The sequence below is a fragment of the Platichthys flesus genome, chromosome 20 (assembly GCF_949316205.1).
Source record: "Platichthys flesus chromosome 20, fPlaFle2.1, whole genome shotgun sequence".
In the NCBI taxonomy this organism is placed as follows: Eukaryota; Metazoa; Chordata; class Actinopteri; order Pleuronectiformes; family Pleuronectidae; genus Platichthys; species Platichthys flesus.
Genome location: NC_084964.1, coordinates 13,574,740 through 13,646,828, shown reverse-complemented (window position 1 = coordinate 13,646,828; position 72,089 = coordinate 13,574,740). Strand labels below are relative to the sequence as shown.

General features: G+C 41.7%; 1 protein-coding gene and 1 long non-coding RNA gene across 3 annotated transcripts; one reads left to right on the top strand and one right to left on the bottom strand.

Annotated features, from left to right (window-relative positions):
* The first annotated feature begins 4,679 nt into the window (after positions 1 to 4,679).
* On the top strand, positions 4,680 to 6,937 carry LOC133975755 (uncharacterized). Its single transcript, XR_009924787.1, has 3 exons — positions 4,680 to 4,722; positions 4,872 to 5,081; positions 6,478 to 6,937. It is a non-coding gene; the product is annotated as an uncharacterized LOC133975755 (long non-coding RNA).
* A 9,639-nt stretch (positions 6,938 to 16,576) lies between these two features.
* Positions 16,577 to 44,980, bottom strand: pax2b (paired box 2b). 2 transcript variants are annotated; one of them, XM_062414349.1, is made up of 10 exons: positions 44,932 to 44,980; positions 43,154 to 43,319; positions 42,475 to 42,672; positions 39,225 to 39,304; positions 38,688 to 38,807; positions 30,495 to 30,670; positions 27,413 to 27,527; positions 20,031 to 20,132; positions 17,841 to 17,927; positions 16,577 to 16,946 (listed from the first exon to the last, which is right to left on the bottom strand). In XM_062414349.1, exons 1-10 carry the CDS (start codon positions 44,972 to 44,974, stop codon positions 16,870 to 16,872), a joined length of 1,164 nt encoding a protein of 387 aa, XP_062270333.1. In that variant the 5' UTR covers positions 44,975 to 44,980; the 3' UTR covers positions 16,577 to 16,869. The 2 variants fall into 2 exon arrangements, with proteins under 2 accessions (XP_062270333.1, XP_062270332.1); XM_062414348.1 differs by having other exon boundaries at positions 16,577 to 16,927.
* Positions 44,981 to 72,089: the final 27,109 nt, after the last annotated feature.

Below are 72,089 nucleotides of genomic sequence, written 5' to 3'. Positions count from 1 at the left end.
AGAATGCAAGTTGATGCTGTATATAAATAGAAAAGATTGTTTATAGAAAAGAAAGTCTATTGATCGTGAGTACATATATTATGCTTATAATTTAAGGAATCATTCTTAAGACACCATATTAAACAATAATTGTTATGCTTTTTGTGTTCAGAAAAAGCTGGTCAATGTATTTACATTCTGTTCTCACCTCCCCAAAAAGGTTTTCATAGTTCCTGGCAGAATCCTACACTAACAGAGTCCAAATGTATTTCCACCACACAGCATGTAAGATCAGTATACCTGTATGAAGTACATGCATCTATATTACTGTACATAAAACAGTTTATATTTACCCACACTTGTATGTAGTTATTCATATAAGATTCTAACCAGTTGCCATGTTTTAAGAACCAGGGATGTATTTCCCCATGATCTCTGTGTGAAAGTCTAGCACAATGTGTTACAATTAACAAGGGGCCAGTGACAATCACACCTACTTCACCTCAAGTGTGTGAATATGAATTTGGGGGATATAGAATATGGTCATCTGACTCCTGTTATGATGCACAGTATTGATATGTATCCACCTGTTTGGTTTCAGGATGTTTTTACTCAGAAGTTATTAACAAGGCAAAAGTTTATGACAATGTTGAGGAGGAAGATAAAAAAAAAGTCATCAATTTCAAATAAAGAAAGAATGATTGATTGAATTAATTAAACTTTAGATATAAAGTATAAACACCAGATAGTTCAGATAAGAGAAGATATTTACTCCAGAACTAAAATTTAAGGAAAGTCATATGTTAAGTCTTTCATTTTCAACTAGTTTAAACTTCAAATTGTTATTCTGTCATGATAATCTTTTCATTTCTCCTCAAATCAAGAGTAAGCCGTCACACACAAGGGTGGGGAATTCATCTTTAAGCTGTCACTTCAAAAATTTAACACTCAAACTTGTGGTGTATAAACAATGTTTATTTCCTGAGGAGCTCCCTGCAAAAAAAAAGAAAGTGCTGGAGGAGCTTCACAGCATCGCCACTATAAATAATTATCTGCTATATATTTCATCACTCCCACTCCTTTCCTGTCTCGATCAATCCTGAGCCGAGGAGCTCCGCATGCTGCTGTAAAATGACTGGAAGCTGATGGATACAGTCCCCGGCAGAGCACGTGACTTGTCTCCATCGGCGCCTATGGCACCGCATTTAATCTAAATGAAGTCCTTGACAACGGAAGGAGCTCTGCACTTAGAATGTATAAAAATATGAGTTTCTTTCTTGTGTATCTGTTAGTGTTTTATTTTGAGCATCCGGATAATAAGAAAACTAAATATGAGTTAATATTTTTCGATTTAAAGAGCAACAACACTAAGTCTCAGACTGATGGTGACACGCTTTAAAGTTGTTAAAGTTGTACGAGCGGTGGCTGTGAGGGTGCAGGTGGGATCTGGCCAATCCCGTGCCAGCTCTTCTCCACTCAGCTCCTTTCTCCAGGGCAAAGCTCTGGCCTGCTGAGAGCACACATGAGCGGTCTGTGTGAAGGCCGAGATTCCCGGCAGCCCTCACCCCCCCGCCGATACTTCATCCGTCTTGCAGTGTGTTGGCACTGTGAAGGGTAAACTGGGCTGATCCGTGGGACAGGCGGGGAGGGCACAGGAGAGCAGTCTTCCCGCCGGAGCCCCCAGACCAGCACGCTCAGATTAGAGGAAATTTGTTCCACAATATTGTGGCCTCCTGCTTTCCAAGCCTGGGCCCGCACAGAAGGCAGAGGCAGAGATTTGGGCGCCGGCCAAGCCTTTTAGTCGGGCTCCTTGTTCGCACCACATGTGCCGAGCTCGACTCCCCACTGATCCGTCGAGCTTTATAGCCTCCCCGCCTGATGGAACAAATGCTACATCGCAGAAAATAAACTTATCTCATTTGGATGACAACACATTCCCCCAGGTCATAATGTTGCACCATTTTGAAAAGGCAGACAGGGTCAATTGTACATTTCCAGCTCAACCAGGGAGTCTTTAGCTGTGAAAACGCCTGTCTCTCCACATGCCTGACAGTGAATTTGGAACACTTTGCCTTATTGACTCCCTTTGTGTTTCATCTAAACTATTCCCCTAGCATGGTGCTAAACATATGCATTTTTTGTATACACAGAATTCATGTGAGCTCACTATTCTTTTTTGTGTTACTTTCTTTGTAAAATCTATGTTTCAATCCATTATATCGGCCCGTGTTTTCTTTTCTTTTTCTTTTTAAGAGGATGCGTGACATGATTGATGACCTTAGTAGATTATCCCCAATACAAAAGCCATCATTGAACAGCAGGGCTGCCATTGTGTGTGGGATGTCTCCCATTGATTTAAGTAGTATATTTTCATGATCTATAAAGAGACCAGCTGGAGAGAAAATTGTTTGCTCTCAAACATTTAGTGTCTATAAGCCATCACACTTGTGATTAGAAAATGATTATCCCTCTTTGAACCCCTTTGTTGTTTTTTTCTGGGACAACAGTTACATTCTTTACAAAAGCAAATTGGCTGTAATGAACCGAATTACGCTAAAATGTCAGTTAACCTATATTACTAATGGAAAAGAAACAGGATTTTTCACTTAAACAGGTATTTGTTTTGATCTAGATGGCTGTAAAGTACAAATATGTGGAGGCTGGAGTTGCTGTGTTATGACCCATGAGTGGCTGAGGTAAAAATTCCCTTGGACTAATAGAAAATCATCCCTTTGGATGAAATAGTCTAAATGTAAGTGCTTCCAGTCTCATGCTTCAAGTCAGCATTGATTTTTTTTTTTTCTGTTCTGTTTGTTGAATCCTGATCCAACCCCTCCACTAAATTTCTTGTAAATCAGTTCAGGTGTTTTTGAGTAATCCTGCTAACAGACAGACTAACGGCAATGAAGCCGTAACCACCGCAATATCTGTGTGGCTGTGCCAGGAGAAGTAAGTGAGAAACTCTGTGCTATTTTGGGTGAACTAATCCTTTCAATGATGGTCCATGGTGCCTCCATCTGTTGAATCTACAGTGAAAAGAGAACATTGTTGAACCAACTTAAAAAACTTAATTTATTAGAGATACACAAATTAATTAAGTGTGTTCAAGCTGAAGTTATATATTTGACGACTGCTAACTCTACTTGATACATTGTTGGTAAACATTTTGCCTTCTTCATTGTCAGTAGTATCTTTAATCTCCCTAAGAGCCGGTCAACCCCACAGAAGAGCAGCTGTTTGTCAACCCTGTTATCAGCGTCCTTTCTTCTGGTCACTTCCTGTCCTCCCACTCGTTACAGAACAACTCTCCAATAGACTTCTTTTGTCCACTGAGGACCTATTAACCACAGATTTGTTTCCATCTATCTGACAAGCCAATGGAGGAGTGTACTCGCCACACAAAAGGGCCACAAAAAGCCGTGGAGCTAAATATGTGAGTCAAAAAATAGAAGGAAAACCATTATATACAAATTAATTCTCTCCCGAGCAGTTGCTGCCCTGTCATTTGGATAAGAATTGGAACGTCTTAATTGCTTTATTGCCTGGCCACGTCCTTCCCAGCGATCAGGTTGCCTCCATTTATTCAAGTGCCACGAGATGAGGAGCGGGTGGCCTCTCCCCGGCCCTGGAGCACATTAGATGGTGGAGAGTGAGGATACACCCTCCAAATTGGAAAACACTGGGCCACAGATTAACAGAAATGAACGCCATTAGCCTGGCGATGAGGAAATCATTTCCCCCCCTCAGGTGTTTTGGAAGGCACTGTCACAATGTGGCTGAGGTGGTTTGTTTTTTTTAAACTCACCCTTGTGAATATTAATGAGCCGAGGGATTTGAGACAATGTTTAGTATCAATTAACACTTTTAATAAAAATCCAAACATAATCCTGATTGAAGAAAAATATTCATTACAGGGGCCAGTGACATCAACGGATAGTAGGCCATCTTCATCCTGGAGAGAGGAAAAAATGATCAGCATTTTTTTTTCTCCTATGGAATCGTCTACAGAGTCTGGTGCAGAATGACGTCATTGGTAATTTTGGCTTTGTTTCTGTTTAGTTAGGAGTACATGTTCTATTGTGCTAACATTAGCTAATCAGAATAGCATTCACTGTAAACCTGAATGGTAGTTAGCTTAGCTTGCTTGTGGAATACATTCTTTAAAGCATAGTTACACCTGACAATAGTTGACACAAGACGCTAAATAACTGGTGTGTTGAAGTTAATAAGTGTGGCGTGACAAGGGGGAGGGGGAGGGAATGGCTTCCTTGCAAAGTATGAAAGATACTGAGTTGAGCGATTGACAGCCTTCATGTCAGTCAACAAATATGACCAAAAAAGCTTTAATGCCATTTGAAAGAATTTAGAACTCATTCTACTTCATGTTTCGTTGCAGCGGTTTGATGTGTCGATGTTTTGTGATACTAACAAAGCAGACATCTGCAGACGTGAGACTGTTCACTGATCTTGATCAGTGAAGGCTGTTCTCACACTTCACCATCACTTTAGATGGAAGTGAGTGACAGGTGCATACATAAAAAAGCCTCATTGCAATAAGAGCTTCAATAATACTCTTAGATGTGACAAGTATGAATAGCTTATGTTTAGCATTTCATTTTTGTCTTTGTGTAAATGCAGTATAAGATTTCAGAAAAGTTGACGGCTTTTTTTGTGAGCAACTGTCTTCGTGTTTCTTTTCAGCCTGTTCGAGTCCACTGAAACTCTTCCTCCACTTCCACTCAGGTTAATCAGGAGTAATTTAAACTCCAAAATTCCTGACAGTACATTTTCTGATGGTATTGCCTGTATGTTCTGCATGGCTGTTTGGATCAAAGACTGGTTATCTCTTCTATTGAGCTGTTCTAACCTCTGTCCACTCTCATTACACACAGGCACCGCTGAATTTCCTAAGCAATCAGGTCCAGCGTATTCGGGCAGGTATAGACCACGACACCTTAACAAGTTAAAATGCAAAGCCAAGTAGAACATTAAATCAGAGTGAATGAGACAGCCGATACCCAGAGTCATCAAGTTCCTAGAAGAGAGACGAGACACCCAGTGACATGTCTGTACATACAGCAGGAAAACAGATGCCGTGTAAGGTATTCAATTATTTTAACAGCTACTGTCAGGGTTATAAGGGTTTTGCAATCATAGATCACTTCTCTGTCTTTGTCTTAATTTCTTATTTTTAAAACGCTTGAAATCAAATAAGTGACACTCTACATAAACATTAATATATACATTCATTCAAAAATACACACTACCGGTCATCCACTTAAAAATATCCTCTGCTTTAGTTATCCTGACTTATTTTGATGTTGGATTCAGAAGGTACGGGCCTACAACAAATTCACAGGAATTGATACGTGCATGTATTACACAAAATCCTGCAACAGCTGGTGCTTGTGTGCATTGCGTGTAATTTGTGCGCATTTGTCTGTATATATTGCTATAATGCCGAAGAGCAGAACAGCTAGCTGGGGGGGGGGGGGGGGGGGGTTGTAGAAAAACTATGCTTGCGTTATTATAGTAACATAGATTTGTTAATAGGAAATCTGATTTTCATGATAGATAAATCCACAAAACCATAACCACAAAATTCTAATATAAATAACATATGTAACGTGTAACTTTAATGGATCATTTTTGAAAAGTCACAACAAATGTTTCAAAAAAAGCCCCAAGTCTCTAGTGGATGCAGTAAATATGACATAATTTTCTATCGAGACGGCAGATCAACACATTTTTTGCTCTAGATTATTGCACATTTCCCTTTATCCTTATCATAACTGTCAGTAACTATTATCAGTGCTACTCAAATAGTTTGCACCTGGACAGGCTGTCTATTCAGTGTACAATCTGCAATGAATAGGTTTTTTTTTTTACAAGATAGAGATATTCCTCTAATTTTTCTCGGTTTTGTAATTGAATTTGTTGTTAAAAATCACATTATTTCTCAGTTTACACCAACAGTAAATGCAAATAAAATAGGCAAACCCGGTTTTGAAGAGACTCTGAGAGTTTTAATGTCTCATGCTGATGCACAAGCTTTCTCAGTGGCTTTTCAACCCCGAGAAATGTCTTTAAGTCCTGACGGCAACGCTGAATACTTGTAATTAGTTGACATGAACTCTTGTTGTACCCACCGCTCTGATTAAAGAATCCGCCAGCATCGTGAATCTGGGTTATGCGTGGTATTCTGGGTAAACTGGGGGGCTCTTTGGTGGGGAGAGGTTGGGAGGTGAGGGCAGATCTGAGGGTTTCGACGCTGAGACGCACCAGCTGTGTTTATAGATTCCCACTGCACCTGCTGGGGTTACGGAGCAAGTGCACTGAGGGATTAAGCACTGGGGCACTGGGAGAAGTAGAACAAGGAACAACAGATTCATGTTAAGGAAGCATGTCAACACCTCCCTGGTGTCTGTGCTTAAAGCTATTCATTGTTGGTTGCTATGTAGGTTTCTAACTAATCTCTGCTCCTTTTTTTTTCCTTAGCTGCTAATCAAATATGCTCAGCTGAAGAGGAAATGTGCCAAACTGTGCACAGAGGAATTTGTGCAGACACAAGAGGACAGAGAACATTAAGATGGAGATGAGGAAGATAAAAGCCGTTGGACATTTAAATTTAGCGTCCGAGGACATTTACTGTTTTGCTGGAGTGTGCTAGTTCTTGATTACAATGTTGACATTTTACTCGGAATTAACCTGATTAAAATTGAGCGTAAAAGCCCACAGCTCAGCATTTCTCATGATCACAGGAGATGGATTAAGAAAGAAGGCTTTCAAATTGAATATACCTCTCCCTGCTCAGCCTGCTAATTGTACCATTTACCACTGCTTGAGTCACTGACCGACGCTATTTAGTCAAACTAATGATGATGCACAGTCCACGCCATCCCACGATAATTAAAAAAAGTGCTGTCTCTTTTTCTGTATTAGCTATTGTATTTTTCAAATAAACGGATGCATGCAATAACAAAAAACTTTAAGCTTCAGTTACTTTATATCTTTATATCGCACCCTTCAATGTTAGCAAGTACATGCATTTTTTTAAAGATCTATTCTCTGTCTTGTGTTATTGATTACGCAAAGTATAATAATTGGTTTATAATTTAGCTCAGACCTATGACACGTATTGTGGTTACTATTCTGTGTTTATGTTTCTTGTTTGCTTTTAATTCTTGTATAAGATGTTCTTAAACTAAAGCTGGTTAACCAAATACTGAACATCACCAGAAACGGAATCAAAACTCTTGAAATGCTTAAAATGACCTTGAGTTTTCCTGACATGTGACTTCTCTTCTGTGGAGCAAACAAAGTGTATAGCGTCATAGAGCCAAAAATACAATTTGGCATTAATCAACAAAAGAGAGCATTAAATTCACATCCTGTCGACAGTAATCTTTTCCTATCGTTACTTCAATCTTTCACAAATTTGCCTCACGCGACAAACTAAACCAAACTGTGACAATTGAGTTGATAGAGCATTTAAATTGTTTTCATAATGGTCATATATTTAGTTTTGGTTTGGTTTTATTCTATTAAAGAGCAACCTACTCCTTTTTCATATTTATGCCTAACCTGTTATGTCACACACTTACAAGGACTTATATATAAGACTGAATTATTTACATCCATGTCCCAGCAAGAATATTGTTACCATACTGTTTATTCTTGCAGGTTTATTTACACTTTAAGAACAAATTCAGAATTCATCCATCTTTGGAGAAGAGAAAAAATGGTTTTGCTGTGATGCTCTCCCTCCTCTGGCCTGACTGACTCTGATGTCACCGGTGTCTCTAAAATAAAATGCCCATGTGTCCCCGTAAACACACAGCATTTGTTCTGAGGCAGAGAGGCACTACAGAGAGGGGAGCGTGGCTCCTCCCCGGCAGCACTGAGCCTGACCGAGCCAGGGAATAAGTAAATGAATAAATAGGCTGATGTTGAATTTTCCCCCCACTTGCCTCCACTGACACAAATAGGATCTACAGTAATTTATAATGCTGTTAGAGAGGCGGCTCTCTCTCTAACCGAGGTGTCTGTCACCTCCCGAGCAGGAAGCCTCTCAGTACCGGAGTGGAGGACCTGCAGCACCCTGACATCCTGCTTTGCTATTCCACACACACGCGGCCCAAAGGCTAAGTGACATCAAGCCTCATTATTGTCATCACATGCCACATTTGTAACTGGTTAGCGAGCAAATTGTGATAAAATAGGCTGATGCCCCCTCTGAGTATCTCTGGCTGCACTAGCTGGACTTTCCATAATGTGGTGAACCACATATGTGTGAGCAAAAACCAGAGGATCTTTTGTGGCACAATACAGATTCTCTTACATGTTGTACTCTTGTTATGTAACAGAATGGTTATTCGTGCTGATATCTCTCTGGATTTTTTACTTTAACTGTTGGACCTGTACTGCTGGGATTCTATTTATATTACACAAGAGGCTGAGACTACATCCACACTATTTTTTTGTTATCTAAAACCTTCTCGGTTTAAACAAGCTTTTTGACTCTTTCGGTTTTAATCCCCGTCCATACTAACACATTCACACTGTTTATGCATGTGCTGGTGTAAACTGGAAGCATTTGGTTGTTAGTTGTGGAACTGTTGCTTATTGCTTGCGTACCACCTCATCTCCTATATGCATGTGAGCAGTTATATCATTGGGTGGGGGTCTTGTGATAGGAGCCTGAAAAATCAGTGAAGGCTATGACGTGACTGAAAAGACCCAATCAGTAAGTGGTTGTTAAAGTGTTTGCATCGTTTCTGCCTGTCCAGCGTTTCCAAACTTCTCTGTTGTTACTCTAAAACTCCGGAGTAGTGTGTATGCCAGTGTGCACGTATCCGTAGCGGAGGTGATGCATTGTCAAACAAAGGTGTAGCAGTGCATATCCAGCCCTGAGCAGTCTGTGATGTAAGCCCTGCACTTCAATTCATATGAGCATTGTCTCTAAATGCTCTGTGTTGTTTCCGGTGATCTGCTGCACATATAGTTTCTCAGCGGTACAAGTCTCTCTCTTCTTTCTTTTTTTTTTTTTTGTGTGTTTTTAAATCCATGAGCAGACATAATGAGGAGGAAAATCTCTGGCTTCATCAAGCTCAAATTGGCAAAATGAAAATCTGTCTTAAACAAAGGGAGAGACCCCCATGGCGTCTGGGTCTACAGTTTCTGTCACATATATTCCTTGGAGGTTTCATGTGACAAAACACAGAAAGTTGCTTTGTCCCTCCTCTTGTCACGTTACACCCCTTACCCATAGGTTTTTTTTCTCCTTCCTGTTGTCTGGCTGTCTGCGCTGTCAGCCCATAGCCTGGCACCTGCTCTCATGTTCCTAATTAGTCTCATTTAATTAATTATATACTGCAGCTCTCCTTCTTCTTCTTCTTCTTCTTATTTCTGCTTTCCTCTGGATTCTAGTGCCTTTGTTTCAAACTTGCAGAGAAGAGAAGAAGCTCTCAGTTGATCGCGGGTCCTCACTTAAGGGTTGTGACTTTGTTGCCTGTGTGGATTAAGAAACTTATTAAGCTCAACACTGTTGCAACACACGTGACAATGAGGGTATCAGATGAGAAGTAATTGAACGTCCCTTCATTAAGTTTCTGTGTGTTACCTGTTTCTCTGAAGTTCTTTGTGATGCAGGCATTGCAGGTGATGTTGTTGTCGTGCTGCAGGTTGTTGTGTCATGGTGGTAAGGAATACCCTGGTGAATTAGCAGCTTCCCAGCTGCTAGCACCATCCTCCAGTTACACCAGGAGGTAAAAATGTGTTAAAGAAAAAAGGTTCCATCAAATATTTACCAGCTGATCAACACGGCACAAAAGAGAAAGATCAAACCTTTGAATGAACGGGTCAACTACGGTCTCATCGAGTTTCCAGCAGAGAAAACGGACTCAAGGAGGACCGGAGGAAATCATGTTCATCTCGTTGTTTCAGATTAACACTCCAAAGTAAGAAAAGCTAGAGGAACTCAACAATTATTAGGTTAGCCATTCATTTGTTTATTATTTTTTTGTTTCATACAGTAGTGTTTAAAAAGAGTGACTCCATTTGCTGCAGCAGCTCATTGGACTCAGTTTGCAGTAAAGGAGTCAACAGTAAAGAGAAAAGCATAGAAGTAAAGGAATGATTAGAAAGCTTAGATTAAGATAAGATATGCACGTTTTGATGATAATCAACAGATGTTAAGATACAGAGTACAACATTAAAGATATTGTGCACGTTCCTGCGCCTTGGCCCTATTTTCCTTGCTGTATTTACAATAGCCTTAGTTACCAGCCTCTGTGTTGGTGTCACCTCCTGCTTCTGTCTGTTGGTTTGTTCTGTTTATTTGTCAGCAAGACTGAGCAAATAGAACAGGACTGATTTGCATCAAACCTGGTGGAGGGATGAGGCCTGGCCCAGTGAACAATCCAATAAATTTGGGTGAAAGGTCCGGGACCCTCACAAGGGGTCACGCATGACTCTAAGGGAGTCTGATCACTGGGATAGAAAGACACTTCTCTGCAATCTTCTTCTTTCATTGTGATCAGGAAGATGTATTTCCTTGTATTGGGGAGGTCAAAGGAAAGGAAACTAGAAGGACACTTGTTAAAGGAAGTAAAAAAGGGAATGCTGTATCTATTTCAAAACTGCTTCACTTCTCCACAAAGTTTTAGATACATTTATATGTTCATTGAAGGGTGTTTACATTTGGGTTTTGTTTTGTATGGAGAGGTCTCACCGGAGCCCCCCCCCCACTGCCGCCAGAGATCATTTCCTCAAAGACAAACAAGTGGTTTTGGAGGGGGGGGGGGGGGGTTCGCGCTTCAACATGACGATTGACTTTATTTAGCGCAATAAAAACATTTATTTGTTTGAACAATTACGTGCCCTGCTTTCACTCGGGCTGGTGTCATAAGGACCTGTTTATGGAGGGGGGGGGGGGGATGACAAGAAGTCGAGTTGACAGGCCTGGAGTGAGACAGTTAAATGCCCCTTGCTGCTCTGGATAATTAATAAATAAAGTACCAGGGGAGTCCTGTCATGGCTTTCTCTATGACAGGGGCTGTCTCCAGTGCGCTAAAGCATTAAATGACCAATTCCTGTCAGGCTAACTTCCACTGCACTCCCCTGGCACCCTCTCCCTCATTCTCCCTCTCCCTCTCTCCCTCTCTCCCCCTCTCTCCCTCACACACACACACTGTCTCTCTTTCTTCCAAAGAGAGCTACTTTGCTCTCTTTGCTCTGAGTTTTTCAGCGACTGATGGCTCTAGTTCATTTCTGCTGAATTAATTGGTCCCTGAATGAATTCTGTTGACAGGGCAATTCATCATGTGTTTGGCCTGACAGTGACTGGGGTGTTGGGAGTGCGGTGGTGGGGGAGGCGAGGGGGCGAGGGGAGCTGCAGGAGACGCTGGGGTTACGGCGGGGTGGGGGAGAAAGGATGGGGGTTGATGATTGTGCCCTCTCTTCTACCCCGCTTCTTTTTATTCCCCGCTCTGCTAACAGGAATAGCCTGCATCAAATCCGGTGGAATATTTCCCCCCGGTTGCAAACAAACATGGCGGGCTGACAGATCCAGCTGATTAGGGAGCTCTTCTGTCGGCTTTGGAGGATACCCCCCTATTACTGGCCAGTCAGGTAGCAAGCCCCGTTAGCCCGGGACCGCTGGCGCCTGTTATTGTGGGACCTGACACGTTCGCTAAGTGAGGTGCATTTCATTAGGCTTTAATTGCATCATGTATCACACAATAGCCATTAGGGTAATTATTTACTGGTGAAGGGTAAATGGGTTTTGGTGGCGGGCTGAGCCGGCGAGCCAGCTCTCCTCGCCTTGGCAAAAGGTGTGGCGCTCACCTATGTGCTAACAGGTATAATAAAGGCTCATTTGCTACGTTTGGAAATGTGCTGTCATCCAAACCCCTTCCCAAGCCCCCCCCCCCCCACCCAACCTCCTTTTTATTTTTCTCCCCCTTTCCCCACTATTTCTTTCAAGCGAGCGGGGCACTTATTATGTCCAATCCATCAATGCTCACTCATTAGGAACCTCCCCTCAAGTATCCTCTGGATGGCCTCACGCAGCAAGAGTCAAAATTACCTCATAATTGCTGCTCAGGCATCATAACAAGCGAGGCTGCCCCGCTGACACGGCCGTACAAACAGGTCTAACACAGGAATTGATGGATACTGGAGAATCGTATTATATATTGCCAAATCCAATTAGATACAGCACATAAAGCAGCAGATCCATTCCCCCTCTTTTCATAACGTCCAAGACTACTGCTCGGATATAAAGACGTGAAATGCATTTTCATATATTCTCCACGCGCCGCCCCTCCACCCCCCGTCCTGGAGTGTCACCGCAAATGATAACATCCTGAGGATTTATTGTACATTTGACACACCAGTAACCAAATTATAATTCGGTCGCCGCAGCATATTCATGGAAGCGCCGAACAAATCGCACGGCGAGCTGTTCAGTCGACGCGTGTTAGTGCGAAGCGGCTCCAGGAAAGGTCAACAGTTGGATCCGACACTGTGGTGCGCGGCGTTGTACAGGATGAGGTTCACTGGTACGATACCTGACATAGGTGTATTTCCTCAGCGCTGTCAAAACTATATTAGCACGCACACACCCGCCCACATGTGGAGCCTCCAACCTGCTCTTTCCTCAGGAGTGATTTCCACAACGAGGTCTATACATAAAGATAATTACTGCTTATCCATTGAGGAGCAATAACATTAATGTCACAGTTCGCTCCGAAGCTCACGGTAGAGCATAAAAGTTTTTTTTTTTTCTTCTTCTTCCCTTGAATTAATTAAGAAGCATGGCCTGTTTCGTGTATGAAATGTACAGTAAATCAAGATATCCACACTTGTGCATTAACTCGATTACCGAAGGAGTTTTTCAAGGGAATAAAAGTCTCATTATTCATCCCTCTTCTGAGTTAAACTTTTATTTTTAATGTTTTATCATATGCAGTTTAATTCGTTGTTCATCAGAGACGAGCGGTGTCAACGTGGGTTTTTTGATTAACCGAATGATGGTTGAGTGAAGACAGATGCTGATTAGAGCCAATCAGATCATCCCACCGCTCCTATACAGTAAATAATATATATATTTATATTCTGGAGGATGTTGTTGTCATCTGGCATGCTGCAGTCAATTTGAGCTTGATTGACAGATACATCCAGGTTCACAGTTTATTGGTTTCGGAAGGAGAGAGCCAGATATGCCAATTTAGACAGGAACGTGACAAAAGAAAAAGTTTCCATCTAAATTCTGCTTCTGGGAATTCTCAGCTGGGGAAAGGAGAAGAGTCAAGTTCTTTTTTTCCCGCTTTAACAAGGGCTGTGAATGACAAACATATACGACAGTTAAGGGCTGACAGAACATCAGCTTTTGATGCTTCACAGGGGAGCTATGAAATAAACAACAGGCAGAGAAATTGAATTACAAAGCAAAAAAGGGGGTCTCTCTTTGTGGGTGTAGCTTGCACCAAAACCAGTGCAGTTCAGCATGTTTTAAGCTTATTCTCTCTTTTGGAAATGTTGAAATTTGGAGGAAAATATGTGATAAAAGACTGACTTCTATTATTTTACCTATTAAACTTCATAACATCTTAATTTAATATTATTTCCAAGCAGGACCAGAGGATTAAACTCCCTTATTTCTGTTTGGAGCAACAAATAGACGTCTGAATTACTGTGTTATACGTTTCTATTCTGTCTGACATAATTTCAAATGTACATCCCGCTTTATCATGTGTCCCGCCGCCCAAATCTTCTGCAAATCGCAGCGCGCTAATCAGGACACTGTCCACTTGTTGTAAATCAATAATGATATAACTAAGTCATTCTAGGCGGCGGTGGCGGAGGGATTACGGAGCGAAGAAAGAGTGAAAATAAGCTCTGAGAGGGATTTCATGCATAAGTCTCTCGCTGCAACTTAGTACAAATTGAATTCAGGCACACTGCTAGAAAAATTAATTCAGCTTTACAAAGCGGGGAGAGGTTAAACACTTTATGTGCTGCTCAGTGATCCAAATCAAGGAGAAAACATTCAGAGGCATTCTCACTGTAGCCGTGGTGCAAACATGTGATCTTCACACCAGCAAAGTAAATACGTTTATCTCAGAACAGTCCAATCAGGTGCCTGAACTCGTGCGTACTGTTTATTTAGGCTTGAAATGATAGTTATTTGTCATTTCACACATCAAATGTGTTCTTGGTATGGCAACACTTAGTTTAACTCATTATTTTGCCTTGATGTCTTGTGTGTAAGTACCTCATATTCTTCATAGCACACAATGACATAATATAACAAATATGAGAAATATTTAGTATCTGTAGCTGATGTATAGATAAGATAGTTGTGATTGTATATTAATATGATTTAGTAAGTTTTTATTTATTATATTAAATTGTTTTGCTATTACAAGGATTGATTCATTCACTTTCTCTACATAAATATAATCGATCTACAGCGTACAACAGAATTCTAGCTGGTTATACTCCACAGGTGCTTCATACCAGTTATAGATTTAAACAAATACTCTAAATGACAAGTAAATTATTGTGTACTTTAGATGTGGAAGAGTTATTTCCTTTATTTAAGTAGATGTGGCGACACCACAGTAAGAATACTCCATTATAAGTAAGATGTTTTTTAAAAGTTTGTTTTTGAGGGGCAACAAATAATAAGAGATAGATTTAGCTCACAGGTTGGAGTAAAAAGAGATTTTCGATTTATTATGTTTTTTTTGTAAAAATAGTATTATGATTTTATAGTTCGCCAGTTTGGATCTATTTTTGCTCCTTCATATTGTGTGGGGCGCTTATTCTAAAAAGAGTAAATTTTATAGAAAAACACATGTTTTATGTAAAATATTAATCTGGGAAGTTATTGTTTTGTATTTGTCTGATCAAAAAGTTTCACCTTTGAGAGGAAGAAACCAATTTTTTTTTTCTTTGCAATAGATACATTTAACGAATAAACAATAATCAGAATCATCGTTAATGTACAGAAACACCATGCAGCCCTTTTTTTTTTGCGTAAAAGATTTCAGACACTTTTATTATTGTACAAGTGAGACCAGTGTAATGAAAGTGATGATACCCATGAAACATGAAAGACATTTTTTCTTACTGTATTTACAGAGAAGTGTCTTCACATCACACACAAAAAACCTTCTACAAAAAGGAACCATTTGCAAATAACATAATTAAATAAACTCCACCTACCTTTAGGTTTACAGCTGAATATGCATATGATGACCATCTCTGCACTGCATAGAATTTATACATAGACTTTCCTCATGAATAAAGTGGGTTTTTCCTAACAACAATAATAATAATAATAATAATAATAACAATAATAATAATACTGCTCTCATGATGCATATTGGCGGCCTGTAAATAAACATTAACAAGAACTAAGTCTTTGGCAAATGCGAATACATTCACTTGACAGATGGAGAAAACCGTCGCTCCAGAGTTAACGAAAAGGACTCGGCCTGAAACATGTGACGGAGCTGAAGTCAGGGGGGGGGACATGTTTAAGGCATTTAGCTGAAAATCATCGTGAGAATCATCCAATCAGAGTGAATCCGGATGCTTCTGGCACCAAACTAGACAAACGATGACACTGGTGTGACTCGGGATGGCTGTTATATCCTATTTCTCTGCGGTTGAATGCCAAAGACTTAATCAACTTAAATGAAAATGTAAGATGTGAGAACATAGAATAGTGCACGTCAAGGCAGTGACATAATGGGTTTTGAAGTACAGGGTGTGTGTGTTTGGGGGGGAACTGTGAAACTGTAAGTGCCTTTTCAGAATGAGACTCGTTAGACATACAGTCATGAAATAAAGCAAATATGCATCATCATTTTTCTGCATAATAACGCTCCAGTGTTGCAAACCTCCGAAAAATAGTGCAAAAAATGAACAGAAAACACAGAAAGGTTTTGCCTGACCACCTCTCGAATCCTGACAAATAAGAAATAGTCAAACCCTAGTCGAGCAGTCTGCAGTTTTACGAATTATAAAAAAAAGGAAATAAAAAACTTATTTTAAGAATATATTTACTAGTTTCTTGAGACCTTGCAAATAGCGGGGGGGGGGGGGGGGGCCATGGTTGATATATTTTCACGGCTTCCCCTACTTTTTCAAACGGATGTTTCTTTATTTAGTTCATTTTAATTTTTTTTTTTTACATCTTGATTGTGTATCACAGAGAATATGTCCTAATCTTCTCATGGCATCAAAAGTGATCGATTTTCGTCATGCGGGATGTTCGCTCGGTGAGTCTTCAGATGGATGAAAAACGGCGTTGGCCTGTCACAGTCTGCGTGTGCTGCTGCTAATCTCCGCTGATCTCACTGCGCTGCCATTTGAATCGAGTGGGAGATGAATGGGAAACCAAAGGGAAAAAGGCTGCTGCTACATTATACGCTCTGGACGGCGTCCCCGCTGAGAGCCGCCAAGAAAAGGAATGTACAGTATTGATCCATGATGGGGTGAAACTGTGACAGTTCTACAGGGGGCTGGGGGGGGGGATATTTTTGTTTACAGTCTTTTTTCTCTTTTTTTTGTGTCATTTTTTTACACCACTCCAAGTAGCCACAATGTTCCTCGTCCACACAGTCTTTGAGTGTCTCCGATGACGCCTTATAGTTTTTTTTGGCTTTTAAAATGTCCAAAAAAGCTCCAAGTAGAGAGGAGAAGAGTCTTCCAGTTTCCCCCCCCCCCAAAAAAAAAAACGTTGAGTGTCTCTTTGTGTGAGCCGGGAACATTTTATGCGCAGTTGCTCAGTGTCCAGTGGACCATGCCGCTCACACGGGGGCAACATGGAGGCTGAGGCCATGGTCCTGCAGGTTGATTTGGTTTCCATGGTAACTAGTGACGGTCATAGGCAGTGGCAGCAGTGGGAGGGGCGGAGCCTCTCGATGCGGCACTATAATAATAAGGGGAACCTGAAAGTTAACAGAAGAACAAACTGTTTGAAACAACACACACACACACATGTTCAACTGCCTTATAACAAAGACATCAATCCTGTTAATAGTAGAATTCAATTGTGATTTAAAAATTTTATGGATAATTTACATGGAACAATCGCTGTAGTGAAGCTTTTTACAATGGGGATGGTGGCTAATCAAGACGCAACATTTTTTAATAATTTATGGATCCAATATAATAGGTTAAAAATGTTGCCTTAATAACAAATGTACCAGTTACAGACATACAGGAAAACAGATTTCTTATCTTTAACCAATGGCACAAAATATTATTAAGCTAACGTCATCATGAGTTGCCATAAAACAGTCTACAATCAACTTTTTTATGTTTCTTCCAGATAAGTTTTAAGAGGGGAATCCTTTAAAAGGGGCTACATTCATGATAATGTATATATCATGTGCTATATCAATATAATGTTTGTTTTAATCATGTCTTTAGTGTAATGACTAACCCAAATTGCAAACCCACATAGACTAAAGAAAAGCATAGAGCTGCTAATGTTTGCGCCCTCGGGTACCTTAGCATCCAGGGCACATAGGGGACTATACAATCATAAACTGTAATGCCACAACATTATGTAGTTAGCTAATTGGGTGTAGAATTTCTGCTAAGTGTCAAGAGGCCAACCCATTTCTTGCACTTTTGCTCATGGGTATATAATTATGGGGTAAAACATTGCTCATTGCACAGTGTCTTACATGGTGCTGTGTAGAGAGATATCAAAAGCTTGATAGAGACCCTAAGCCTAGTTCAGGTGGCTGGGACTAGAATTGGACAATAAGTGTTCAGGGGAGGGGCTTAGCAAATGGTCATTTGATTGTTCTCGTCCAGTTCTTCTCTCCACTCACTTAGTAACGCTGGGTTGCTGAATCGCCAGGCCTCGTTGTAGGTTGTGTACTGTGGATGACTGTAGGGGTTCCCCGAAAACTCGCTCCCTGCAAAACAAAACAACCAATCAATTAGCATTTCAATGCGTCAAGCCATTACCCCGTCACATGCCGCCATTTCTCGTCATTCAAAACAGGATGCAATTTGAGGGGGGAAAGTGATAGTCATCGGTGTGCGACCAGTCAAGCAAGTAATTTATTTCTTTTTCATTTCACTTAAGTTATGCAACACTGAACAATACAGGATGTGACACTGAAGGCGGCTTTCCCTGTCCCATTTATGGATATCTACCCATTCTTCTGCCTCCAGTATATTCCAAACTGGCCTAATAAATACAGAGTGGTAATAAACAGTTTCATGCATACATTTTTGATATGTGGCAATAAATCCTGCGGCCTTTCTTGGTAGGAATTTGAACATCTCCAATTTGAACCGCCTCAAGTCTGAGCTTGGGGGGTTCCTTGCAACAGAATTTTCATTGCAGGGGAAGTAACTTGGAGCATGTCAGTGAGCACTGCTGTTGGTTCAACATGTTTCTTTCTGTTTTTACGAGACAATAAAGGCGAGATTTTATATGAAGCTGGTGAGAAATGGCTTTACTTTAACAGTGTTTTGCGCCTGTCACTAAATCTTAGAGGTTGTGTGTAGGATGAATGGCTTGTAACACAAAACCACAAGCCATGGGATTAAGGCCCTGATCTTTTGCTTTGTGCCACATAAGAACAAATGGAAGGTAAAAGTGTGTTTGACTTGACGCTTTTCAACCCGCATGAGTTAACAGGTTTATTGGTCAAAATCCCAATTCTGAAAACTACAGCCAAACTGCGCTGCCACCGGGGTGCTGCCATGTCTTCTGTTTTGACTGGTAGCTGCTACAGTGACTCAGCTCAAGAAGTAGGTCAAACAGGTAAAGCCTCTATATTTGAAGAATAGTTTTCAGAATGCATTTTAGACTGAAAGGCTTCTCTAAACTTTAAATAATAGAAAAAAAATTGCTATTTTGGCTTGTATTTGCATCACAATGCACACAGCTGCGGCCACCATGGGGTTCAGTGGTTTATGATTTTTAAATAAAGCTCAAATTATTATTTTGTCATTCGAAGGGTCACTTCACAATCACACACGAACAGTAGGCAGCTCAAACTCAATTCAGTTAATCTCATTTACTAACTGTCAGGTCAAATAAGAAAAGTAAGTAAGTAAAGTAGAAATAGGATCAAATGTATTTTTTTGATAAATGGATCCTTTGAAAGCAATCCTTTTTAAAAATCTTTTACAAATACACTTGTTTCTGTCCTTGACCTAGTTTTCCAGTTTCCATAAAATACATTTGGAGTATCTGTTTTTATTGTTTTGCGATCACCTGCAAAACTTCCAGACAAAAAAACAATGTGACCGTAGAATCTGACCTTCCTGGCCGAGGAGATAACGACATGTGTCATGGCAGCGCTCGACACAGGAGAGAAGGGAAACAGCCCAAGCCTGCAATGGGTTTGTGTAATTGGTAAACGATATGCTAACACCGCACACACTCCACTGGTTTCCCCCATCCATGTGGTTTAATCGCATCAAAACAAAACGTTGGCTCTGTTGTGGTGAAGCCCGGCACCAAAACCGCATCCCTGCCATGTAGCCTGGCAGTGAAACACAAAGCCTGACCTCCTCGGAGAGACGGCGATTTGAATATTTACCGGGCTCCCATGCCTCTGCCTTTTGACCCTTAACTGTTTGCTGTGAACCTGAACTGCAGGTTAAGTAGAGCAGGGGGAAGGGATATGCTCCAGAGCGCAGAGGCTGGGGATGGCTGCTGATGCTCTATATCGATGGCCGGTGAGAACCGCACACGCGGGGAGATAATGACCCAATAAGGCCGAGAGGAAAGTGGGAAGGAAAGGGAGAGCGAGCGTCCTCTCCCCTGTCTCTGATCACTTATTCAACCTGTCTGATCCAATCATACGCACACGGCTAATATAAGGACGTGTTCGCCTTCAACTCTGCAGGTCAATATTCATCGCCTGTGCGGTGTAATTCGGCGCTTAAGTGTCCTCACTGTGCTTCTTGGTTTCTACACCTGTTCGTTTTGAGGCCGCCGCCGCCTGTTAAATGGATGCTAATGACGATGCAAAGCACTGAGGTCGACTTTCACTCACCAGGAACCATTCCGGCGAGCGTGGAGGTCGGGTAGCTGCCCTGGCCTGTGGGGGGGACGTGAGGGGGATACCCAGGGAGGGTTGTGTTGGCCATATCCCGACCTGCGAACACAAAACAAAGCAAACAAAAAACACATCGTCATGCGACTGAAAATTAGTTTAGAACTTGGAAAGCCTTTTCTTGACTTGGAGAATGTTAGCGTTTTAAATCTCTAAAGTCAGAGCTAGATATAGCATTAATAAATAACTATTTGAATGGAATACAATGGTAGAAGGTGTATATTTCATAGTATACAAAGTACAAGCATTTTTTGGGGTATTATATGTATATATATTACGTCATTGATTGTTTCTGACACATATGAGCTAATTTTACTAGTTTATATACAGTTTTTTTACTCAATCTATGGAAAAGTACCATATTTCATGACCTGTTTTGTGTTTTGTATGGTAAATCTGCACCTAGTAAAAAGAAAAAGTACATTTCATAGTACTTTCCTTTGAAAAATTAATAACTAAATAAACCGAGTTACTTTTGAAAGTCTGTTTCTACTGTTCAGTTCCAAAATGCTAAAGAGCTCCTGTAACCACACAGTCTTCATCATGCCAGATTTCACAGAGACGTCACGACTCATCACCACCACCACAAGTCAGTCTGCGCAACCATTTATCACTTGATCTGCCCGACCCCAAACATTCCAAAGACCACGTTGTCTTTTAAAGCTGCTACTTAGCACCACCGAGCCTCCGTCTGCTGGTGAACAGGTGAACTCAAACAAGAAAGCAGCTGGTGTTTTGTAGAAGGTAGAATAGTAGAAGACTATTTGGGCAGTAAAAGGCTTTTGCTGAATCCCATAAGGCTCCTCTCTTCTCTGCTGGGGCTGCAAAGGCCGAGCATGCAGGCCCCTCTGCTGAGCGTCACCCACTTGCAGATATTCAGGCCTGTAATTGAGAGTGACAGTTGGGCTGTCCTCGCTGGCCACGGGGACATTTGGACTATGTAACCCCAATCTGTAACAGGGGCCGGGGTAGGAGAGGCCCCAGCTACATTGTCAGCCAGGAGGGCCACTTGGACTCAAAGGGAAAACCATGTCCCACTGGAGCTTTAATGAGGAACAAAATGCATCATAACATCATCACAAGGCAGCAGTTGTCCATGTCATTGCTTTAAAGGATAAAGCGCAGGGAAACAAACTATCATAAACCTAAAGAACTTTTTAACGTACATATAAAACTAACTATGAAGGGGAATACTTTTGATGTTGAAACATATTTAGGTTTAGTTTATTTTGTCAAATTTTATATTTTTTACTGTCTTTTTAATTTATTTTACCTGATTAAATAAACGAAAATACCACAATATGCATTTATACGACAGATAGAAAAACAGTAAAACAACAATTTGCCATTCTTAAACACTTTTTGGTTTAACATACTACACTTTATCTTAAATCTGTTTGACACATCTGGATTATACAAATTATATTGCATTATAGAACTAATACATTTTGCAAAATGATAAAACAACTCTATTGTGCTACTTTGCTGCCAGTTATGAAAGCATAACGAACAGGCAATTCTATTTTCTACACATGGAATATTTTGAACAACTTATTTATTTAAGGGTGAGTGATTGAGCCCTCCGGGTAATGAAGTACCTGCTGCCAGGCATGCTGACTGCAGAGGGGGCCACGGGGGGGCCCGCACGGGAAGTGAAACAGCTGCTAAATCTGGTAAAGAGGCAGGGTGGCGAGCCTGGAGGTCCACAAGACCAAGGCCTGCCAGGGGAGGAAGAGGAGGAGGAGGTGGGGCTGAGTGGAGCTGCAGAAGAGTACGGTTCTTTCTAAATTAGGTTTGTTGATGGAGGAAAACTTATTTTGGGGTGATAGAGGAGAAATGTGTACAGATGTAAAGAGAGATAGAGAGAGAGAAACTGATGTGTCTTTCCATATATACATACTTTACAGAAATATATGATATATAGGGAAGAATCCTCTCCCATAGGATAATTATTAATGTGCTATTTGGACTCTAAACACATTCACACACAAAAATGAAATTAGACGAAATCACAATCACTTATAGAAGATATAGGAGAATCAGAAACAGGCTTTGTTAGAAATACTGAATTTTGCAGAAATGTAATTTTTACTGCATTAAACAGCTTCTATAGTCACTTTAAAAAAAAGATTATATTCACATAATCAGTGAGTTTGGATACTAATGAACATTTCGCTGCTTTTATACTTACATTTCTAGTGCAGGACTTGTATATTTCGATATGTTTCCCTTTTTTACTTGAATATATTTGACCTCTAGTTCCTCCGTTGGGAATTCTATCTAGAAAGGCCTCTTTTACTGCAGAGCTGCATCAGACAATACTCAGTCAAATCACCCTTCCATTACAAGCCTGTGGAGCAGCTCGCAGATTTGTCTCTGTGTGACATAGAGTTTGTCAGTCAGCTACAATATGTCACAAAAAATGAAAAACAAACACATAAAATGGAACATTTTAGCTTTTCTTCTTAAATTGAACATTAAAGAGTAAAATCCAGTCGACGTTGAACGACTGTTCCCTATTATTTGTAAATCTCACCACTGATCGCTGTGCTGTACGAGAACCTGGTGAGATGTGTCTTTTTGGCTAAAGCCCTGAGGCTGGAGGGCTGCAGAGTTAAAGAGCTTTACAGAGAAGAGTGAGGTCATGCCGGACCTTTCATTTATAATAAGAATTAGTTAGCCACAAGCCAGTGCACATAAGTCAAAGGGAGCCGTGGGACTAACATAGGTGGGGGGTCCAGCAGGGGTGAGGCCATTGTGTGTGTATGTAACTATTGTCAGACTGTCTCAGCAAATACCGGCCTAATCTTTTCTCCACTATTATTGCAGCAGCTACAGCAGTTGTACATGTTTAATAAAAGTAAATACTATCTCTTCATTAACTCGCCTCGAAGAGATGAAAAACATCACAAGCAAAGGATCTATGTCTTTTCTGCACAGAATCCCTTTAACATCTATAGTCTAATTTCCAAATATGCCAAATGTCTGAAATTTCTAAACTTTGGACAAAACAGGGATAAACTTCACCTTTTCTCGTCTTTTTCACCTTTTTGTTTTCTTCCTTTTTCGGTTTATAATCTCAAAGTTTTACTGGTTAATTGATTCTGAGGGTTTAACTACCTTTCACTTCTCAACTTTCAGTGGAGAAACTCATACAACAAATTTCATTCATATTTGTACAGATTTAAATAATACTGTTCCAGAGGGTTTGCTCAGGAAACTCTTTTTAATATCGTAAGTCACCTCTAGCCAATACCTGATCAATATTAGCCCTGGTACTGATCCACTGCATCAGATCAGGACATCAATACTTTCAACTCAACAGTTATTGGAGACTTCAACCTTCATTTTAACCTCAAGAAGCAACAGAACTTTGTGGTTTTTGTTCATTTGAGGGACACAATCACATTTCTGGTTATTATTTTGATACAAAGTAACTTTTTTAATATGTTATTCAGGCTTTTCATGACCCAATATTACATGTGTTCATAAATGTGAACGCCAGTCTATGTATACACAGTGTTTTTCCATCAACCGAAGCTACCACCGGTCTGTCCCCCTCACATGTTGACTCTGGTGATGATAATAACTGCCTCTGTTGGGCCCTGTTCTTGTATGTTCCAGGGTACAGTTGGCAGTGACCGCCAGCCGCTCTGTGACTGTTGCTTTATGTCCCCTTTAAAGCCGTCTTTCAGAGAGGCGCCGGTTCGGAGAACTCTCTGTACAGCAATGATAGCCTCATTAGCTGCTTCCTAGTCTTTGTTGTTTTTACAACAGCGATGTGTGTCCAGATTCTCATTAAAAGATGGGACTCTTTATATTGTCTGCCTCCCTTGACAGTCCCCTCAGATTCAACGCCAGCAAAGCGAGCTGTTTATTTTTCCCCTGCCCTCTTTTTCGCTCCCTGTGAAAATCAATTCAAAGATTTCCATGAGGTTCGCTGTTACGAAAGCCTGTTGATTTCAGCCCTCATTTGAAAAGTGGCTTGTAACCGCTGAGTCTTATTTTCACACACAGCCTTGTGCGGGTGTTTAAATACTCCTGGTAACATCAAAGAAGTTTAACTACTATTAGAAACTAATTTCGTCAACACTCGATTACAATGCAAACAGAGATTCATGGGTTTTTATCTCAGCCCGACGACGTGAGGGGAAACGTGATGGGAAGCTTTTGCATTTCCATCAAGTCTGTTTCTCAAAACCCAAACAGAGAAGCGGGGTGACCTTCTCTTTATCTGGCATGGGAACAAAGTTGTTTGTGAACGACTCTTTTTGCTTGCAAGAGTATTAAATTTAGCATGACAGGGACACCTTCATGTTTGCTTCAACAACAACCAAAAAATCTTTGACCTCCATTTTCCAGGCTATATGCAGAATGGGGCAATTTATCACCAGCCAAAAAATCTCAGCGCCCTAATTAATTACAACTAAGTAAAGAATGTTTGGAGAGCCAAATTGCTTTAATTCCCCAAACGCCGGCTGAAAGTCATTCATTATCAAATGTGTGCTCAAAGGTTAGTTTGCTTTTGTGAAGACGAAATAAGCATTAATTCCAGCAGTCTGCGTTCTCCGCCTGTGGGGAGACGAGCGAGCTGTTGGAGGCCGCACGTCACCGACGGCAGGTCCGCTGTTTGGTTGTTGCTCGCTGCTCACTGGACAACGGCAGGTCTCTGCACTCCCTGTCTACTTCACCCCGAGAGCTCTCACTCACCGTAATTGAAGTTTAAGTGTGAGTATTTGTTATTTCTGGGTGAACTTTTGTTTAGCAGCATAACAGAGGGAGATAAAGGAGGGTACAAAGGCAGATGCTTGAGGAGGAGAGGTGTCATTGACACGCCGGGCTTTAAGCCTGTGGAGACCTCCATTAACAGGCCCAGCAGGGAATACGTTTAAAGAGTCTTCAGTATGCAGTCATTGAGTGGAGATGTGTAAAACTCCCACTGAATGCTCAAGGGAATACACCCGGTGCTTGAAGTCTGAAGTACCATCAAGAAAACAGGTGGGCTCTGACTAATTTCAGGAAATACAGAGACTCTCGCTATAGAAATAGTGGACAATCGGCCGTATCAAGGCCATCTCTCCATTTATTTCTCAAAATACACAAAAAAGTTCTGAACTCCTCCTTCTGCTATTCATAAATTCACCCTCGGCCCACACTATTTGAATTTTAAGCAGTTCAGATGAACAAGAATAAGAAGCACTTGAGATGAAATCCATCTCTCGAAGGGAATTCATCAAAGAAATGACTTCCCATATCAACAATAGAAATTACCTCACAATATGCAATTGTCCTATCCACATATTCATGGAACCCTTTGGTGTTTTTATGGGGTAAGAGGGACTATTTAGCAAGTAATACAGCATTAATGTGGAGGAGAGGGAGAGAGAAAAAAAACGGTTTTAATGGAAGTGGCTTCTTGCCGCTGAATCTCGATGATGTGCACAATGCCCTTAAATCCCTTTCTTATTTGAGGCTGCTTTGCAGGTACTTTTGAGCCTTAATAGGATAAGCAGAGGACACAATAGATTTCTATCTCTCAAGTCTTTCACTTCATTGAGAATCCCAATCTCTGGCAAAGTGCACTTCATGAATCATTCATTTTTAATAGATTATGCAAATTCCGGGACATAAAATCAACAAGATCAATAACTTTGGGCGTTTTAATTGGTGTTCGAAAACATTTTAAGGATGAACATAATCTCCAGTTCTTTCCCCCGTAAAGACACAATTAATTTTAAATTGGATCTCAGCCTAAATACTGCAGATAATTTACTACTTTTTTTTTTTCCGCCTGGCTTAAAATTCCTCTGGTAGGCTTATCGCTGGCAAGTAAACTGTAATACTCAGCCATTAGAGAGACCACACACCTGAATATTACCCAGACAGGGAGGCACTGGGTGGGGGGGGGGGTACAGGCAGAGGAGCCACTAACCAAATACTAATTACCAAGTGGAAGTCGGAGCGATGTTTGTTCCGTTAGTTTGACCTCTACATGCTTTATTTCTCTGCCTCTAGTGAGATCTAGCAACAGAGAAGGGGGCGCGGAATTTACGTATTTACTAATACAGAAGCAAGTCTTCTGCTATTCACACATACCCCCACACACACACACACACACACAAGGCAACACACTGACATGCATACAATCCCATCTTTCTTCTTCTACACGTCTCTTTGCACCTGTAAAGCAGTAAGGAGACCCTCTCGGCGGAGACCCTCTAACATATCCCAGGTGCAAACAAAGCCTGGCCTGCCTTCTCTACGGGGTCATCGGTGCACAAAGGACAAACACACACCTTTCTTCTCAGGAGGCCTGCCTTACAGGGGAAATCTACCTCCCACATATTAATGAGAGAAGGGCCTCTCTATTTTCTGGTAAGGCTGCTTGGCCATCGTCTGAGGAGGGGGGGGGGGGGCTGCTGCAATTTTCAATCACGGCGTCCTCCCCCGTGCAGAACTCGTTGCCTTTGATGGCTGCTGCATAATTATATGAATTTTAATAAAAGCCCTGTATATTAATCTCGGGGGGCCCTCCGACAGTCATCGTAAACTTTCAGTAAACCTAACCTTCTTCTTGGTAATACGGCAACAGCGAAACAATATTTCAATTAGCCAGGCAGTCATTAACTGTGACAAGGAGAGGAGACGGAGGGAGGGGGGGGGGGGTGGGGGGGGAGGGAGGGAGAGAGGAGGGTGAAATAAATGATCATGGTGTTAGAGTTAGGCGGCAGAAAATGCCAGAGTGTATTTACCGAGGCACATTACTCGCGCTCTGAGACACACAAACTGTCTCGCGGCGAACAAATCACAGGAGCAACACAGCAGCAGCCAACGAGCAGTCAGTGCTGCATGGTGGCCTTTTTGTGCGTGTGTGTGTGTGTGTGTGTGTATGTGAGAATGTCTGTGTGTGCGCGTGTGTGTGAGACCTTGCTCTGATACACAGTCATAGTTCTGATGTGCTGACACCCAAAGGTCCTTGTCCAGCGGTGACTGAACAGCTCGCCCCCACCCACCCCCCAATCTTTGTCATCGCCCTGCTTGCTCAGCAGAAAACAGCAGACGGACGACAGCTGCTAAGCTTTTATCGCAGCGTCGTTCCACCTTTTCAGCTCAGAGTGAAATGGTTTATTAAAAAAGTCCTCACACTTAACTTTTTGGGTTTGCCTTTATTTTTTCACACATTTTTCTTTCTTTTTTCTTTTTCTTTTTCGTCAATTGCACAAGCATGTTTTGTGCCTTTACATTATTCTTCAAAAATCCCCTCAGCTGAAGCTGTGGCCCGGGCAGCGTAAAGGCGTATACTGTGCGGCACTGGATCTTACCTACAGGGTAGCTTTGCGACACACTGGGGCCCAGGTCTGGGTTGGCGCTAGAGGATAAACTGGGCTTGACTTCGTCCAGGCTGGAATTCAGGGCAGGGAGCGAGTACTCATTAGCCTGGGAAAAGGACAGTTGAATCATTACACAACCAAACAATACCTAGATGGAAATCCTCCCTTCTCCTCCTCCATTAAGCGCTGCACACACAGGCCTGTGCGAGTATACATTTGTATGAGGGCATTGTGCATGTGTGTGTGTGTTCAAGCTGCAGGGTGGCAGTTCAAGCATATCATGAATGTATTTTGGTATTGTCTGAGAGGAAGTGGGATTTTGAGATGAGTGAAAAGCCAAGGCGTCAGCTGGCCCTTTGTGCTTGACTGCAGTCCTACCCCTGATCAGCCAAGGGAGAAAGCAGTTGTGCTTTGTTACAGGCACACCATGTGGTCCTGTTTGAGAGACGCCATTCACCTTTCTCATTTTGGGATGTTTTTAAGTCTAAAAGCACCTTTTTTTTATATTTCTTTATAAACTTCATCACTCGTACAACTGGGGCTTTTTGGGAGTGTTGAGCTCTTTGAGGTTTTGCTTCTTGTGTGCGTCCAGATGTCGTATTAAAGGACCAGTTCACCCTAATCACAAAAAGAAAACTCACAGAAAAGCTGTATCCAAGCAATGCAGATCATTTTGTGGGTTGCGAGCCAAAGCTTTGAGATATTTTCCCTTTGTAACATCAATCTTAACCCAGCTTTAAAATGGGGCTAGGTAACATTTATGGATTTGAGCTACTTTAATTAAATGGTAGCTTGCCGTATGAGCTGAAAAACTCAAGTGACCAAATCCTACTTCAAGATTTGTGACTGTTTTTCCACAAAACCCTTATTTTTTATTAAAATAAGAGGTCACTCAGTTGTAAATCTAAATAAAAAAAGTATACCTAACAAAATATCTGAATCTGTGAAAAAAAACTGTGTCACCAGTAAACATTAGCTTCAGTTGGTGCTTTATTAAATCGAAGCTTGATGTGACGCTCAATTTATCAGCAGAAGAAAATTCATACGCTGAATAATCCACATGCAGGCTACTGTTATCATATGGAATATTTTGTTTGACAGCAAAGCAGGTGGAGTATCCTAACCAGCAGATTCTTAACAAATCCCATTGTTTTAACTTTCAACTCTTTTAAGAACTAATCCCTTCCCAGCTTCCCTTTCATCGTCATGTATCCTTCTGTGAATCCACTCAGAGACACTCACGGCAGATGTTAGCAGTTTTTTTTTTTTTTAATGAGATGAGACTTCCGGAGTCTGAGTGTTGACAATGTTTGTCCAAAAGCCCAGAGTGAGCGCGAGTGGTTTCAGTGGGCCGCGCCCCCACGGGGGGGGGGGACGCCCGTGACCCCGCTCTTGTCTGCCGCCATCGCCGATAAACTCTAATTGTCTGCTACAACTGTTCGCTGGCAGAATGTCGGATGTTTTCCTCTATTCTGGGAGGCTTCAGACGCCAAACAGACGTTTTATCATGCAGATAAAGGGCAGGGGGGTGTGTGTGGGGGGGGGGACTGAAAAGATAGGTCTGAATGGGATGACCAAATGGCTAGCAGAAGTGTGGGAGGGGTGACTCCATTGAGTTTTGCATCTCCAGAATGGGTTTTTAATGCCCCGCTACAGAATCCAGACACTGGCTAATAGGGCCACATTTTCCAGGGGAGGGAGAAGAAGAAGAAAAAAAGAACGGGAGGCACCCATGACGGGGGGGAAAGTGCTCTGATTAATATTGCATTAAATTAAACCTGATTTTTCTGGACTGTTCTTGGCCTCTCCCCCCCCACCCTTGCTTGCCCCCCTTTTTTTTTTCTAGTCTCACCCTTTTCCCCGTGCCTTTTAATACTCCCCTTGACGTTCTTTGTGATTGCAAGTCATTTCCAATTCGTTTTGGTATTGATCTTCCAGTAGAAATCAGTTTTGTAATTAGCTGCAAATTAGGCCCTCTTCTGGAGGTGAGGCCTGTCCCACTGATTTATCACCTGTGTAATTCGCCCCGATTGGAGAGAAATTAAAATGAACTCAATTAGGGCGACTGCTTTTGCTTTATGGGTCCGACTCGTAGTTTGGTGGGAGAAATTAATAGTCTCTTGTTGTTTAATGGTATAATGAAAGTAAATAAAGGTTATCCATTGTAATAAGGCTGGAGTTTTTAATAAGCAGGGCTTTCTTGATGTCATTTTGTGTGGGCGTTGGATGGCTGTTCCCCCAATGCTTCCTAATATTTTTTGAAATGAGGATGGATGGCGACTGTGCTTTTAATATCAGAGGGTGTTTGCAAATGTGGAATGCATCTATTTTCCTCCAAAAAAAACGCCTTTCGTCAGCCGTGGCTTTCTCGAGTCGTAGAATAAAAACAACAAAGAGAAGCGGCAGTTGAATAACACAGCAAGGATGAAGAAAAATCTGGGTATTGATTAATTTCGTGTTGCCTTACTGTTATTCTCAATTATAGGGGATACAAGGAATGTGTTTTTCATCACAAAATCAATACGGTGTGTGGGAGTTTTCCCTTTTGATCCCTGCAGCATTACCCACACACGCCGGCGTCTAATCCAGCGCTCGGCCATCTCAGGCGTTCGTTTAATTAGCTCTCGGTTTGGGAATATTTCTGACAAAGGTGTTTTTTTCTTTAAATGCTCGATTTCAGCATCACATGCACAGTTTTACCTCTGCGAAGGAGGTTCTGCTTTCATCAGCGTGGGTTTGTCTTTTTTGCAGGATTACGCAAAAAACGACCCAATGGACGACCGTGAAACTTGGGGGACGGATTCGTTATGAGTCCGGGAAGAAGCCTTTAAAATCTGGTACCGATCTGATTCTTTTTTCTGCTTTAACGTTGCAAGATTTTTATAAATGGATTAATTGACCTTGATGCAAAGAATCAGGCATGTTCATGGGACCGATATTTGTCAGTGTGTGCAATTTGGTTCAGTCTAGTGAATTGGAGGGACTGTTGGGCCTTGGCAGAGGTACGAGTCTTATTTTGGCGTGTTTGTTCGTGAGAATGAAAAATAAAATGGCGAGCTGCAGAGTTACTGACCTGTTCCGGCTTGACGTGCTCCGGCGTGGGGAAGACGTCAGGGTACGGAGGACGCTCAAAGACCCGGTCCAACGCTTCCAGCTGCTGCTGGGTGAAGGCATCTGCCCTCAGGTGTTTCCGTAAACTCTCCACACTACCCTGAGAATCACTGTTTGGGCCAGAACCATCTGAACCATCTACAAGAAGAGAGAGCAACAGTCGAGACACTGACCCCGGGGAAGCTGGCCTTGACTTCAAGCTATGCACTTTATATTCTCCTCATGTTTTTTTTTCTGTTACCACCTCTGCGGGGGACCCGAGGAGGACAGAAAAGAATGGAGTGCAGTTTTTGTTTTTTTTTGCACCTTTAATGGCTGTCGTGAGCCACTGGCTACATCATACAGACTTTAACCTGAACCACCCCACAGTATTAACACCACCAGGATCTGAAAGCCCTCTGGTAATTGATGGATTACGAGCGCGTGCGGATATATACATGTCGTGGCGTCCATGTATACTGATGAAAACAGCAGCTATTACGTTTTAGAGCCTATTCTTTCCAGCCAAAGGATTTTTTTCCCCCCCTCTTCTCCTGGTGCTCGGTGAAATCAAGAGCAGGTTTTTTTTTAAAGGCACAATTTCCCTTTTACAATTCAATACCGCTTTCATTCCCGGCGAGTGTGCGGTTCCATTTGGAAACAGCGGCGCAGGACAAGAGCCTGAATAAAACCGCACAGGCTAGTTCAATCATCCTGCTCTCCAAACACGGGAATTTCCTCCCGACTCCTGACCTGATTACCCAGCTGCTGGGAGAGAGGGATGCCTTGGCTTTACCCGGGTATCGCTCGTGTGCGACGCTTTGAAGCCCTCTTACAGACCGTCCTACCATACCTCCATCCATCCCTCCCTTTTTTCTTTTTTTTTTTTTATCCTCCCATCAACCCCCCTCCTCCACCGCTCCTTGGCTGCAGCGGCCGTGTCTGTTTGGTCTCCTCCCCAGATCCCACAAAGCTTCAGCTCCCTTACAAATCTGTCATTCTAAATTTGCTGCAGATTATGTTCTCCCCTCAGTGGGAGAGTGGTGATATATGATATGCAAGGCCCCTATTGATTGCCTGATCTGGTGGCAAGAGGGAGCTGAAATGAACTTGAAATGAACATCATGCCTCAACTCATTGTGCGTATAATACTCTACTTAATCCCACATTTTTCTCTGCCATGGAATTCAATTGATCAATCATGTCTGTGTGATAGTACCATTTGGAAGGGTTATTGCCATCCTATTCTGCTGCTTGACCTTTTTTCACAGGCTGAGGCCAGAGAATGAACCCGACTCTCTCTGGGAGAGCCGGAGGAGCTATAAAAGAGAGATTGTGTGTGTGTGTGTGTGTGTGTGTGTGAGAGTGTGTATGAGTGTGTATCCGAGCTCTTGCAGCCGTGTGTAACCTCAAATTGTGCTGATAGTTATAGTAATAAACAAGTTATGAGTTTGCTAACAATATCTTGTTAACATTTTTTTTCTGTACCCACTGCACGGACGACCGCGTCAGGACTTATTTACAAGCGATGCACGATCCGATACGGCGAATCGTTATCGGTGCCGATAATGATCCGCTTAAGTGGATCGGGAATCGGTCACGAGTTCCTTTGTCTACGTCATAATGAGAAATCAAAGGTTTCTGTTTTTCCATTTGCATTCATTCAGTAAGGGCGGGCCGATCAATCCATTTTTACTGGAGCAGTGAAACTTGTCCTTGTGTTACCTCATATAAAACTTATTCCAGTGTTTCACACGGTGTTGTTTATGCATTATAAGTTTTTCATTTTATGTAAAAAAAGATCACTGTTGCTTTACCCCCCAAAACGTTACATCATTTGTCCCAGTAAACTCTTTACCTTTCAATTTCTTCCTAAACTTCCTTAAAACCAGTCTCTAAATTTTGTGACATTTTGGTGGAGCCAGAAAAAATGATCCGACCTTCTACGTGGACGTAAAACCACTTCAACATTCACTGGATTAAAGCTTTAAAATCCAAGGCTGTATTCATAGTTTATGGAACGATGATATTGTGGAGATACATGGTTGTCAGTATCCGAGTCACAGCCTTTCTATGAAGGTCCAGGATACTGAGTGATGTTATCACACACAATGTCACAGTAGCTGCACCTTTACATCAGGATGAAGATATTCCAGATGTTTTGTGCCTCATTCTGTACAAACTCACTGGAAACTCGAACATTTTGAAGCAAACCCAGTGGTGGAGGATTTAAAAAGGGAAATTTTCCTCTCTTGTCACATTTGTAACATAGGCATGTTCCTTTTGTTTCAAACTGTGTCACGTTAACATTGTGTCACTTTTTGACACCACGTGTTAAACTTCCAAATCACAGTTTCTGTTGCCTTCATTCATTTGAACTTTAAACAAACTAAGTGTATTTTCCCCATATTTCTGCTGCACAGCTGTAAACTGACACCAGATCTGTTCCTCATGTTTACACCTCAGCTTGAATATTCAGCTTGTTTTATGGCCCTCACCTCCTTTAGCCGCCGCTTGTCACTTTATCAAAGTCAATTGTTCTCTTTGCTACCGAAGCAAATAGAGTCGTTAATTACTCTCCATCAGCCGGCCGGAGCCACGACACCTGATCAATACCCACCCTCGCCATATTTCTCATTCACCACTGTGGAATACACTTCCCACACACAAGACAAACCGTCCCGGGTCAACCTACGCACTCGTCCTCCCACTCAGAACGACGGCAGTCCCAGCTGCCCTCCCAGTCAATGAGGCCCACCTGACAAATCAGCTGCAACTGTGGATGAAGATGATTCCGGAGACAATTACGTAGCCGTGCCGCCTAATTATGCAGAATCATAGGGAGTGGATCAATTTCACGTATTTGTTTTGACCATTTTCTAGTTGGCGTTCCCAAGATATAAGTGACAAAGTCCTCTAGCAGTTGTATAAATTATGACTGCTGTCAATCGGGTTACACAGGTGGTTGTGAATTAACTGTTTCCTGTCGACAGCTGACATGCTATTGTTCTTATCATGACCGCCATCATTACCTGACTTTAACCACCATAATAAGTCAAACCAGAATCTCTCTCTAAAGCCAACCAATAGATATGATCATTGGTTTTCAAAGGTTACAAAGATGGTTGGACACATGAAAAACATGAGGTTAGGTGTTTGAATGCACGCCAGTTGATGCGCCCACAAACTTACTTATTATTATTTAAATGTAATAATCCGATTTTGATAATGCTAACAAATATGTATTGTTTAAGAGAAACACTCGTCTTCATGTGCTTTTAAGTGTCCGTTAGCATCAATTCAAGTCAGATTCAATATTTAGACATTTCCAAACGTGCCCATTATGCAGCAGTGATACTAATCTTTGACCACAGTGGCTTTTTGTTGGTGCGTTACATGCTTGTCCTGCTCTGTGGTTGTTTATCGATCATCAAGGGAGTTGAGCGTATTAATCCTGACATCGGTAGGTATTAACACTCCGGTAACGAGGGAGCAGCGTCTATCAGATCAGATAACCAGCTCTAAGAAGCCGACTCCTCTCTGCGGGTTCGGCACCCTGGGGTCACGACCCCCGGCGGGAGGCCTTTAGCCGACACAACTCCGGGGTCTGGGAGTCTGATCGACTGCGCGCCAAACAGAAACAGAAGAATCGTCACGAACGAAGCGCAGATTGAAGATGAGTAGTCGTTTTGCCCCTGAGAAGTCTGAGGAGGAGGATTTCAAAGTAAGAGTCTAAACGCTTTCGGTGCAAATTAAAACTGATTGTCTAAGTACTTGTTAGAAGCACGAGGAGTTCAGCTGGCGCCTTAAGGTCACCGAAAAGCCCACCCCCCCTCCCCCGGCCCCCTTTCCAAAAAGTCTGTTCCTTGTTTAAATAACATGTCAACATACATACGCTCTCGTTCCCTCAACACATTGTTATGTATATCACAATAATACACCTCCATAATTTCCCGCCTGGTTCAATTCCTGGCTAAATGAAATCAAATTAAAACTCATTTGCATCAAATTGGATGAACTCAGCTGCATTTTGTTTTTCTAATTGAATGTTTTGATTATGTAAACAGAAATGAAATCAGCATCACAGAGGAGCCGTGATTTGCACTGGAAGGGATTATAGGGTAATGGGAAAAAAAGAGTCATTGATCAAAAATGTGTAATCAATTAATGGATAAGGGGGATTTGGAAACATGAAGACGTCACCTTGGGCTTTGAGGAACTGTTTCTTTAAAAAAAAAAATCTGACGCTTAAACGAAACAATTAGGAGTCAGAGAGCGACAGTTTAGGCTGCGATGTCTCAAAGCTTTTAAAAGCTTTATTAATCTAATTTGGACGCCGCGATGAGGTGGTGACATTTCAATGCACCCCTCAGCTCCTCTGTTGATTCTCCCTCTCGCCCCCAAACAGATGCTGATACACAGAGCGGGGGGTGACGGCGGCTCGCTCCATCACTCATCTCCATCCGTGCGCGCGCTCAGCCCTCATGACGCTCAGAGACGAGAAATAATTAATTCAACGGCTACTGAAGCACAGAATCACATCCATTCTGACTGCCACCAGCTATTGTTGTTGGCTCTCGAAATATATGATGATCGTCTTAACACGAAATTTCTCTCTTGGTGTTTCGCCCATAAATCAAGAAGAAAGGTCGAGTGTTCGGATTCAGAATCGCCGAAAATTAAGAATCGGCTACCGGCACGATTGTGCTGTGTGCGGGGCCACCCTGAAAAGACGTGCGGCGTGACTTTGAAAAGGCCGGACACACTTCATGGACACTGCATGTTCTCTACAGACCTCCGAGCAGGTCAATTCAGCTCTCTCGCACATTCTCCGATAACAAGGAGGTGAACAGAAACACCCTTGAAAGCAGATTTGTGCTTAAACACGAGACGCTTCAATGGAAGAAGCTCGGTTCGCCCTCGGAGAAGATGCTTGAGATTCTCCTTTGTCTTTTCCGGGGAGCTCACTGTGTCAGTGGTGGGTGTGTGGGGGGGTTGGGACACAGGGGTGAGGCGGGTGTCGGGGCGCTTGGATGTTAATCTGTCAGGTAATAGCTTTTCTCTGCAGGATTGCAAATTCTAATATACAGTGCGTCAGGTTGTAAAACGCGCGGACAGCTGTGGTCACCGAAGACACCATCTCCAGGGGTCTCTCTCTCTCTCTCTCTCTCTCTCTCTCTCTCTCTCTCTCTCTCTCTGCCCCGCCGCAACAATGGCTGCCAAGTGTAACATGCTACTTTTAATTTGCAGTAACACGTGACAGTAGCAAATTAATGGCTCTTATGACACCTGTGTCCCTGCAGCCCCTCTCGCCGAGACCCAGTGTACATAACGTGTGTCACACCACATTATCTCTACATCCCTCCTGTAATGGGGGGGGGGGGGGGGGGGGGGACCTTTCTTTTTAAGGGCACTGCTGACTTGGAAACTCAGGAGCTGTCTGCCCCGGCTTGGCAGCGAGCCACCGCCACAGCCTAAAAACAAATACTCCGGGCGACGCAGCCAATCCATTTCACCGGCGCAGCTTGTGTTGCACAGCGAGCCCCCCCCACCCACCTCCCTAACCCTTCCCCTCCATTCCTCTACCCTTGCCTTCGCTCATTTTTGTTCCTGTTTTTCGGGCCTTGGTAATGACTGCTTGTGCCATAATCATCATGAGGCTTACCAAGTTAAGTAGGAATCAGGCGAGCCACGGCGCTGTGAGGAAATTTAATCCGAGCATTAACTGACTATAGACTTCTTACTACTGAGGGTAGCAAAACACGCAAACAAGGCTACAACAAAAAAAAAAAGAGACCATGAAACAGTGAGATAGCAGCAAGGACGTGTTTCTGACTGCTCGACGATTTGAATTGAGAATTTATATCTCTTTGTAAAAGATAAAGTCTTACCAGTAAGCTAATGATTATAGCATATGATCATTTTCAAAAATATGTTAATGTCGACAAATTCATGAATAGAACCAAAGAAAACCAGCCCCTTAAAGCAGTTGGTGGCAAATAGGTGATCTGTAATGGTTTTCTGTCAGTAATACCCAAACACATCAACACATGGTTATTTGGGGCCATACATGCCACAGGTTAAGATATACTGAAGCTATGGCCTACATTTCAAAATAAAAGTATTAATTACTGATGACACTTAATTTCCACCTAAATAAGTCATTTAAATGCTTTTAAATGCTTCCACACACACTTCTCAAATGTGGTTAAAGATTAAAATGTTGTACTCATGAATTCATTTTATTAAACAATCCTATTGTTTGTGATTATTTTCCCTCAACGCTTCACCCACAAGAATAATCCTATACATTGTAATTTACGCCCACATACAAAACAGTGGATGACAACATGCAGCTGAAACCTGAATTTCCACCAAATCGAAATGGTTGAAAAGATTACAAACATCTCCCCAACACACTAAGATCATAGCACACAATGTTATGGTTCAGCTTCAGAGGACGTTCTGGCCCCGACAGTTCCCAAATGTTGGAATCCGGGCATTTTATTTTGGCGAGGTTCACTTTAAGAGAAGACAGCAACAGGACAACAGTGTCCACAGGGTAACTTTGTTCATAATATACTATTCTTACAAACTGTGGCTAGAGGCGAGACATTGCTTTTGCAGCCTTGTGTGTGTGTGTGTGTGTGTGTGTGTGTTTGTTTGTGTGTGTGTGTGTGTGTGTGTGTGTGTGTGGTCAATGCCTGCAGTTTATGTTTTGGAAAGATAAAGTATCCCCGACCCTGTGATTCTGCAGGTAGGCACCAGCTGGCTGTTGAGAGAGTATATAAGAACCACCCCACCCCCTCCACCACGAGTACAAGTCCTACCCTGACATAAACACACAGGTGAACACACACTTCCATCTGCACACACACACAGCTTTCTTCTCTTTCATCGTAATACCGGCCGAGCACCTAAATCACAGAAATGGCAGCACATCAGGGGAATCATTTGAGACTGAATAGCCATAGAAACATGGCGCTGTCACCTGGAAGACCTCGACAAACCGGGCCAGCACTCCTCCTCGCACACACACACACACACACACACACACACCTTAGTCCTCTCCATGCCCTTTAATACCTCTTTGCCCTTCAACCGGCAATCTGCATAGAAATGTGTGCATTCTATCATTCGGTGACTAGACATTACACCCTGGCTAATATGAGAGGTCCTCCAACGACTGAAAATGAACCCTCGAAAATACCAGACGTTTGCATTATGCCGCCGCGACTGCATATCTTACAGGGGAAAGACTTGATTATGTCATTTGCCATGTCCATGTCATGCTGGTTTTTATATCTTTGCCAGGAAATCTACCTCTGACAGGCCATTAGTCATCCCCTCCCTCCCCGCACGCACATAAAACATCAATTCCACTCAATATCCCGCAAACCCCTGCGCTTCTCAGCCAACGCCAGAACAAAGAAGACGCTATGCAAACTGCCGCCGTGCTCTGATTAGCTCTCATTCCCGAGCACTGCAGAAATAAGGCACTCGTTCCCCGGCCCTGTTTGAGATAACTGCCCCTTCTCCGGCAGCCCCATCATCCCTCCACACCCGCGCACGCCTCGTAACACGAGTGCATCTGTTTAGCTATTCTCATCAGCTGCTTATGTAGTGACATTAAGGAAGCCTATTGCTTACAGAACCAATAATCTACATCGCCTCAGGCCCCCTTATATCCACTAACCTGCTACTTCTGCAGCAGCACAAGTGGAACCACTTTTGTAGGGGAGGGGAGGCAGGGGGGAAGAAGAAGAGAAGCCCTCCACAGAGCTTGATAGCGGCTCTCTTGACTGACCTGGGTGGTTGGCTACATCATCTTGACATGTAATTATCTAAAGCCCTTTAATCACTTCCATAAAGATTAATTGCAGGAGACAACAGCGGAGGTCGTGTCTTCAAATCAAAAGACTCTTTGGCAGATTGACACAGCGGTGTAACAGAGATCAGACGTAGGTGTTTTATAAGGGTCATCTTCTGGAACTGAAGCAGGTTCTTTAATGCTGTCATTGCAAAGTCAGCAAAGTGGGTTTTGGCAGCATAACGCTTCCTTTTGTTTTATTTTTTAGGATTTTAGATTTATTCTGTCTGCTAATCCTAAACGTAAGCAGTGTTTTTGTTTTTGTTTTTTTTCTCTCTCTCGCCTAATGACAAGAAACTTTCTTACCTTCATCTCTTTTCCTCTTTTCACCGTTGGATCGTGGGATACCCAGAATGCCATTGATGGAGTAGGAACCTGCAGGGTCATTGGAGACGCTGGTTACAGGCGGTGAGACTGTGTTTGGTACTGAGGAGAAAAAAACAAGAAAATAAGTAGTGTCCCTGCCAAGGCCCAACAGTCCCCTTATCAAACCCCATTTAAATTCACTAAATCCAGATTTGTATTGGATCTGCACCAAATTGCCTAAACTCATAAATAGTCCTCAAACGTGACAGATTATTTCCCATCAAGATCCAAGAATTATTCTCTGAGAAATCAGGGAAAACGCTGAAAACGCTGTATCGCACAATGTTAAAGCAAGGGAAAAATAATTCCACCAACATTAAATTACTTTTCATGACTCATAGCACATCCTTCTGCCAAGTTTCCTAGGAATACATCCTCTACCTTTTGCGTAATCCTTCAGACTAACAACAAACGCACTTAAAACACAACCCTCTTTGCAGCCTGCATGCTTGTATACATGCTCATATATAAATGTACCTATAGTGTGGCCCGGCGCTGACAGGGACGAGCCGTCAGGGGATGGATGGAAAGGCTGCTGGACTTTTGTTCGGATGATCCTGCAGAGGAAACACAAAGAAAACACAACTGTCACTACTGCTCTGCTACGACCCGTTTCTCTTCCTGCAAACTGTTTCGGCCACTATGGAGATCCTGTGTGATGAAGATATCAGGCACAACCCATACGCGGAGGGAAAAGGGAATCTGGTCAGCGGCTCTACCTTTAAGGTGAGATGTGGAGAAAAGTCTTCATTGCACTTTTGGTCTGAGTGATCTCGCAAACAAAGCATGAAATCACATCAATTCACCTCAATGATCGGCTTCACTGCCTCTACCTGGCCCACACTAATCAGCCCCCTCCCCACCCACCCACACACACACACTCCTCTTCCTCCCTCTCTCCCCCTCTGTGGAAGGGGGTTTCACGGGGGGGGGGGGGGGGCTTTTGCGATAGCCCTTTTTTGCTTCCCCCAGATCAAACATCTCTGTAGGAAACCAGCGGCCCCCGTGTGCCAGCGTGGATGAGGCTGTATTGATCGGGGCTCGGGGAGAAAAAGTTGGGGATTAGTCACACGGGCAAACAGATGCAAATAGAAAGCTATAAATTATATGTGACAGGAAAGCAATAGTTCCTTATTGCCTTGCACTAGCTTACGCCAGCATTAGATTCCTTTAATCTGAATGGCACTTGGGGAGAAAGGGAGCTGTCACAATAATTTGTAAACTTTAAAACTATTCATCATGTACGCCACAGGGGCTATTTTAGAGAGCATGGGGGGGGGGGTGGGGTGAGGACTATAGCACCTTTTAAAGCTGATTCAGAATACGCTCAGTTGTTCTAAATTTTCTGCTGATTTTACTTCAGCGGACAGGAAGGATTTACTCGCTCAGGCAATATTTAGCAGCCAAATTACGATTTTTAAACCACAAAATACACCCATGATTTGGATATTGATGTTTCTGGTGCGAGGTGCCAAGAGGCTGCAGAGGAAAAAATCCAACACTGTCACAAATGGAAAAAAGAGAGAAATCCCCTTGGAGGCAGAGCTACCTAACAACAAGCTCTTCCATAGAGCGCATATTGATGTTTTAATTTTTTTTCACTTCTCCCCATAACAGTTATTCGACCCCTTGACTCGTGCTTGCTACATAAATCCAAAGACTTTATTTGGTATCCATGTTCGTGATATTGAATAAGCAATTTGGGAGAATGAATTAATGGCCTGGCTCTTGCTGAAAATCCCCTGAAGAAATATTAAAATTGCTTTACTTCTGAATCAATAATATCAAGCACCATTGAGGACCTCTTTTTTTTTTTTTTTTCATGTCTGGCAGCAGGGTAGCGTTACTTGTTGGTTGTTGGTGGTGGCCCTGACATGTAGTACAACACTATCTCGGTAGCATTTAATAATGCATGCAGGGGGAAAGATGTTTAAACGGAGCGTCCTCTTTTGTCAACAGTCCCGAGGTCAGACCGTCTGCCACAGAAACCCACGGATGGCCCCAGTCGCAGCCACCCAACTGGAAAAGACTGGCTCCAGTGGTTCTTTCTTTTCTTTTTTCTGAATTGTCTTAAGCTGGAAAGCCCCACTGCACCTTCTCGTTTATTTTTAGACCACAAACAAAACATGACTTTTTCTCTTTACTTCAGATCATGTGGAGCAAAATATGCCACTGTGATGTTTTCATTGATTTTTCACAGACGGCTCCTTTAGGAATTCCAACATGTATTGAAATATTGTGTCACTGACTGTGTGTGTGTGTGTGTGTGTGGGTGTGTGTGTGTGTCACCAGACTGCACAGCACCACATAGAAGTCTTAACATTTCCTCTGCTCCAAAACAATTGAAAAATAATTCAGCATTAAGCCATAATAGAAATTCAAAGTAGCTTTCATACGTGGCTGATAGAATTACAGCTCTTTGTGTTCACAATTTAATTTGCCACATAAACAAAGACACACAAGGCTTCTTCTTCTCACCCCCCCACCCCTCCCTCCCTCCCTGCTCCAAAATAGAAAGCTTTAATTGGAATCGAAGAGAAAAAAAAAAAATCTTAAGGCCCCTTTTAATGATATTAATGTACATTTTGAATTTATCACATACATGTGTCTGAGCCTCCTTAAATGGGGCTTTTTAAGCAGCCACGAAGCATGAAATGAATTTTCTTCAGCCTTTCTCTATTTAAAAGATGTCTTGTGCGGAGCTGTCCGCGCTCTCTCCCATCAGCTCATTAAAATGTAATGCTGATGCTGGCTCTATGGAACAGTGCCTCTTAACCAAAGTTCATCACCAGGGATCTCTGGTGGGGGGGGGGGGGGGGGGGGGGGGTCGCTGGTGGGGGTTGAGGGTGAGGTGGTGGTGAGGGTGAGTGAGGGGGTGTCCTGGGTCCTCCTGCAGCATCCACTCTCACACCACAAGGACATTCTTTAAGAAAGCTGAAAGATGTTACTTTGAGATTATTTAGTTTCATAATTTTTTTATTGTTTTAATGGCACGCTTAATGCAAAATTGCAATCGCACCTCCATGCATCTTAATGATGTTGTAACAGTATTAATTAGGCTGCAGCACTTTGAATTTTAATGCAAGGATTTCAAATTAGGAGCTTGGGAAGAAAGTGATTTTTAAGGCTCCATTTTGGCCTCATTATAAAATAAACATTTTCTTCTTCCTGACATTATTTTCACACGATGCAACATTTAACAAATGGCATCTCCCTCCAGTTATCCTCCTCACTCCATTTCTTCTAAATTACATCTTGCACAAAAGCCATGTATTTTTCTCTCCCCTCTCTGTGTGTGTGTGTGTGTGTGTGTGTTTGTTCAGCAGCCTTCCCCAGCACATTAGATGTGCTAAAGAAAACTAGCCTGCTTTATAGCGCCACGGGATCTGGTCACCGAATATTGATCGGTTTTCATCTCGACAGATTCACTCAGTCCTGGATGTACTGCTGATTGTTGAGGGAGTTTGGTGTGAGAGATTGAATTGCACCTCAGAGACCAGCGGGGCTGAAGCCTCGACGTGCCGGGCAGCACAAAGTTGGTCAAACAACAATATTCTGCTGTGCGCATGGTGGGCGTGCGTGGTGTGCTCTGCACAGAACACTGGGATGCACGGTTACCAGTGTGCGCTCCGCATTACACCGTTAACACCCTGCACCATTTGCAAATGAAACAGAAATCTGAATATCCACATTATGCATAAATATTTGTCCATGCTTTATTTCCTACCTGTTAATTGACGAGACGCTGGGAACGGTGTCGTTGTCGCACACGCCCTCTGCCAGCAGCCGGTCTCTGATCTCCCAGGCGAACATGGTGGGATTCTGTCTCTTGTAGTCTGCGATTTTGTCCACCACCTTCGGCGTTGCCACTTTAGGTTTGGAGCCACCGATCACCCCTGGTTTGATGCTGCCAGTCTCATAGTATCTGCAATATCCAACCAGACTGCAATTGTTTGAAATATTTAACGCACAATGTTTTGGAGAGCTCCCCACAACACATGCCTTAAATATTTGTGCAAACTCAATATTACGCACATGGGTGATAAGCTTTTGAGGTGTTTAAACAAGAGAGTCTACACAAGTCAAACTTTTCTTTAGCAAAACATGAATTATGTGTGTTTTATGAGTAGAATCGTTACTTTAAACGTTAAAAACAAACACAAACATGCTTAAAGACCAATTATAATGCAAGACACATCTAACTCTAAAGACTGGCCTGCTGCTTTTTTTTTCTCCAAAAGACAAATATCCACAATAAATCCACGTGCACTCGACATATATTCTAAAAAGACTGTAATCTATTCGTTAGAAAAAAGCTGAGTCTTTGACATTCAAGCTCCCCTTTTCATCAGTCTCTACAACCTCATCTGTGCGTAATGCTTCGGCCGCAGAGTCTGCGCCATTACCTGCCCAGGATCTTGCTGACGCAGCCGTGGCTGACCCGCAGCTGCCGGGAGATGTCGCAGGGCCGAACCCCTTGGTGGGCCAGCTCCACTATCCGCTGTCGCACCACGTCCGGGAGGGGTCTGCCGTTCACAAACACCCCGCCGAGCTGGTTCACACCTCCGTGCCCTACGTGGGACACAACAGCAGCACACGCGCAACCGTAACATTACATAAGGTCGTAACGGAGAAGGGGCAGGTGAGTGAAGGCTGTGTTTTTAATATGAAGTAGCATTTTATTATATCATATTAAACACAGGTCACTTTCCTACTTAGTCTAATGGATCAGGTGGATTTATATTTATTTATTATTTTAAATGCACGAATGATGCTACATTGAAAATATTATTTCAGAAATTATGTTTTTATTGAAATATTTAATTTCTTCTTGTTATTCTATGTGATTGTTTACTGTCATATTTGTAAGGTGTCACTTTTCTGTGTTTCAATGACCAAGTTATCATATTTGATCTGTCATTAGTACTTATTCTAAATAATTAATAGATAAAGGAGGATGTCATTTAATTTACGAAAATGTAAACCACAGATGATCACATGCAGCAAAACTACTTTACTGATTAATATCAATTGCAAATATTTGTATTGTTATTTAAATAAATGCAATTGACACTCCAGCTTTATTCAAAATATATATTTGCACATTTTCATCCATACTTTTTGTCCTGTTTTTAAAAAAACTACAATTGGCATTTATCTTCAACTTGAAATTTCCAAATAATTATTACAGTTGGAATATTTAAATAATTGTCAAGATATATTATTAAATGATATTAACGCACACTACACTGAACACCTAAGCAGCATTTATATTTTCAAAATGTCCATTGTTATTTATTATGCATTTTTAACAATAAGCACAATAAATCCAGTGATGAACATGTGACACAAAACTCATATTTAATTGCTAAATAAATACATAAATAAAATATGAATTTAATTCAGTCTTCAGTTCTTGAAAGTTCCTCACAGTCAAAACCCAGACACTTCATATTTTCCCATGTTGCACCTCATCTTTGGTATTAAGTTACGAGCTCCTTCATTTCCCCCGCACGGTCATTTTAAATAATTGAACGAGCTTTGATTACTCATATTACGCATTATTTTTAGTGAATGAAGAGATCATGAATTATTCACGCACATCCACCGAATTACAAGTAAACCACACGAACACGTGGACCCGAATTGGACTTGTGGGGCTGGCTGCTATTTGGATAAGGTGAATAATAGATGTGTAACTAATGTGAGTCCTGACTTATTAGGCCTAAACACACAGAGTGCGCGGGAAGCTGCAGGCAGATGCACGTGTAAATGACTGAGCACCTGCCAACGCATGTTCTTTGTTTACTATCACAAGTTTAATTTCTGCACAGCTCAGCCCTGCGTTCAAGTGTTGTGGTATTTCTTAAAGACATTTACGCACCATTTTGGCTTCAAGTCTAGCACAGAAGAAGAAGTGTGAAATGATCAGTGGACGATTATTCCAGCAGCAGCTTTACGTTTCCATGTTTCAATCTGTCTTCCTCGTGTCAGTTTATTACAGCTCGTAACTTATCTTTCTGTTAATGCGCAAAGACGCGTTTTGCGCACAGGAACCGCTGCGGCTGGCCTTTGTATTTTTTTTTGTATGAAGAAACGACACGTTTCTTCTGCTTATTCCTATTTTTCATCCGCGTGCATGTGAGAGCTGCAGTGGGAGACAAACTCAGGTTAGGCTACTTACAGTGCATCGCCGTGAAGGGGTCTGCTTTGCAGTGAATATCCATTGGATAGCAAAGGAAAGACCGATAATCAACTGAAGTCGCCGTTTCGCCTTCCTATCGAGGATGAAAAGGTGAAGAAGAAAAAGAGGCGATTCTGCTAGATGGAGGGACTCGGTCTGCCCCCCCAACGTTTTGCGATATGATGGCAACTTCTTCCCCCACAAAAGTTGCCTGTCTTCTTCAACAGTCCGGTCGAGGAGCGGAGGCTTGGCAGGTGCGCAGCATGACCGAAATTCGACCCGCAGTTTGTCGGTGTTTGCTGTGCAAAGCCCGGGGTGCCCAGAGGTAATTCTCAGCAGCGAACAGAGGAGCACACCGCGGAAGGAAACGTGCAGGTCCAGTGTGCAGTGGGGGGGGGGCGGGTATCTCCTCAATCCTGGTGGCCTCGATTCACGCGTGAAAACCGGCGGAGAAAACTGCACGCACACAAACACACACACACACACACCTCTCGGGGGTTTCTCTCTCTTGCGCGCTGGATGCGTGATGCTGGGTCTTTAGGGTTGGGAATGAAGCCTCTCTCTCTGTGTCTGTGGTTTCTAAAAGCTGCAACCCTCCCCTCCTCTCTCTCCCTCTCTCTCTCTCTCACCCCCCCCCCCTCTCCTCCCCTCCGCAGACCCCCCTTTTTTGCTTATATGGATGACTTGTCAGACAAAGGCAATAGATGCCAACACTTTGTGATTCGCCAACGCCAAAAAAAGAGAGGAAAAAAAGAAACGCGGGTCCAAATGAGGAGGTCTGTGGGTCTGACACAGCGGCAGGAAGGAAGAGGAGGGAGATGAATAAGGGAAGAAATCTGAGAGTTTATTAGACATTATAACCGCTGTGAATTATATTCTCGTTTACTGGAAGTTTTGAATCAATGAGAGAGAGATTATTTTTTAAATGTGTGTTCCTTTGAGCCTCCTTTGGACCATCCTGTCCCTGGGAATATTCAAGACATCTCGGTGTGGTCAGGTCTGCACCTGGATTTAGCTCAATCCTTCTTTTTTATTCTTTTTTTTTCTGCCTTCATATTCACACTGGATTACAAGTAGGCATATGAATATTTTGTATTCCTTTATTTCCTCCTTTAACTGTAAGAATACGATTTTAGTCTGGTGCCTCGTGTGTATATTACGTAGATGTATTGACCTTTTTTACGTTCTCCTGATGGTGTGATGATTGCAGTGCATGGTCCATACCGGGAGTACAGTGGTGAAACTGCATCTGCACGTAGCAGTGCCGCCGAGCTTCTGTAGATGGCGCTGTATAGTTTCTCAGATTTGAAGGTGCTGCTAAAGTCCCCCCAAAAAGTAAAAGTTGGGGTGCACTTGAGAGCCTGTGGTCAAACTGGGAATTAATAATATTTGTCAGGAGCAAATTATGGACGAGCTACAGATCCATGTGAAGTGTAAGAACCAAACAGCTGATGGTCTACACCTGCAGAATAAAACAATTATATTATAGAATGAAGAAGATAGAGTCATATGTCTTGGATTCATCAGTATACTAATAAAACTAAAAACAGAATTCAAAGAAAATCTAAATATAAAGATAGACCTGTATAAATTAATAAATAAGTATAAGTAATATATATGTTTGTAAGAATTACCTGTATTAAATTTGTAAACATATATGTAAACATCGAAAACATGTATATTTTTTATTTTCTTATTTTTCTCACCCTATTTTTCACACTAAATGTTGTGTTTTGATTATTTGTTTTTATAGCCTACTCATATATAAGTAAGCTGTGTATACATGTATATGTGTATATAAGAAACAATAAAAATGTAATAGAAATTATCAAAAAATACGTCTTGAGATTTCCCAATAAGTTGTTTATTTCCATATATCTGAAGTGACATAAAATCCAACAACATTGATACAATAAAAAATAAATACAAAAGGAATACACCAATCATAACAATAATAACAACAACAACAATAACAATAATAATAATAAAAAACGCATTATAATAAAACAATTTCAAAATAAAATACAAAGCATTTGGTGGTTTTCCATGTGTTTTTTTTCCTGCATGCTGTCAAACGTTTGGTGAGTTGGGGGTTTGTCAGGTGGGCTGTGTGGGGGAGGCGGGGGCCACCTCTCGGGGGCAGAGGGCCACATCTCGCGGTGTGCCTCCTGGTCAGGTTAGGGGATGATTTCTCTTTCTCTTACTGTTTTTGGAGCGAGCTTCTGGTACAATATGTAGCACTATAGGCTGTAATTTCACAGCCGGCTGCACATTTCCCTTAAAGCTACATTTCTTTTTTTCCCTCCTCACCCTATAAGACCCCCACCACTATCACCAGCATCAACCCCTTCCCCAGTTCTCTCCCCCTCTCTCCTGTCTTCCTCTCCTGCTCCCCACTGCAGAAATTAAGCAGTATGTGGTTGGGGAGGGTGGGGGGGATGCTTAAAATTGTTGTTTTTTTATTTTGTTAAACACATATCCAAATGAATGCACCGTTTTCACTTTGTTTGAGCAGCACGTGCTGTGTGTGCTCACATTGGGCCTTAAGACCCCTCTCAGCCTCTCCCTTTTCAGGGGAGGGGGCCGCTCTATTCAGCTGCTACAACATGGGGTCAGACAGCTCCTAAAAGGCCATCCAGGACAAATCAAACGATGGGATGGATGAATGAAATATGACTTCTGACAACAATTAAAACCATGCATGTGATATTTGAGCCCATATAACAAGAAATGCATGAATTTAAATCCAGATTAGTGACCCCCCCCCCCCCCCCCCCCCCATTCACGCGCACCTGCAGTGGTTAAGATGACGCGCAGCTGCATGTCAGGAGTTTGCAAAATGTTTTTGGAGCCTCCGTGCACCCATTAAGAGAGGTGTAATGTATTGACAGAGAGCAATTCATCTTTTGCCCCGCTTCCTAATGGCCTGTGCAGGGGAGAGAGGAGAGAGGTGGCATGAAGCAGGAGGAGCAGGAGGAGGTGGAGGAGGAGGAGGTGGAGGAGGAGGAGGAGGGAGCACCGAGGGTCCAGCAGCTCCGTGCGCGCCCGAACATCAGCTCACACTTTCGGGGCAAGTGTGGAGAGGATGACCGGGGCGCCTGTGATGGTGGTGATGGTGGAGGAGATGTGTCATTTCCTCTCTGCTGCTTCGTCTCCTTGTTACTCCGACGTCACCAATCGATGCGAGAAGGAGGGAGGGAGGGAGGGGGGGCTGACACTACTGGTTGTAAGTTGAATATTAATCCTTTTTGATTTAAGGGAGGGGTCTGCATGTGTGGAGGTTTATAGGTGGATTTTGGGACTTTTTTGCAAACCTGAGAATAACTCAAAAGAATAAGAGAGTTAGATTGTGTGCATGGTTAATAATGACTAAATAATCTTAATTTTATGGCTCAAATTAATTTTAAACATGCAGTTTTGTCTTTTTTTTAGTTTTCTATGTACCAGGAGGAGTTTTTCTCCGCTTTAAACGATGCTGTATCACAAACTAAAATACCTCCCAGACTCTGAAGCTCTGGTAAAATACTGTACATTGGATTTCCACAGTGTCCCGCGTGCTCCTGCAGCGATCGAGGCCACCACGCACTCTCCCACTCCGGGCTACAAATCCTGCTGGCGTGAACAGATGGAGCATCAATTTGATTCCATCCTCGACACCGTGAAAGATTGATTTTGCACTTGCTTTTAATTTTGCCCATAATTAATTGGATCATTACAGCGGGTTTTGCATCGATCCCGTCGTTTAGATGTAAAACTAAAGTTGAATTAGGACGTGATCTACGCTTCCTCTCGTTTGCATTTATCCTTTATTTACGATTTGGAGCCACGATAATATGTTTTGTAATCGAATTTTGTTAAATCTACTTATTTGAACGTTTGCTTCCTGTTCGATGCTTTTAAAATGTTACTGTATTGTTATATTGCAGAGTTTTAAGAGTCAGTATAACAATCGGATTGTGACCTTTTCATTTGAATACACACACTCATCCTCTTCATATTATCTTAACGAAAAATACCCTTAAAATAAAATTGTATTTTCTCACATTGACATTGTGATTCTGAAAGTATCTGCATTTTATATTTTGAAATACAATACAGGCTTATTATAGGCTTTATTCTATTAGTATTAATTTGTAAATAGTCAGCTGTGAGGCTCCTGTAAATGCACCCAAACAAAACGTAAAAAAAAACACTTTATGCTTGATATTCAATTAATAATTAAATCTATTCAAAAAAATGCACAACCCAGACTGTCAATGTTGCACAATATCAATAAGTTGATATAAATAAATAAAAGCAAAAAAAGGGTAGTTTTACATTTATTTAGGATATGTCCACAGTACATTTACATTAAATTTAGCTCCTCGTTAGATTTTTTTAGAATATAGTTTTTTATATATATGCATTTTTTATATACATTTTTTAATATATATTAATATCTCAATCCACGTCAAAGTGAGCTGAGAAAAGTATGCACACTCACTTTAATGCAGACAATTTAACCGTTTGCTCTCTTTGATGGGGAATCATCAAAAATTAAGAATAAGCGTAAAAGTCAATGCGAAAGTTTACTGCTGTCAAAGTCATATATCAGATGATAAAGCACTCACACACGCACACGCACGCACACACATGCACACGCACACACACACACACACACACACACACACACACACACACAGGAAGGACACTGAGCTGCTGCATGTGAGTCATTTCTACTGTGAAAAAAAAAAAGATCTACACAACGAATATAAAAGAAGCAGCTTCATCCAGTTTGGTGTTAACTCCAATTAAAGTCTGCTTAAATGTGCTTTCAGGTTGACTGTTCAGCTGGTGATGTGTCCCATCATTAGCCCTCCACACACACAGACACACACACACACCAGCATCTCACCACACACACACAGCCACTGAGTGGGTTCCATTGGGTTTTTGTATTATATTAAAATATCCAAAATGCAAGTGGGATCAGGTTACATTACTCTGATTAGAAAACACTTTGTTAAATTACTTTTCATACCCTGAGCACAAAAGCAGCCAAGACAGTTGAGTTGCTGAGCTTTTTCACGCCTCAGGTACAACAAATCATTAAGACAAATTAACATCTCATTTGCATAAAAACGTGAAGAGGAAATACCCTGTATTACAAAAAAAACCACAACATTATTCTTATTAATATCTAAATGTAAAATGTTTCATTTCAAAGCATTTCCATATCCCAGATACTTCAGACACGTTCTCCCTCCCCTGCATTAACTCGCTGTTAAGTTGGGGGACTAAAGCACCAAAGTCTTAAAATAAACTCTCTCGCTCCTCATTCATTATGCAGATTTGCAAGTAATTGTTAAATATGCCCCGCAGTGCTCGATTAAAAATAGGACTGTATCTTGTCATTTTCACAAAAAAAAACTATTCTCCATGTTGCATGTATTGTACTGGGAACGAGGGCTAAATCCCCTCTCTTCCCCATCAAACTTTCCACATGAATAGTTAAATGTGTGCCCCTCTGGTTGGAGCTTAACAAAGACTGGAGACTGTTTTTTTTTTCTTACAGAGTAGTGGAATTATGAGGGCACTGGAAAGTAAAGTCAAGGATACTGTGGGAGTATATCTCTGCAGCTTTTCTGCAAATGTTCATCCTCATTGTCACTGATATCCAACTAATGACATTCCCCTAATTGTTGTGTGTGATTATTTTATGCAAGTCAACAAACTACAAATGAAACAAACACCATCATCCACTCCACTTTCCCTTGCAACCCCCACCAGATCTGCACAGAAGCTCCTCATCCAGTGGAGTGAAGGCAGCAGGCACCAGGCACCAGCCAGTCCTCCCATAAGGCCCTGGGCCCATCACTGTGGGAGAAGCTGGGTGGGTGTTTGTGTGTGTGTTAGTGTGTGTTAGTGTGTGTGTGTGTGTGCAGCAGAGATCAGCCTGAGGCGGCCCGGTGGTGTCCAGCCAGCTGCCTCTGTCCCAACCAGACAGCCAACAGCTTCCACTCACATGTCAGCAATATGGGAAACAGAGCTGCTGTCCGGTGGGCCGCTGACATGTGTTAGCCTCAGTGTGAATGCATAATGTAGCAGTCACCTCCTGGTGGCAGCCTTTCAACTCACAAATGTTAAGGTTTTTTGTTTCCCCAGATCAGCTGATTTCTTTTAATTTCCCCCCTTTGTCTTGTTGTTTTCTCTCATTTTTCCTCTTTGTCTTTGTGAGTTCTCCTCACTGTAATGATGATGTGGGACGTCAGCTGCACAGTGTGATTTGCTGATTAGTTTGTGTGTCTGGGTGAGTGTGTGTGGGTGTGTGATTATGTGTGTGTGTGTGTGTGTGTGTGCAAGGCTGTGTACACACCTATATTCCTCTCCCTGGAAATCTACGGATGAGCAGCTCCCACATAAGCTCCTGATCACTTCTGTAAATGCTCCCTGTCACCTTCAGTGGTGTAATGATCATGAAAATTGTGACCTTGATCTATGGAAAGCCATAATGTGACTGAATGGCCTCCTCCCACGCACTCTCCTCGCCGGCTCCCGGCTCCGAGGTGCGCTAAAGGACGGCTCTGAGGAAGATTGTTTAGTGGTCATAAAAAAAAAGCCACGAGTTTGGCTTGTAATGGTTCGGGCATGCCTCCTCTCCACAGCCATTTGGCTAAATCTTCAGTGATGGAGGCCTGTGTGAATATAGATGAGAGTCTGGGTGATGTTGACGCCTGTCCTCAGGCACCGCGGGGGGAAGATTTTATCGTCTGGTGGTCCGACATGATCCAGCACATAACTGTGTTCAGGGGAGAGAAGAGTGCGACACTGATGTTATGTCCCGTGCTTCCATCATTTAAGGGTAGATTTCAGAAATCCCTCTGCCACCACCACCTTATCACGTGTGCTCTTATTGGTGTTTGAAGTTCTCATCTATTGGTCTATTGTCATTGTTTACTTCTGGACTGAAAGAAGATAGACGTTATACGTTACCATAAGATATATATATATATATATATATATACACAAACCAATTGTGTTATTCCACACGTATACCTCTTGTTTTTGAGGAATTTACCTATTTATATACATATACATGCATCTTTATATAATTATACTACTATAGTAGTGTGAAATTACACACACATATATATATATAAAACAGACACTATTTTACAGTTGTATAACTTTGTGTACCATACCTGCCTATATACTCAAAACATTCTATGTATGCATATATATATGTTTATTTTGATATGTAATAATAATATATATATATACAGTATACATCTTAATTTTGTCCTAGTTTTTCAACTGTAGGGAAAGGTGTATATAATGTACGTGATCTCTGTATTTTATTCCTCATTTGAAGTGAATCTCCGTGGTATCAGTTCATCTCATTTTATCTCCTCTCCTCTCATCACCTTATCTTATCTTCTCTGAGACAAAAAGATGGGATTTCTCTCTTAACTACTGTTTTGTCTTTCAAATAAAGTATCTGTTTACATGAATTTCAATGTGTGTTGTGTTTGGCACCAGAGCAACTTTTTTCCACTGTTTGTTTTCCAGTTTTGTTTTTGCTGCAAGAGAATATATATATATAGAGAGAGGGGGGGGGATCCATCTCTGGCATGATGCTGCTTGAATTCTCATTTAGTCTGGAAATCTGGTTTGCGCGACGTTGTTTATGATCACACCCTTGCCAGCTTTTCATATTTAAACGAGCAAAGGTTTAATTACCAAATGATGACAGTGTCATATGGTGCCATGATGGCACGGGGCGTCTAATGAATGCAGGGGAGCGAGGGATGCGTGCGCGACACTGAGTGACAGTGGGATGCACGGATCAAAACAGGGGGGAAAAGAAGAGGGAGAGACAGTAAAACATCTGTAATTTGCAGTTCACTAATGTTCAATGGTTGCTCATGGATTAAGAATTTTAAACTATTGTCTGGCAGATGGAAGAGAGCAGGGAGGGAGGGAAGGGGAGGTGGAGGGGGCATCTAAGCAGCATATTTACATCTGTATATGATCAACCCTAGATTTAGTAATCACACGGAGGGAAAATCCAAAAACACTCTTGAGGCATTGGACATTAGAGAGAGCGATTCTCCAATCTTTCTCCCGGGGAGCGTTTAAATTTGTCAGGACAGTTTGAGGAGTTTTTTTGTGCACGACTTGCTCGATCTATCTCGATATAATCACGAGACAGTTCGGAGAGCTGGACCCGGGAATCGCTCGCACATCAGAGTTAATTTCACCGGGATGTTGATGCACTCTGAAATATTACACCCAAGCAGGATCAGTTAGCGGGCCGCCGAAAGATGTACATGCTTAACCAGGCATAAAACCTCGCTGAATTACATCGTATTTATACTTATCTCAGATCAGCGCTTTTGTCATTAAAATTTAGTCTGGTTGCTTGTCTGTTTTATGGATCTGTTTAATGATGCACTGTGTTATAGTGCTGCAATGTATGGCGCCGCTATTGGCACGTTTCACTCAGCGGCGTCGATAAATAAACCGCCATCGGCTTCATCTCAGCCCCGAGGCTTCCTCTTCTCCCACAATCCTCCTGGTTTTGTCTGCTGGCCTCCAGCACGTGGCGGCCCTGTGTTCGCGAGTTTTCAGCTTCCCGCCAACATATCGAGCGAAGTGTGAAACTCTCAGATTCAAGAACAGTTTCTTTGCATGGGTCAACTGAACTCTAGACTCTATAACTATTCATACATAGGAAATGTTTAAATTTCTTATTAAGGAAACATTAACGAATACATCCATTCTATTTTAAAGTCTTGATTACACCCGCGTTTATTGTGTGTTTATGTCTTTTGTCAAATTCTAAACTTACAAAAATTAGAACCTCAATTTCATCGTACTACTTTCTCTTGTACAATGAGAATAGAGGCTTTCTATTGTATTGTATTCTATTCTATACAAAACAGTTGTTACTTCTGTCCTTTAAATGTCCCAAATTTAAAATGTGTGAAGATGCAGTCAGATTATAATCAAAACTAATATTATCAAAGGTTAAATTAGTCTTACAGAATGGTCATATGCTTATATTGTTATATTATTAATCAAAATGGTCACTTGTTGTGTATAAAATCTCTTAATTAAGATATTTGTCCTTACCACAAAATGTAAACTTCCAGAGGCTTTTTTCCCTTTTACTTTCAGATTACCATTGATTTCCCTTCATGTCCAAATGATATGAAACTCAATCAGCAGGTTTTTATTTGAACCCTTCAGTGCCTAATGTTTGATTTGACTTGGCAGAGGTTCATATGTGTGATGCTTTTCTCAACTCAAGCAAGAAATGAGTGGAAACCAGCGGCTGTTATGGTTCTCAACCTGAGGGTCAGGTCCCTACGAGGGGACACCGGAAAACTAAACAGATAAGTTGACCTTCAGATGCTCAACAGTATTAAAATAAATAATTTAAAAACAATTATTTAAGAGGGAAAATTCACCCTTTTAATTGAAAAAAATCGGAGCTACACCACAGTTATACTTATGTCAAATCAGTGCTTTTATAATCTAACACTTAAAAGAGCCCCAATCTCTGCCAGTGATCTATATCCACGTCATCTCATTTTTGTCGAGTCGATCTTTACTTTCTTTTTAGATACATTCTCAAAAAAATGACAAATTCCGAAAAGGGGGAAAAAAGTGTGAAATAATACAGCTACTTAATCAGCCGTGATTTAAACTGTAATTTGTAGAAGAATGGAAAAATGAACAGGTTTGGACCTTTAATCCTGGATTAATTGAACAACCAAAGTGGACTGTGGAGAGCTCCCCCCCTCCCTGGTAATTAAGCGCTGTTGTCATGCTGTGACGTAATGAGTTGACTCCGACCATCCATCCTGTGACACCGAGAGCTCCGCCCACTGAACCACGCACCAGGAAACAGCACTTTATCTCCTTAATCACAGACAGGAAACATTTATATGTATTACACGTGCAAGAATACTGTCCTCGTTACTGTCAGAGTCGGAATAAGATTTTGTTGAGAAAACAAAAGCTTTTGATTGTGTCCGATGGACCTAATCATGTCATTTCCATATCGTTTGAAAGCGAAGAGCTGACGCCTTGTTCTCCGTGGCACGCCATACGTACGCTGCTGCAGACACATGTTGTAGCAGTTGTTGCCGGCGATATTTCCGGGCCCTCTGACTGCCCGGCTCTCCCGTGGCTTCCTCCCCAGGACTGTGAAAACATCTGTCAGAGCGGCTGCCATTTTCCCTCTGTGGTCAGAGCGTCAGGTGAAGGTGCTGCCTGCTCGCCTCGTGACATGGCACACATGGGTACCTCCAACAACAGTGCTCATTAACAGGCAAATGGAGCAGGAGCCCCGGCAAATTGAGCAGCGTTTTCGCCAGGATCGGCCGTGCCAGCTCGCTCGGGCAGCCAAAGTGACATCACGGAGTGCCAGCCCCCTTTTCGCCCCCCAGCCCCCTTCTCCAGAAAAAAAATTAACATCCCCCTAATCATCTGCCAGGCTAAACATTATTCTTCATGATTCAGATCAGCCATGCTTGCCCTCCACTAGCAGAGCATCCCTCCTCTCTCTGGGCCAGAGAGCAGCCAGCCTTGGACTGATTGCTCAGTCTTTTGTGGCCTTCGTTTGTGAGAATCGCAAATCGATTCAGAATCATCAGCCATGGGCGGCTCTCATGCAGAGCCGGGGCGCGTGAGTGTTGCAGATATGAAAATGGAAATCTGGAAAGCAGCGAGTCATGGCACACCCTGATTTGGGAGATGGTGACACTCACAAACAAGTTCCGGGCCGAAGAAACGAAAAGCTGAATCAATCGCCGAGGGGTCAAAGTTCATGACGCTGCCATTACTGTAATGCAAAACCGATGGTTTGTATTGTACTATGTTATAGGTTATAGGTCATTTTTGTTTACTGATGATTTTAAAGTTTTACACATCATATAATATATACTGAATGCTGGTTTTCATTATTTATAGAAAATGTATTGTATTTAAATGTTATTCATCTATCCTAAATATTAACATTTCAACATTATCATTTGATTTGAATTGATTTAATAATGTTAATTTTCACATTTCAAAACAATCTTCTCTTAATTCTCCGAGGTATTTTTGCAATACTTTCATGAAGACATCCACGTTATTTGAAAATACCAAAGAACTACAGCTTGTTTTGCTAAATTTTTCCCCAAAATTACATGTGGTGGATTATTTTAACGAACATCATGTCAAAACTGTATTAGATAAACTGGAAATTAAACCAGTGAGATCAAACACAGGTCCTGCATCACCTGTCTGAGGATGACACGCTTTGGAGCTTCCCATCCCGACCAGAGATAAACGAAAAAAAACAGCGAGCAATACAGGAAGAAGGATGCACAGGAGGAAGAGGACGGAACCTTGGCATATTGAATTAATTACCGCCATATTAGAATGTTTGTTTACAGAAATGAAGTGCTACAAGAGGTCTGATGTTAATTAATCTAAAGTGTACTTCCCCCCCCCACACTCCCCACAATGTGTCGACGGCGGCTGCCGGGGCACTTTCATGGCAGGTAAACCTATGTCTCATTGGATTTCCATCAATGGCTCTGAGGTGTGTATGGAACAAAAAAGCTCGCCGCACCGATTAGAGAGAGTGTTAACATGATTGCTGATTAATAACGCCAATTAGAATTCACGGCGAGGCAACTGAGAGGAGCAGCGTGATTACGACGAGGGGGGAATCGCAGCGTCCGAAGGTTGCAACACCGAAGACGAGTTCAGTGCTTCATCGAGGACGGGTTATCTGTTACCCAGTCGTATTTTTAGATTTTGCAGAGTGCAGAAAACGGGTGAGAAGTGCTTATCCATGTGTCCTGTTGACTGTTTTTGTCGCCACTTTATCAGCGTGTCTGGGAGTGAGGGAGGCGCGGGGCTGCACACACAGAAGCACCACAGTCTCAGGAGGTCTCTCGCCCGGACAATGATGTATTTAAGCCCCTCCAGAGGTCAGATGGACTCTATCCAGGACATCACCTGCAATCAATAGTGTTGGTAAACCAGGCACAGCCGAGCAGACATGGAGGGTCCTCTTCTAAACACACTGTGAGGGGAACCGCATGGGCCATTGCACTGCTAAAACTGGGAGAAGAATGGCTTGACGTGCTGCTACTTAAGCACCGGTGACTGAGGGGAGGACTTATTTATGTTGGGCTCCACTGGCACACTCACACTGTGGTTTTGTTTTACTCCCAACACCCCCACATGAACTAGATTCACTGGATCCCACTGGAATAAAATAATACAAATGTAAAAGATAAATTAATTCTTCTTAGAAGTGATTGGATTTTTTTATTTTTAAATAAAACAGAAAGGAAGAAAAGTAAAGTAAGTAAATGGAGTATATGTAACAGTGTAGCTGTCCCTGGTACAGTCATTTCCAACATATCCCTTGTCTTTTTTGCACCTGGAGGTTTTGCACTTTCTCAAACATGAATGAAAGAAGCTTTGTTATGACTGTGTGTAATGGATGTGATCAGTCTTGAAGCAACATTTTGGATTGGTGCTGTAAATGTGGCAAGTAATTAAGTAGGGGATGGAGTAGAGACTCACTTGCAAACCTTCTAGCCCGCTTTTCCATTTGGGTTAGGGATTCTTTTATTATGAGAGACCATTTTCAAACCAGGACACAACAGATAAAAAAAAATCAAATAAAAATAGAATTCAGAAAATCACAATAAATGCAGCATGTCTGTCTTGACTGTTTTTCTTGGGTTTCTTGGGTTTTTCTCTGTTGAAAAAAAGCATATACTAAAACAACATTTTATATATTTAAGTTCATTTTAGTGCATAGGACATAAACTCCAAATAAAATTCTCTATAAATTAAATTGGAGTTTATAACAGATCACATTTTTTAAGTGTTAGGATAACAACATTTAAAGTATAAATAAAATGTCATTAAAGGACAAGTGAAATAAAAACCTGGCTATTAAGGAGCATATCAACAAAGACACAGTTAAATATATTCAGTGAACTGATCTTCACAGTGAGTACTGTTCAAATTGAAAGCTAGTCACAACTGTCAATGTCCAGCTAAAACCATGCATCTCCAAATGTGGTGATACACATTTAATCATAAGAAATGAAGGAGGAACGTGTTCTCCTTCATTTCACATTTGAGGAAATTCTCCCTGATGAACCCATCAGAAAAACAAATGCAAACCTTCTGCCTCCTATTCAAGTCAATGTACTTGTTTGATTGTAGTTATTTCCTTTGTCTTATTGAACTCTAAAAAAAAAATGATTCTCTGAACTCCACTGATGCTGTCGTCTGCAGCTTTTTAAAACAGCACAGATTAATTTCTTTCTCTCCACTTCACCAAATCATCCTTTTTTCTTACTCTGTTCAGGGTCTTTTATGGTTCACTTTGCTGATCTTTGAGATATCGGGGCTCCGCTTGAGTAACAAATATGACTGCCGGGCCTCTAAATCTTTATCCCCAGCGAGCCTCTCCAAAAAAACTGGGCCGGGCTCAATCATGTGTCTGTGAACTCGAGCCCCAAAAACAATGAGCGCCGAGGCACCGGGTGTCAGCTGCAAGTGTCTCTTTGAAGAATCGTCGTAGTCTTTTAGGCTGCACCTCACATCCTTCACAAACAAATGAAGCCCCCCCCCCCCCCCCCCCCCCTCAAAGTGAGATTGATCTGCTTTTTCTGAGACTCGGCACAGAACACCGGGATTCTGAATATTGAGAAAGGTGCCTCTCGCCATGGAAACCCAGTGTACGAGTCCCCCTCCCCCCTCCTCCCCCCGCGTTCCATCTTCCACTGGAGTGATGTGGAGGAGATAAAAAAAAAAAAAAAAGGGGACCCAGTGGAGTTTTTCAACTTCATCAATATTCACTCATTCATCGTGAATCCTGGCAGCAAATTCTCAACTGTATTACTGGATGGATGTTCCCCCCTTTGTCACCGCGAGCAGCGTCTGAAATAGAATTTTAAATTAGTATAGAACAATTCCCAATTTTTATGGACTCCGGTCACAGCCATATATATCACTTAATGATGGAAAACTTTTCAATTTTCCCGTGTAGGTCTGTGGCACTATCCAGCCATTAAATAGGTCAGGGATGAATGTGCATAGTTTACTCTCAATTCTATGAAAGAGATGGGAAATCCTGTGTTATGTTGATAAAGCTGCTTATTTAAGAAAAAGCATTATCAATAAAAAAAAATAAGGGATTTAGTCTCATGTGCTTGCCTGGTTCGTTGTAGCGTTTCTTTTTATTTAAAAACTTGACTCCGGATGCAAAGTTTGATCAATAACCCGGCGAAATACAAACAAGCTGCTGATAAAGACGTTTCCCCGCAGGTTTAAAAGTCAGTGAACCCGTTAAGTGAAAGGATCATAGCTGGTCAGCGTGGCTCTCACTGACCCATGTGTGCATGGGTCAAAACATCTGCAAAGGCCTGTGACTGAGAAACTCTTGTCGCGGCGCGCTGTCAATAAGTGCTTAGATTTGGTTATTGCATGATTAGCATGACAAACTGCCTGCAGTGTAATTAGATTAACGTTCCCGCATGTCACTGTGATAGAAGACTTGCCTTTCTTTTAAGTTTGTTGTGCTGCCACTATACAAACACTATTTGTGCACGTGTAGAAAGAAAATCCAACTACTTATAAAAATGTAATAAAGCAAGATGTTTATATTGTTTATTTGGATATATTTATATATATATTTATAAAAGACAAATAATTCCATCACCAAAAGGCTAAAGTGAGTATTTGTGGATTATTCCCCTGTGTAATCCAAACCTTCAAATCCAGATTAAATGCTCTTTTAATCGCTCTGCTTCAAAACTGAATTAATTACAAATCTGCCCCCACAAAAAGGGGTATTTTGTCATAAAAATGTTAATTACCAGGGGGTAGTGACCTCCCTTTTGGCATTGTGTATCCCCAGCTGAGGACGGGGCGTTTGTCCACTGTCGCCACTTAATGACGGTAATATTAAACACTCACAGAATGTTGTCGCGCCTTTGTCTTCATTCATATCAAAATGAAGTTCTTGGAGGCCCGCGTTTATCAATCATGCCGAGGCTCCAGCTGTTCGCGAGTCTTTGGCCTGGCTTCAACAGCCGGGCTTACAAATTGTCTGTGAATAGCGTCGAGCAAGGCCCCTTCAACCCCCTTTTGTCACCGTCTCCTGACAAATGCTCCTCGGCTGCCTCTCCCAGACACATGCCTCCTTCCTACCTTCTGCTCCGTGCTATCAGATGGCCTGCTTTGCATTCTCGCATGGCCTCGCCACGAGCTGCTTTATCTCCGCGGCTGCTGGGAGCCCAGCACCACACAGGGTTATGTCCCACTCACTGTTCTTATGGGCTGACTCCAAACTTCTAAATGCCTTTTCTCCCTCTCTGCCTTTGAACTGGGATTGTTATACAAACCCTGTGCACTGTTTCCTCGATTAGAACAATAAAAATGTTTAATATCCATTGTTTTTTTTTCTTTGAATGTTTAAAGGTTCTATTCTTTTATATACAGACTGAATGTGGGTGGACGTGGGGAAGTTTACTGTTCACTTACTTATGTAATTGTAAATTCAAGCTGATCTATCTTGAGCCATTTAAAGTCAAACCAAAGAATTAAGCAAACTAATCCATTTTGAGTTGTCTAGATTTGCAACTCTGAAAAAAGATAAATGCATTAGCAATTGAAAAAAAAACACAAACAAATAAATTGAGTAAAAATAATTGTTGGCTATTGTGTTATCATAACTTGTTAAACAAGGAAACAACACATTAAGTCAACTGATACTGTAAAAACAGTTTTTTCTTTAAAGAAATACTTTTGATTGTATATCATTCCTTTTCCCCATTGGCTGAATTGTATTTATATTTTTATAAATAAATTGTGGAGGGCCATTTTCTTCATCTAGATCGGGATCAAACCTGCGTTCGCTATACAGTTCGACACAATCCTCAATACACGTGGTGCCCTTGCTACCAGGTGAACTAGCAGCCTATTTCACCAATGTAGAAATATTTTTGAGTTGAGATAAACATTACTACGCTTATACAACCATTAAAGAGTAAGTTATATTTACTGTTAAAGTTATGAAATACATATACAGATTAAAACAATCTTACCAACCACTGACCAGGCAAACGTCAACACGGCGAGGAAGAGACTGTGATTACAACTTTCTCATCGTTCTCATAACTGAGAGGAAATCAGGGGAGAAATGAAAGGATGTGAGTGAACAGATGAAAGTAAACCAGTCGTCTTCTCAAAGCTTTGTTCTTTCTCTGACATCATTTGGGCCAGTCACACTCTGCCTCTGCACTCACTGACCGACAGCTTGTGCCGCACCCACATGTTGACTCATCTGTCCGACTCTCAAACAGTCTCTCCGACGGAGGCCGACTGAGAGCGACAGGCTGCGACTGCTTTCAACTGCTGCTCAGCACCAGCAGCTCTTTGTAGGCGACAGGAGACAGACTCAGTGCTGAAGGACGGGCGGAGTCACAGCCGTCATTGCCCCAGTTAACTCAAAGACGGACACTTCAGTTATCTAAAAATGATCAGCTTGAAAAAGAAGTATAGAAAAGAAAAAACGTCCCTCCTCCTTGTATTTGTGGCCTAACATTTGCTGCATTCTCCATAAAACTGCAAAAATCTAATTAATTTAGACATTAAATGCAGCCATTAAAAGCTTATGTCCTTATAGATTGATGGATATAAATCTTCTGCTCAGATGTTTGATGGAAGATAGCTGGATCTTTAATTGAAATTAATTATTTACTCGATGTAGATACATGTTTTTTAACAGAATGGATCTACTGAGAAGATTCTTGGTCTAAAATCCAGTCAAAACCCCCCCCCCAAAAAAACTAGTATGATAGAAAAATCTCAAAATTTAACCATATGGGAGGAAGCAACAAGTCTGAGTGAGAAAAAGTTACTTCAATATTTTTATAATTTTGTCAAGAATAGAGACTCAAGGTGCAACCTATCCCAATGCTGCAGACAGGATGTAAACATGAAACATCTGATCTAATGCATTACACTTCTTTGAGGTTTCTTATAGGATGAGTCACAAATTTCCAATGATTACATATAGATAATCATGTTATAGACTAGATTGTCATTTAATATGTGGACAACTAGAGTTTGTTGATGCCTAAAATTTACTAAGGATTATTTAGTTGGACTATTTATTGCAAACAATTTGGAAGGTAAGAAATAACTTGCATGGCATCTTACAAAGGCATAAAATTGGGATAGAGAGGATGTTGGAATTGCATCTCCTATTACACCATTAGCTCATTTACTATACAGATAAGTTTAAACTGAAACCTTTAAGGTCTTGAGATGCTGCACTTGTGCTTGTTGACCAGTCTCCACATAGAAATGATGCATCATGTCAAGAAAAACTGAGGCTTTACCGACAGATAAAAAATGAAATTGTCTTCTGAGAGGAAAAAATGAAATGTTGTTTTCCTTTTGTATCCATTTCAGGAGGAAATAATTAAGACAGATGGGCAGAAGAATTAGCTGTCCTCCAAGGTCAAACGCTGATTGCCTTATTACTCTATTATTTCACCGGTGCTGTTACCACTGACGCTTTTTCATGATATTTGGTACATCCCCACCAGAGGAGAGAGCGAGAGAGATACAAATTGATTGTTTGGCGGCTAAATCAGTCATAGTCATGTTCGGCGGATGGATTAATGGGTTTGATGGCTGCTGCAGGTTGGAGCAGGGGGACCGGCTGCAGACGGGAGAGATTGGTTTGAACCCCTGGGAGCTGGATGGATGTGAGTCGCATGTAAGGTTGCTTGGTTTTTCCTTTCAGAGGGGAGGGGCTGCTGGTGAAAAATGTGTGTTGGAGTTGGCCACATCCTCGGGACGCTCTTTTGTTCCTTTGCCATTTCAGGTGATTGACTGCCATGTTCCCACTTTCCCCAACGTGTGTCAACCAGCCCCCCCATGCCACACTTAAGATGTCATCTTTGATGTCCTGCTTTTTAACTCCGAGGACCCAGCGCTCATATTTACAACTTTACATCTGCTCGGAAACAAATGGCTTTAGTTCAACACCTTATAACCTGAAGTTTTCATATGAAGATTATAATGGGATATCATAGTGGTTCGATTCCAGCCGAAGACAAATGTCATATACTCATGTACCTCCCCTTATTTCACTTGTACATCTATACTGTCCTAACTAAGAGTAAAAGTGACAAAAATAAATCATCTATCTATCTATCTATCTATCTATCTATCTATCTATCTATCTATCTATCTATCTATCTATCTATCTATCTATCTATCTATCTATCTATCTATCTATCTATTCATCCATCCCTCCCTCCCTCCCTCCCTCCCTCCCTCCATCTATCTATCTATCTATCTGTCTATCTATCTATCTATGATCCACACATTAATCTTGATCTGCACCAAAGTTGAATGAACCCATAGGGGTGAAAACATAACCTCCTTGGTTGAGGTAACCGTATTAATTAATTTCCTGTTTTCCAAAGTTCAACCCTACAAGTTGAGAGCTCAACTGAAACAGTGGAGATTATGGCTGTTGTCCACTTGTATGGTTCCTTAAGAGTCTCCATTTTAGCTGTGCCACATAAACAGCAATAGTTAATAATTTGTTTCACTGCAGTAAAGTTTATGCTACTAGGCTCCAAAAAGGCCGAACTGCAATTTATAAACACACCTTAATTGGGTTATAGGGAATCTTGTAAAACTGATATTTTCTCCGGTTTGTAAAATCATCTTTTTTCAAAGCAAGTTGAAGTCCAGAGAGACGTTGTGCCATTCAACTTCCTACCTATGATGAATTTGCTCTTCTATTTGTTTTTATACTTTCCATACCCTCCAAAAGAAGAGGAATTTCTAACTGATCTCCTCAAAGAATCTTGTGAAAAATGAATCAGCTCCACTCTCTAATTCCAAATATTTGTAGCAAGCACTTGATCGGGGTCAGTGCCTCGATACTGTATCAGGGGAACAAGGAGTCCCGTAATGATTTATTACCAGCCCAGCTGCACATATTATTATGAAATGAGTTTATTAGTTTTAAAGCTCGCAGTAATGTGCTTTTGCTTTAGGGGAGCAGGCATGGGTGACGAGAGCCTGCATTAGCCACTTGACGTGAGGGCTCCATTGTACGACATGTATCCCTAATTTGGTTCAGCACCGTGACATCATGCACGATGCAAAACAGTTCAGCTGTGGTGCGCGACTGTATGAGCTGAAGTCGTGAATAATTACCAGTTTTGTTCCCAATAAGCGCTTTGAATTCTTGCAATTATTTCAATGCAATTCTATAATGTCTTCTGTCGTGGATAGTAATATAATAAAATGCACGTGGTTATTATACAAAGTTAGTTTTTTTGTGGCAGCGTGTGTCTCCCCATTTCTTGTTTTCATACTCACAGGAGAATAATAACTAAACAAGAATGTTGTTACTCTGTAATGGGAGCGAGACAAAATGGTTTCCCTCACCATTATCAACTCCATTTCTTCCTTCCATTGCTTCTGATGATCAATTAGATGTTAATGGGTAGCCTGCTGTGCGCTGAGATGATGACCAACATGTTTTTTTGTGTTGAACTTGTTAAATGACAGGACCACACGCAGCAGCCGGCAGCAGCAGAACTCAACCTCCCATTCGGATCCGTCCCTATGCGTTTCAGTCATTGATTACAACATTTTAAACGGGTTGTTATTGGATTAGATTTGTTTACTTCAAATGATTTATTTCTACTATAACGATGCTGCAGCTATTCTGCATAATTTTCTATATTTCAAATATTAGTCTTTGGATTTTTTTGGGAAACTCAAGATTTTTAGATTCCCATGGATGACAGATTTTTGGGGGCATGTTGCTAAGAGACGTCCCATGGTGTCTGTTTTCCATTGCAAGAGTTAACTGGCATTCAGCTATCGTACTAGCTGCTTCAATATCGCACACAGCCGAGGATTTTTTTATTTTTATTCCGATTAGCCTTGTTATGTACATTTTAAGAGATTTGCCTAATTTTTAAATCTGCGTATTCCTCCCATATCCGGAAACGAAGCCAAAACCGCCATGATACAAATGCGGTCATCTTGTGTTTTTAGATCCAGTCTTCACAGTAACGATTCTTCACATTAGCTTTAGCTTTCAGATGTTGAGTAAAATGTTTAGCAGTGCTCCCATTGGGTGCTTCTCTGCCAGTCATCATAACAAACCCGCCCCCTTTTAGATAAACAGTTGCGATTGGCTAAAACTGTGTCCAGATGGATGGAATTTGGTTGTGTATTCCGAGCAGAGCCCAACCAATCAGGAGAACAAATAAGTATGATGTCGCAGATTCATCTAGTTTCCAGGATCTTGTCTTGGCAAAGATGATTTAACATTTCTTAGCTTAATACTGCATTTTAGAATCACAGCTAAAATAATCATGGTTTTTGCCATGTATTTACTTCATGTACAATATTGAATTTGAAATGTTTCCCATTAAACTCTGAGAAAGTGTAAATGAAGGAATTGAACAGATCCCCTACAACATAATGTTCCTTTTCAAACCAAAGCAGACACATAACTGGATGTTTACATCTGTCTTCATAACCGAGTGTAACAGTATAACGTGTTGTTTGAGTCCTCGTTTCATCACGAATGGCAACTCCCTATTTCAAATGACAGCAGCATTAGTAGGATAAATACTGTGAGTGCTGAAAGCGGCGGCGTTCACCTGCTAACCCAGTGCACGTTAACAGTCCTTCTCCTCTCGTAACGCTAACTCCTGGCACACAAAAGCCCGATCAACACCCAGCGCTGCCGCTTGTCAGCCGAGGAATATATAAAGATAAATGATATTATGTTAAATCCCACTTAATGACAAATTTTTAATTTTCTGAACATGGTCATTTTCTGGCTAGTGAATCAAGTGTAAGGAGCTCATTACGTGAGGATCTGAGCAAAAATAACTCCTCATTTTCAGGGATAATGAAAGAGAAATGTTGTAGATTAATGGCACTATTTATCTTTTTTAAATTTCTATCTTTCTCTGCTGATGGCTGTCCTCCCCAAGGAAAATATTCATAAAATGAAATTGAAGTCATAACTTAATAGGTTATTAAAATGTTTGAGTGCATATCACTTCTCTTTTCGCAGCGCTGTAAATTTAAATTGAAGTTTGCGGTGTTCGGAGTCGCCACTGGAGTCAGTTCTTTTCCCTTTCGTTTTTTATAATGCAACGATAGAGAGGGAACATGCATCTTTGTCAGGAGGTATTTGCGATTCTAATTTCATGGCAGGCCAGATTATCAGAAGGGAACGTCACAGTGTGGCCGGCTGACGACACCTCAGCCTTCAGCCATGTGTTTCCATTAGAGGCCCCGGGCTATCCAGGGGTTTGTTACTCCTATTATTTTCCATTTCAGTCTTTTATCTTGACTTAAAGTGAGGCTTGCTGAATATTCTCCCTCCTGCCACTTGATTCCCCCTTTTAGGAGGGTGAGAAATGCTCTGCTGTATAAGGTTTCACAAGAGGGACTCGTGCTCGTACTCTCCGGGGAGGTGATGTAGATCGGTTCAAGGTGGAATAACTATCTTTAGCCATGCAGCGTGTTTGGAAATGCAGAAAGGAGGGACAGAGAAAACCTGGAAGGAGCAGAGAGAGGCAGCAGAGACGTTCTCTCAAGGTCGTAGGGCAAAACCAGCTCTGCTCAGCCAAGTTTATGATACATATTTAACAGAACAGCTTCTATGTATTTGTCAGGACACAGGTCATAGATTTGTTGACTCAGTTTTTGCTCAACAACAATGAAACAACATTTCACGGCTACAGATATGGCAAATTTGGGAAACCCTTGTGTTGCAGTTGGTATCGGCTTTACCTGCTGTTGTGTGTGTAAAAATTAGCGCTGTGAAATGATTCAAATTTTTAATCAAATTAATCACAGGTTTCTATGGATTAATCACATTACCGATTTTCTCGGTATATTTTTGTGAAAACAAAAAGATTTATGACAAAAGACGGATATATCCATTTAACATGTTTTCTTTTTATATTCATAAATTAACAAAACAATGGTGCTGCAACTCAGCAGTTCTTTAGCAGTTGTCTTTGCTATTCCTATTTTTTTATATTTTTTGTCAAACAACCATTAACCACACCATGACACAATCTAATGCCTCAAAAGGTCCTCTTAGCTAGTGGTTATTTAGCCAGTTGGTGAGGCAAACTAACTTGTTCACATTCTATGACAGTAAAGCTGACCGCTTCTTTTGCACAATGTGTCCTGCGAGTGAAGCTGGTTTGGCGCATTCCACTTGAACGCCCCTCGCCGACCGACACATGCTTCGCGTTGCGGTGGTACTTTAGGCGGGTATTACTACTGTGAAACGATTATGTCTTCCCACAGAGTGTACATATCACCTTGGTTTAGTTGAATGTTCGATCTTTGTTTTTTTTTAACACGATCTTCCCGTCCAGAAGGTTCTCAGGTTTATCAGAATTATCCATTTTGTTTGTTTGTTTGAATGGCAGCTGCCATCTGACTGCATTAGAGCGGCGACTAGTGCAGAGTTGGCGGAATTGTGAGTATATTGGAAGGTCCTTCTGCGCATGCGTTAAATGCGTTAAAAAAAATAACGAATTAATCCTACAATTTAATCATAACGCGTTAACGCGTTTTTTTCACAGCTCTATTAAAAATACAAATAACTGCAACATCGAATTACCTTCACCAAGGTTATGTTATCACCCCTGTCTGTTTGTTGGTTCGTTTGTTTGTGAATCAGATTACGCGAAAATTATAGGATGGATTACAATGAAACTTGGTAGAAGGATGCATCTTAATCTGCCACATGAAGACAACTGATATCTATGAGTGTTTGAAATTTGGTGCATAATGGTTCAATGTAAGCGGACTGTTGGGCCTTGGTGGAAAATGTTTCTATACTGAGGGCTATTCTAGTTTTTTTAGTTTCTTTTCTTTTATTAAAACACAATATGTATATTTATCCATATCCAACAAATGTACACTCAAAACCACTTTGTATCAAAAAGTCATTCACAGATATTATGCTATCTGACCAAAGGGAAAATATGTTTTCTCTGGCAGAGTCCTGTATATATATTTATTTCATAAATTATTGGATTAAAGCTCCAAACAACATCTTAAAAAGATAATAAAACATTTTTCATGAATCTCTATAGTTCAAATCTTTTTTTAGCATGATTCTACGAAGTTATTTCTTGTGAAAAAATCAATTCATTTAATAACAACTGTGCTGAATATTGACATCAAACCAGCTTTCAATTCCAATATGTCGGGTTGGTTTACCCAGGCCTTCCAATGACATCCTTCATTTCTTCGAACGCAGAGCTCCTCAGCCTGGATGGAGCCTCTTAATTGTGCATCTCTGGTCAGATAAGGAGCTCTAATGGTTCCTGTGGCCCTTCAGAGGACAAGAACCAAGGCTTATTATATCGTTTGACTGCTTCAAGACAAACTGGAGTGCAGGGATGCTCCAGAACACTCAGCCCGCACAAAAAGCCGAGCTGGAGCGGCTGTCAGTCAATCATCCTCTCCAGGAGAGTCCTATATTACTTACAGTCTGAGAAACTGTGATACGAGGGGTCTCCAGTTGGTTTGAAATTAATAACATTTTGTTCCCCCGTTTCAAAAACGGACGTGGTGCAAATTGATCATTTCTTGGCTAAGGGGCTCTGTAGCATCCCCTCAAGGATCCTTTCATTTCTATTTCTATTTAGGAATTCTGCCAGCTCCAAACCTTAAAGTACAACACATAAGAACACTCACACAGTCCTGACCTGTTTATGCAATATAAAGTTGGTAGGCTGTCAGGCCCCCAGCGAAAAGGCCCAGAATGGAGCGAGCTATCCTCTGAATTGCCGGGGTGATATTTGCAGATAATAAAAGAAATAAATCAGACATTGGGGCTGAATATTTCATTTGTTATCCATATTCCTTATGGGCAACAAAATAAAAAAAATGATATAGAAATGTAAAAACAGCAATTCCAATTTGCCCCCTCTGGAATCGTAAACACTTGAGAGGCTGTTTTCATGTTTGAAGACAAAGTGCATGTTGTTCCCCTCAGCCTGCAACAGATAAATCTAATAGGCAGCACGAATTACTGGTTGTAATGTTGTGTAGTCTTAACCTAGTCGGCTCTTTCACTATTTCTGTCAGTCTCTCAAACTAATAGACGCTCTGCAGGAATAGAAGGGGGCAACATAACTATTTATAGATTTATAGAATGTAGTGCAAGGATAAAAGCAGGTTCTACAGATGTTTTTTTACAGTGTAAAAATACACTGTACCTCATCAATGTGAATACAAAATGTTACTTTTTTCTGAATTAACTTTACGTGCTTCAATTTTCCAAGATCTCAGCAAATGTTCTTGTCTTCTTCATTTTAAGAGCAAAACAATAATTTCTTACCTTTTATAAAAAAAAGGAAATTTTATCACTTAAAAGTAGAATTTCCTTCCACATCCGTCTGCTGAGTCTGTGTCTCCCTCGTGAACCCAATCTAATTTAACCCCATCATTACATTAATAAGATGTTTTTCACCCTGTGAGCCCCACACTGAGAGACGCGGGGTCCTGCTGCTACTGTATGATGAGTCTTTTGCGACGCGAGGCCCAGAGCATATCGCTCATCACCGCAGCCGTTATACATTATGTGTCTGAGATGACACCTCGGACCTCCCACAACCCCTGGGTGAGATTTCCTCCCCTCTGCAGCGGCGATTTAATCTTTATTTCGTCATGTCCGTCCTCCCCGGACCTCTAATATACTGTCTCATTTCTTCTTTGCCCATTTTCTGCTAATTCACCGCCATCTGCCTTGGCATCTGTTTGAGAGGAGAGACAGGGGGGGAAATCTTCCCACTGAGAGGAAAAAGTCTGCTCTCTTCTTCTTCTTCTTCTTCTTCTTCTTCTTCTTCTTCTAACTTCTCTCTCGCTCATTGTGCCTTCCGCCGTCTTTGTCCGAGCCGAAGGCCTCCGCCCCCTCTCTGTCTCCCCTTTTCGCATAAGCCTCCACAAACCCCTTTTTAAGTCTAATGCTACATGTAAACCTCGGACCTGCTTCCTCTCTTGTTCACGGAGGCCCCCCAAAGAAGCAAAAAAAAAACACAGGAGGAGGGTGGTAGGGATGGAGGAAGGGTTAGGGTGGGGGGTCATATCCTTTCCATGTCCAACTGCTTAGTCAATAACCACTGTCAACAGGAGTGCACAAAGGATCAGAAAAGTGCAATTGTAATTTTCGGACAATGGCGAGGAGCTCTCATAAGGCCCGGCTGAGAAAAGGACAGCAGTCCCCCCCCCCCCACCAGCGCCCCCGCCACCACTGCCTCCCCCACCCTGGCCCTCTCCCCGGCCTCCTCCCTCTCCTCTTTGAGCGCCGCTGACAATAGGGAAGCCTGCTGCACTGCCGGGGAGAGCCACGGGATCACCCTCAGTCAGCCCGCGGATTACAGACATTCTTTGGCAGGGCCAGTGTTGCTGCGGAGAGCCCGGGTCCTATGCGGGCCCTCAAGCCTAGGGCGGCAGGCCCCCTCCAGCCCCTCACCCCCCCACCCCCCCCCTTTCCCTTTTTTGTATTGTGTTCACATGTTTGACAGACACAGAGCCCATAATAATCTCTTTCCCGCAGGGACCTGCACCATTTGTTTGGCAGACCCTACAAACAGTTTCAATCCCTTTCTCCCTCTCCCCGGCCTTGTCTCCGCCGCTGTAGCCCGTCGTCGTCATCTAATTAATGCAGCCTCCCTTTTCATCTCCACTTCCTGTTTATTGTTTGATCCCCCCCCCCCCCCCCCCCATCCCCTCCTCTCCTCTCTTAAGTCCCAGATTTAAAAGTCAATGCCCTCGCCGGTTATGATACCATAGCATTTGAGTGGCTGAGGATTAAAAAGGTGTCTTGTCTGTGGATTATGGCTTTCTTACATATTCATTGTTTTACCATTAACTTGCGTTGATATCGTCAGAAATGCACCTAAAGAGGCCGGGACCTGTTTTAAACAGAGCTGAAAAAGGATTAACCAGTTCAGTCTGTTATTTGAAGCGGCTTCATGTGATTTAATTTGCAGCTAATTTTGTGTTTTCACATTGTTCATGACATTAGCATTTTAATTAGGATGTCCCAAGAGACACAGTTATATTCTGAGACGTTGTGCCTGAAACAGAGTAGATATCTGTTACATAATGACACATTCAGAGAGAACACCAAAAGAATAAGCAAATAAAAAGAGACACATTAAAAGAGTGTTTCTAAGAGGGAAGGAGCTGCAGCAAGGATTTTGGGTCATGGGTCTTGAGATTGCAACTTTAGTTTTTCTTAATTTTCAACATTTCTAAGGGCATTTATTGTATTGAATATACTTTAAATATATTTTTTACTTCTATTATTTATGTTTTAGGGCCTACAAGACAGTCCAACTCAGTTAGCTTCATGTGCCGTAAACCCAGGTATCGTTATGGTTCTTTTTAGGATGAAAAATGAAAAGTTGTGACGCAAGTAAATAACATGAGGAGGAAGAAATCATGTATGAAAAGCCTTTACGTACTGTGGCATATAAATGTTTTACAAAACAGTCCTGTGTTAACTTAGCAAGGTTCACATCGAAAGAAACGGCAACTTAACACAAATAAAGAATTACTTCCTTCTTTTTCTAAATAGTTACAAGAACAATGAGTTTTGTTTGTTTGGTTTTTCTTCAACTTCATTCAGTTCAATTACAAGCAGACTAATTACAGTGATGCAGGGCAACTGAATCCGAGTACTGCATCTTATTTTACTTTTCTGCCACCAAACACATCCTGTCCATCACATTTAAGAGGTGATGTACTTTTTAACTTGAGTTACTAGTTACTCTGTAGATTCTGATTAATATTACAAACTGTAATCAAGATGGTAATTCCATCTGAACTATGATTTGTTCGTATGGGTTAAGAAAAAACATTTTGATCTCTTAAGGTGGTTCACACATTGTCCATCAGTATATAAACTATATGAAATCCGTCTTTACCAACTATAATACATTCAAGCAATGTACATACTAAGGAAATAATAATGATAATTCCATTATATACATTCTTCTAAAATGGACCAATCTCCTTGATGAATACTTTTACTTTCTTGG

Excerpts from the sequence above, each read along its gene's own strand:
- pax2b (XM_062414348.1), bottom strand. The coding sequence starts at position 44,974 with ATGGATATTCACTGCAAAGCAGACCCCTTCACGGCGATGCACT. Across the intron at positions 42,673-43,153 it reads GTCAGCAAGATCCTGGGCAG|ATACTATGAGACTGGCAGCA; the intron begins GTAATGGCGCAG and ends TGGATATTGCAG. Across the intron at positions 38,808-39,224 it reads AGCGCCGGGCCACACTATAG|TACCAAACACAGTCTCACCG; the intron begins GTACATTTATAT and ends TTTTCTCCTCAG.